Source organism: Betta splendens, chromosome 1 (assembly GCF_900634795.4).
Source record: "Betta splendens chromosome 1, fBetSpl5.4, whole genome shotgun sequence".
Classification (NCBI taxonomy): Eukaryota; Metazoa; Chordata; class Actinopteri; order Anabantiformes; family Osphronemidae; genus Betta; species Betta splendens.
Window position 1 is genome coordinate 20,843,061 of NC_040881.3, and position 72,089 is coordinate 20,915,149.

The 72,089-nt window shown below is 43.7% G+C and overlaps 5 non-coding genes and 2 pseudogenes across 5 annotated transcripts in view; all 7 read left to right on the forward strand.

The window, feature by feature from the left end:
- The first annotated feature begins 16,527 nt into the window (after positions 1 to 16,527).
- On the forward strand, positions 16,528 to 16,697 carry LOC114864408 (U2 spliceosomal RNA; annotated as a pseudogene).
- A 4,818-nt stretch (positions 16,698 to 21,515) lies between these two features.
- LOC114864404 (U2 spliceosomal RNA) lies at positions 21,516 to 21,696 on the forward strand (annotated as a pseudogene).
- A 1,407-nt stretch (positions 21,697 to 23,103) lies between these two features.
- Positions 23,104 to 23,261, forward strand: LOC114850517 (U1 spliceosomal RNA). The gene has a single exon (XR_003784854.2). It is a non-coding gene; the product is annotated as a U1 spliceosomal RNA (small nuclear RNA).
- A 209-nt stretch (positions 23,262 to 23,470) lies between these two features.
- LOC114850514 (U5 spliceosomal RNA) lies at positions 23,471 to 23,583 on the forward strand. Its single transcript, XR_003784851.2, has one exon. It is a non-coding gene; the product is annotated as a U5 spliceosomal RNA (small nuclear RNA).
- A 14,206-nt stretch (positions 23,584 to 37,789) lies between these two features.
- LOC114863913 (5S ribosomal RNA) lies at positions 37,790 to 37,908 on the forward strand. The gene has a single exon (XR_003787174.1). It is a non-coding gene; the product is annotated as a 5S ribosomal RNA (ribosomal RNA).
- A 536-nt stretch (positions 37,909 to 38,444) lies between these two features.
- Positions 38,445 to 38,563, forward strand: LOC114864566 (5S ribosomal RNA). Its single transcript, XR_003787349.1, has one exon. It is a non-coding gene; the product is annotated as a 5S ribosomal RNA (ribosomal RNA).
- Positions 38,564 to 72,047: 33,484 nt separating this feature from the next.
- Positions 72,048 to 72,089, forward strand: part of LOC114850953 (5S ribosomal RNA) — a 119-nt gene continuing 77 nt past the window's right edge. Inside the window, exon 1 of the ribosomal RNA XR_003784951.2 lies at positions 72,048 to 72,089. This exon is cut by the window's right edge and continues 77 nt beyond it. This is a non-coding gene — a ribosomal RNA (5S ribosomal RNA).

Below are 72,089 nucleotides of genomic sequence, written 5' to 3' on the forward strand. Positions count from 1 at the left end.
CAGAACAGCCTCTAATGATCATGTTCTGATGCCAGAATACTTTAAAACAGGTCAATACACCCTAAAAGCACAGTTGCATATGCCGTGGTTTAAACTAGTGTTCTTATGACATGAAAAGCTCCAAAACGATGTTTTAGTGTTTGTACATTGGTTTTTAACTATACAGTTTGTAATGGTCTTGTTCTGAAGCCAGAATACTGTCAAACAGCTCAATGCATCCTAAATGTACAGTTGCATAAGCCGTGGTCTAAGCTAGTGTTATTATGACGTGAAAAGCTCAAAAACGATGTTTTAGTGTTTCTGCATTGGTTTCATTCAGAACAGCCTCTAATGGTCATGTTCTGATGTCAGAATACTGTCAAACAACTCAATGCATCCTAATTGTACAGTTGCATATGCCGTGGTTTAAACTAGTGTTCTTTTGACCTGAAAAGCTCAAAAACGATGTTTTAGTGTTTAAGCATTGGGTTCCTTCAGAACAGCCTCTAATTGTCATGTTCTGATGCCAGAATACTGTCAAACAGCTCAATGCATCCTAAATGTACAGTTGCATAAGCCGTGGTCTAAACTAGTGTTCCTTTGACCTGAAAAGCTCAAAAACGATGTTTTAGTGTTTCTGCATTGGTTTCATTCAGAACAGCCTCTAATGGTCATGTTCTGATGCCAGAATACTTTAAAACAGGTCAATACACCCTAAAAGCTTAGTTGCATATGACGTGGTTTAAACTAGTTTTCTTATGGCCTGAAAAGCTCAAAAAAGATGTTATAGTGTTTTTGCATTGTTTTCCACCTGAACAGCCTCTAATGGTCATGTTCTGATGCCAGGCAACTTTAAAACAGGTCAATACACCCTAAAAGCACAGTTGCATATGCTGTGGTTTAAACTAGTGTTCTTATGACCTGAAAAGCTCCAAAACAATATTTTAGTGTTTTGTACATTGGTTTTTAACTATACAGGTTGTAATGGTCATGTTCTGATGCCAGAATACTGTCAAACAGCTCAATGCATCCTAAATGTACAGTTGCGTAAAGCCGTGGTCTAAACTAGTGTGCTTATGACCTGAAAGCTCCAAAACAATAATTTTAGTGTTTGTAACATTGGTTTTTAACTATACAGTTTGTAATGGGTCATGTTCTGATGCCAGAATACTGTCAAACAGCTCAATGCATCCTAAACGTACAGTTGCATATGCGTGGTTCAAACTAGTTTATATATGGCCTGAAAAACCTCAAAAACAATGTTTTAGTGTTTTCTGGCATTGACTTTGATCATGAAACAGCCTCCAATGGTCATGTTCTGATGCCAGGATACTGTCAAACAGGTCAATACACCCTAAAAGAATAGTTGCATATGCCGTGCCTTCACACTAGTTTTCTTATGGCCTGAAAAGCTCAAAAAAGATGTTTTAGTGTTTATGCAATTCGTTTCATTTAAGATCAGCTTCTACTGGTCATGTTGTTGATGCCAGGCTACTTTAAAACAGCTCAGTACACCATAAAAGCATAGTTGCAAATGTTGTGGTTTAAACTAGTTTTCTTGAGACCTGAAAAGCTCAAAAACGATGTTTTAGTGTTTCTGCATTGGTTTCATTCAGAACAGCCTCTAATGGTCATGCTCTGATGCCAGAATACTGTCAAACAGCTCAATGCATCCTAAATGTACAGTTGCGAATGCCGTGGTTAAAACTAGTGTTCTTATGACCTGAAAAGCTCAAAAACGATGTTTTAGTGTTTTCTGCATTGGTTTCATTCAGAACAGCCTCTAATGGTCATGTTCTGATGCCAGAATACTGTAAAACAGCTCAATGCATCTTAAATGTACAGTTGCATATGCCGCGGTTTAAACTAGTGTCCTTATGATATGAAAATCTCCAAAACGATATTTTAGTGTTTGTACATTGGTTTTTAACTATACAGTTTGTAATTGTCATGTTCTGATGCCAGAATACTGTCAAACAGCTCAATGCATCCTAAATGTATAGTTGCGTAAGCCGTGGTCTAAACTAGTGTTCTTATGACCTGAAAAGCTAAAAAACGATGTTTAGTGTTTATGCATTGGTTTCTAACATTACAGCTTAAGATGGTCATGTTCTGATGCCAGGCAGCTTTAAAAAAAGGGCAATACACCCTAAAAGCATAGTTGCATATGCCGTGGTTTAAACTAGTTTTTTTATGACATGAAAAGCTCAAAAACGATGTTTTAGTGTTTCTGCATTGGTTTCATTCAAAACAGCCTCTAATGGTCATGTTCTGATGCCAGAATACTGTCAAACAGCTCAATGCATCCTAAATGTACAGTTGCATATGCAGTGGTTTAAACTAGTTTTCTTATGACATGAAAAGCTCAAAAACGATGTTTTAGTGTTTCTGCATTGGTTTCATTCAGAACAACCTCTAATGGTCATGTTCTGATGCCAGAATACTTTAAAACAGGTCAATACACCCTAAAAGCACAGTTGCATATGCCGTGGTTTAAATAAGTGTTCTTATGACCTGAAAAGTTAAAAAACAAATGTTTAGTGTTTATGCATTGGTTTCATTCAGAACAGCCCTAATGATCATGTTTCTATGCCAGAATACTTTAAACAGGTCAATACACCCTAAAGCACAGTTGCATATGCCGTGGTTTAAACTAGTGTTCTTATGACATGAAAAACTCCAAAACGATGTTTTAGTGTTTGTACATTGGTTTTTAACTATACAGTTTGTAATGGTCTTGTTCTGAAGCCAGAATACTGTCAAACAGCTCAATGCATCCTAAATGTACAGTTGCATAAGCCGTGGTCTAAGCTAGTGTTATTATGACGTGAAAAGCTCAAAAACGATGTTTTAGTGTTTCTGCATTGGTTTCATTCAGAACAGCCTCTAATGGTCATGTTCTGATGTCAGAATACTGTCAAACAACTCAATGCATCCTAATTGTACAGTTGCATATGCCGTGGTTTAAACTAGTGTTCTTATGTCCTGAAAAGCTCAAAAACGATGGTTTAGTGTTTATGCATTGGTTTCATTCAGAACAGCCTCTAATGGTCATGTTCTGATGCCAGAATACTTTAAAACAGGTCAATACACCCTAAAAGCTTAGTTGCATATGGCGTGGTTTAAACTAGTTTTCTTATGGCCTGAAAAGCTCAAAAAAGATGTTTTAGTGTTTTTGCATTGTTTTCCACCTGAACAGCCTCTAATGGTCATGTTCTGATGCCAGGCAACTTTAAAACAGGTCAATACACCCTAAAAGCACAGTTGCATATGCCGTGGTTTAAACTAGTGTTCTTATGACCTGAAAAGCTCCAAAACAATATTTTAGTGTTTGTACATTGGTTTTAACTATACAGGTTGTAATGGTCATGTTCTGATGCCAGAATACTGTCAAACAGCTCAATGCATCCTAAATGTACAGTTGCGTAAGCCGTGGTCTAAACTAGTGTTCTTATGACCTGAAAAGCTCCAAAACAATATTTTAGTGTTTGTACATTGGTTTTAACTATACAGTTTGTAATGGTCATGTTCTGATGCCAGAATACTGTCAAACAGCTCAATGCATCCTAAACGTACAGTTGCATATGCCGTGGTTCAAACTAGTTTTATTATGGCCTGAAAAACTCAAAAACAATGTTTTAGTGTTTCTGCATTGACTTTGATCAGAACAGCCTCCAATGGTCATGTTCTGATGCCAGGATACTGTCAAACAGGTCAATACACCCTAAAAGAATAGTTGCATATGCCGTGCTTCAAACTAGTTTTCTTATGGCCTGAAAAGCTCAAAAAAGATGTTTTAGTGTTTATGCATTCGTTTCATTTAGATCAGCTTCTACTGGTCATGTTTTGATGCCAGGCTACTTTAAAACAGCTCAGTACACCATAAAAGCATAGTTGCAAATGTTGTGGTTTAAACTAGTTTTCTTGAGACCTGAAAAGCTCAAAAACGATGTTTTAGTGTTTCTGCATTGGTTTCCACCAGAACAGCCTCTAATGGTCATGTTCTGATGCCAGAATACTGTCAAACAGCTCAATGCATCCTAAATGTACAATTGCATATGCCTTGGTGTAAACTAGTGTTCCTATGACCTGAAAAGCTCAAAAACGATGTTTTAGTGTTTACGCATTGGTTTCTAACATTACAGCTTAAGATGGTCATGTTCTGATGCCAAGCAACTTTAAAACAGCTCAATACACCATAAAAGCACAGTTGCAAACGCCTTGGTTTAAACTAGTGTTCTTATAACCTAAAAATCTCCAAAATGATGTTTTAGTGTTTCTGCATTGGTTTCTAACATTACAGCTTAGAATGGTCATGTTATGATGCCAGCCTACTTTAAAACAGCTAAATACACCATAACACCACAGTTGCAAATGTCAAGGTTTAAACTAGTTTTCCTATGGCCTGAAAAGCTCAAAAACGATGTTTTTGTGTTTCTGCATTGGTTTCCACCAGAACAGCATGTAATGGTCATGTCCTGATGCCAGAATTCTGTCAAACAGCTCAATGCATCCTAAATGTACAGTTGCATATGCCGTGGTTTAAACTACTTTTCCTATGGCCTGAAAAGCTCAAAAACGATGTTTTAGTGTTTCTGCATTGGTTTCCTTCAGGATACCTCCAATGGCCATGTTCCTATGGGAAAATACTGTCAAACAGCTCAATGCATCCTAAATGTACAGTTGCATATGCCGTGGTTTAAACTAGTTTTCCTATGGCCTGAAAAGCTCAAAAACGATGTTTTTGTGTTTCTGCATTGTTTTTTTTCAGAACACCCTCTACTGGTCATGTGTTCATGCCAGGCTACTTTAAAACAGCTCATTACACCCTAAAAGCAAAGTTGCAAATGCTGTGGTTTAAACCAGTGTTCTTATGACTTAAAAAAGCTCAAAAACGATGTTTTAGTTTTTCTGCATTGGTTTCCTTCAGGACAGCCTCCAATGGTTGCTGTTTTCAAAGTAGCCTGGCATCAACACATGACCATCTTAAGCCGTAATGTTAGAAACCAATGCATAAACACTAAAACATCGTTTTTGAGCCTTTCAGGTCATAAGAACACTAGTTTAAACCACGGCATATGCAACTGTACATTTAGGATGCATTAAGCTGTTTGACAGTATTCTGGCATCAGAACATCACCAATTGAGGCTGTTCTGACGGAAAATAATGCAGAAACACAAAAACATTGTTTTTGAGCTTTTCAGGTTATAAGAAAACTAGTTTGAAGCACGGCATATGCAACTATGCTTTTAGGGTGTATTGACCTGTTTGACAGTATCCTGGCATCAGAACATGACCATTGGAGGCTGTAATGTTAGAAACCAATGCATAATGCATTCGATCCCATTCTGGTGGTTGGCTGACTGACGGTAAGCGTATCGCCTCACTTCCGGTTACTGAGGTTTGCTGCTGCTGTGTGTGTACAGCGTTACTCTCCGCTCTATAGCCAACTATAGGCCCATTTCAAATTTACCCTTTATTTCCAAGATTCTGGAAAAAATCGTGGCTAAAAAACTATCTGACCACCTGAGTGGGAATAACCTGTACGAAGATTTTCAGTCAGGAGTTAGAAAACATCATAGCACAGAAACAGCTTTGTTTAGAGTCACTAATGATCTTCTATTAGCTTCGGACAATGGTCTAGTTTCTGTCCTTGTTTTGTTAGATCTTAGTGCTGCATTTCATACAATTGATCATAACATTCTATTACAGACACAAGAACATAGAATTGGGATTAAAGGAACAGCATTGGGATGGTTTAAATCCTATTTGTTGAACAGATTCCAGTTTGTTCATGTTAATGATGAATTCTCCACATGCACAAAGATTAGCTATGGAGTACCACGGGGTTCTGTGCTGGGTCCAATTCTGTTTAGCCTATACATGTCTCCTCTAGGTGAGATTATTAGAAAGCATTCTATTAATTTTCATTTTTACGCAGATGATACGCAACTATATATGTCCTTGGAACCAAATGAAACAGATCAACTAGTCAAAATTCAGGGTTGTTTAAAAGACATCAAATCCTGGATGTCCCAAAACTTCCTTCAACTAAACTCAGATAAAACTGAGATTCTTATTGTTGGGCCTAAAAATCTGAGAGAGACACTATTGAGTCAGATAGCCACCCTGGATGGTATAACATTAGCTTCAGATTCTACTGTGAGGAACCTTGGTATCATCTTTGACCAGGATCTCTCTTTTACATCATACATTAAACAAATCTCCAGAACCGCCTACTTCCACCTTAGAAATATAGTTAAAATCAGAAGCATCCTCTCTCAGAGCGATACAGAGAAACTGATCCATGCATTTGTTACCTCGAGGCTGGACTACTTTAACTCCTTACTCATGGGATATCCTAACAGCTCCTTAAAAAGCCTACAGCTTATTCAAAATGCTGCAGCCAGAGTTCTGACAGGACTTAGAAAAAGAGATCACATTTCTCCTACATTAGCTTCTCTGCACTGGCTGCCTGTAAAATGTAAGATAGAATTTAAAATTCTCCTACTCACCTACAAAGTACTCAATGATAAAGCTCCTTCTTATCTTAAAGACCTCATAGTTCCTTATGCTCCCAGCAGAACACTTCGTTCTCAGAGCGCTGGGCTACTTGTGGTTGCTAGAGTGTTTAAATGTAGAACAGGGGGCAGAGCTTTTAGCTACCAAGCTCCTCTCCTCTGGAACCAGCTCCCTCTTCAGGTTCGAGAAGCTGACACACTCTCCACCTTTAAGATTAGGCTTAAAACCTTCCTTTTTCATAAAGCGGCTTAAAGTGCCTTGAAATGACTTTGTTGTGATTTGGCGCTATATAAATAAAATTGAATTGAATTGAATGAACACAAAAACATCGTTTTTGAGCTTTTGAGGCCATAGCCTAGCCGAAGCCTAGCTTAAACCATTGCATATGCAACTGTACATTTAGGATGCATTGACCTGTTTGACAGTATCCTGGCATCAGAACATGACCTTTAGAGGCTGTTCTGATGGAAACCAAGGCAGAAACACTAAAACATCGTTTTTGAGGTTTTCAGGCCATAAGAAAACTAATTTGAAGCACGGCATATGCAACTATGCTTTTAGGGTGTATTGACCTGTTTGACAGTATCCTGGCATCAGAACATGACCATTAGAGGCTGTTCTGATGGAAACCAATGCAGAGGCATATGCAACTGTACATTTAGGATGCATTGAGCTGTTTGACAGTATTCTGGCATCAGATCATGACCATTAGAGGCTGTTCAGGTGGAAACCAATGCATAAACACTAAAAAATTGTTGTTGAGCTTTTCAGGTCATAAGAACACTAGTTTACCTGAAAACCTGAAAAGCTCAAAAACAATGTTTTAGTGTTTCTGCATTGGTTTCCATCGGAACAGCCTCCAATGGTCATGTTCTGATGCCAGAATACTGTCAAACAGCTCAATGCATCCTAAATGTACAGTTGCCAATGTCTTGGTTTAAACTAGTGTTCTTATGATCTGAAGAGCTCAAAAACGATGTTTTAGTGTTAATGCATTGGTTTTATTCAGAACAGCCTCTACTGGTCATGTGTTGATGCCAGGCTACTTTAAAACAGCTCAATACACCATAAAAGCACAGTAGCAAATGCTGAGGTTTAAACTACAGTAGTTTTGTTATGGCCTGAAAAGCTCAACAACGATGTTTTAGTGTTTCTGCATTGGTTTTGTTGGGGGACCTCATATGTATAATCTGTTATTAACAGAATTATTATTAAGGTCCCACATGCTCAGACAAAGGAGGCACTGCGGCCTGCATGTAAAGTCCTCATCCTGATAGTAGTGAGTGAGAACAAAGAGATTTCAAATCTCAGCGCCAAAACCAGGCGCCAGGCTGGGGACCCATACCTGGCTCCCCCGCTGACATCCAACTCCCGCTGACACAAGCGACAAACGGCGGAGAAACTTGGACGCCAGCCGGAAGAACTTGGACGTCAGCCATCCTGATTGGACCAAACAATAGGACGGGCGTGACCAAACACACGGTTATAAAAGTCGCCGTGACCGAAGACTCGCCCCTTGTTCTCTTCGACCTTGTTCTCTCCCTTGTTCTTTCCGACCCTGTCCCGTTTTCCCCTTGTTCTCTTCGACCCGCTCACTGCCCCACCTGGAGCTTCCCTCTGCACCGGCACGCCTGAAGCCTCCACCGCAGCCAGCAGCTGAACCAACGGAAACGTCGTCACAGAGAACGGGCCTGATCACCCATCTACTTCCAGCCACACGTCAGGAAACCGCCAGCGTAAACGCCTCACTCGCCGCCGCATCAGCTGATCACGACGCGATCACCGCGACGCACACCTGGACCGGACCGGACCGGACCGCAACAGCGCAAGCACGCACGCACGCAACGCCGGATCTTCCCACCAGGATTGCGCAGTAAGGCAGAGGCATTCTTAAGTCTGAGCAGAGTAGAACTCTTAGGGTATCAGTAATTTTTTTATTGTTGTGTTGTTTCTTTTCCTGCACACACGATCTGATCACTGTGCATTTCCGCGATCATGTGACTGTAACGCTGTTACCGATCTACGTGAACTTAAGGGGTGCATATTTAGGTGTTGTAATCTGTGATTTTACTAGTTTAAGTGCTTTAGTGTGTTACTGTGTAGTGCTCTGTTTCGGCTGCGACCACGCCAAGCGCACGTTTCAACCACTGCACGCTTCCGCGATCACGTGACTATATCGCAGGATATAGCCCCACGTGTTTGTGTGACCACAAGCCTTATCCACGCTAGTCTCACTTCACACTCCTTTACACGCTTCTTTCCCTGTGAGCGCCAGACACGCGCGCTCCATTCAAAGGGCTCACCGGCACATGCGTGCAACTGTGCCACCTCACCACGCCCCTAAAGGGGGGCGCTCTCCTCCTTCCTCCTCCTTTCTCTTTTCTCTCTCTCTTTCTCTTTCTCTCTCTCTCTCTCACACATACACACACACACTTACACACCTCCTATCCCAGGTAACGCGCATACACATACAGTACTTCCAGACGAACACACCATAAGATTAAGTTGTGATTTGCTGAGTAATTCAGGATAGTGTTGACACTAGAGTTAATATTAATTGTTAATAAAGCGTTCATAATTTAATTGGTTGTTGTCTGTGATTATTTGTATATGGTTTTGCAGCACTAGTGAATTGAGTCGGCTATGGTACGGAGTTCATCCTTCAACCAACTTAAATACAAATGAGACTGTATTGGCTATTCCCTGGTAACAGGGTGGTGCCCCGTAAATTAGGTAATTATTAATTCAATTAATAATTATTAAATCAATAATAGTAAGTGCTTCACTTACCAAACTATAGACATTCGTCATATAGTTATATATATATTTAAGCTAAAGCTAAGCTTAAACATAATTAGTATCTCCACTCAGGAGCTATAAATCCAATTATTATAATTTGTGCTCCTCGCATATCACCAACAGTTTCCACCTGAACAGCCTCTAATGGTCATGTTCTGATGCCAGAATACTGTCAAACAGCTCAATGCATCCTAAATGTACAGTTGCATATGCCTTGGTTTAAACTAGTGTTCTTAGGACCTGAAAAGCTCAAAAATGATGTTTTATTGTTTATGCATTGGTTTCATTTAGAACAGCCTCTACTGGTCATGTTTTGATGCCAGAATATTGTCAAACAGCTCAATGCATCCTAAATGTACAGCTCCAAAAGTCTTGGTTTAAACTAGTGTTCTTATGACCTAAAAAGCTCAAAAACGATGTTTTAGTGTTTCAGCATTGGTTTCATTCAGAACAGCCTCTAATGGTTATGTTCTGATGCCAGAATACTGTCAAACAGCTCAATGCTTCCTAAATGTACAGGTGCATATGTCTTGGTTTAAACTAGTGTTCTTATGACCTGAAAAGCTTATGACCGTTTCTGCATTGGTTTCCAATATTACAGCTTATAATGGTCATGTTATGATGCCAGCCTACTTTAAAACAGCTAAATACACCCTAAAAGCACAGTTGCAGTTGCCTTGGTTTAAACTAGTTTTCTTTTGGCCTGAAAAGCTCAAAAACGATGTTTTAGTGTTTCTGCATTGGTTTCCACCAGAACAGCCTCTAATGGCCATGTTCTGATGCCAGAATAGTGTCAAACAGCTTAATGCATCCTAAATGTACAGTTGCATATGCCTTGGTTTAAACTATTGTTCTTATGACCTGAAAAGTTCAAAAACGATGTTTTATTGTTTATGCATTGGTTTCATTTAAAACAGCCTCTACTGGTCAAGTTTTGATGACAGCTTCTTTAAAACAGCTCATTACACCATAAAAGCACAGTTGCAAATGTTGTGGTTTAAACTACTGTTCTTATGATCTGAAAATCTCAAAAACTATATTTTAGGGTTTCTGCATTGGTTTCCACGAAAACAGCCTCTAATGGTTATGTTCTGATGCCAGAATACTGTCAAACAGCTCAATGCTTCCTAAATGTACAGCTGCATATGTCTTGGTTTAAACTACTGTTCTTATGACCTGAAAAGCTCTAAAAACGATGTTTTAGAGTTTCTGCATTGGTTTCTAACATTACAGCTTATAATTGTCATGTTCTGATACCAGCCTACTTTAAAACAGCTAAATATACCCTAAAAGCACAGTTGCAGTTGCCGTGGTTTAAACTAGTTTTCTTTTGACCTGAAAAGTTCAAAAACGATGTTTTAGTGTTTCTGCATTGGTTTCCATCAGAACAGCCTCAAATGGTCATGTTCTGATGCCAGAATACTGTCAAACAGCTCAATGCATCCTAAATGTACAGTTGCATATGTTTTGGTTTAAACTAGTGTTCTTATGACCTGAAAAGCTAATAAACGATGTTTTAGTGTTTATGCATTGGTTTCTAAGATTACAGCTTAAGATGGTCATGTTCTGATGCCAGGCAACTTTAAAACAACTCAATACATCATAAAGCACAGTTGCAAATGCCTTCGTTTAAACTAGTGTACTTATGACCTAAAAAGCTGGAAAAAAAAAACGAAAAAAAAACAAAACAATGTTTTAGTGTTTCTGCATTGGTTTCTAACATTAAAGGTTATAATGGTCATGCCGTGGTTTAACCTAGTCTTCTTATGGCATAAAAAGCTCCGAAACGATGTTCTTGTGTTTCTGCATTGGTTTCTTACATTACGGCTTATAATGGTCATGTTCTGATGCCAAGCTACTGTAAGACAGCTCAATACACCCTAAACGCACAGTTGCAAGTGCGGTGGTTTAAACTAGTCTTCTTATGGCCTGAAAAGCTCCAAAACGATGTTTTAGTGTTTCTGCATAGTTTTTCTGCATTATGGCCCAAAAAGCTACAAGTGCCGTGCTTTAAACTAGTCTTCTTATGGCCTAAAAAGCTCCAAAACGATGTTTTAGTGTTTTTGCATTGGTTTCTTACATTACAGCTTATAATAAGTATGTTCTGATGCCAAGGTACTGTAAGACAGCTCAATACACCTTTAAAGCACAGTTGCAAGTGCCGTGGTTTAAACTAGTCTTCTTATGGCCTGAAAGGTTCCAAAACGATGTTTTAGTGTTTATGCATTGGTTTCTAACAATACAGCTTATAATAGTCATGTTCTGATGCCAAGCTACTGTAAGACAGCTCAATACACCTTAGAAGCACTGTTGCAAATGCTGTGGTTTCAACCTTTGTTCTTATGGCTCGAAAAGGTCCAAAACAATGTTTTAGTGTTTCTGCATTGGTTTCCACCAGAACAGCCTCTAATGGTCATGTTTTGATGCCAGAATACTGTCAAACAGTTGCAGTTTGACAGTATTACAGTTGCATATGTTTTGGTTTAAACTAGTGTTCTTATGATCTGAAAAGCTCCAAAACGATGATTTAGTGTTTAAGCATTGGTTTCCACAAGAACAGCCTCTACTGTTTATGTGTTAATGCCAGGCTACTTTTAAACAGCCCAGTACACCATAAAAGCACAGTTGCAAATGTTGAGGTTTCAATTAAGTTTTTTAGGGCCTGACAAAGCTCAACAACGATGTTTTAGTGTTTCTGCATTGGTTTCCAACTGAACAGCCTCTAATGTTCTGATGCCAGGATACTGTCAAACAGGTCAATACACCCTAAAAGCATAGTTGCATATGCCGTGGTTTAAACTACTTTTCCTATGGCCTGAAAAGCTCAGAATGATGTTTTAGTGTTTCTGCATTGGTTTTTAACTGTACAGTTTGTAATGGTCATGTTCTCATGCCAGGCTTCTTCAAAACAGCTCAATGCATCCTAAATGTACAGTTGCATATGCTGTGGTTTAAACTAGTGTTCTTATGACCTGAAAAGCTAATAAACAATGTTTTAGTGTTTATGCATTGGTTTCTAACATTACAGCTTAAGATGGTCATGTTCTGATGCCAGGCAACTTTAAAACAGCTCAATACACATAAAAGCACAGTTGCAAGTGCCGTGGTTTAAACTAGTCTTCTAATGGCCCGAAAAGGTCTAAAACAATGTTTTAGTGTTTCTTCATTGGTTTCTAACATTACAGCTTATATTAGTCATGTTCTCATGCCAAGCTACTGTAAGATAGCTCAATACACCCTAAAAGCTCAGTTTCAAGTGCCGTGGTTTAAATTAGTCTTCTTATGGCCTAAAAAGCTCCAAAACGATGTTTTAGTGCTTCTGCATTGGTTTCTAACTTTACAGCTTATAATAGTCATGTTCTGATGCCAAGCTACTGTAAGACAGCTCAATACACCCTAAAAGCACAGTTGCAAGTGCCGTGGTTTAGTATAGTCTTCTTATGGCCTTAAAAGGTCCAAAACGATGTTTTATTGATTCTGTATTGGTTTCTAACATTACAGCTTATAATACTCATGCCGTGGTTTAAACTAGTCTTCTAATGGCCCGAAAAGGTCTAAAACAATGTTTTAGTGTTTCTTCATTGGTTTCTAACATTACAGCTTATATTAGTCATGTTCTGATGCCAAGCTATTGTAAGACAGCCCAATACACCCTAAAAGCCCAGTTGCAAGAGTCAGGGTTTAAACTTTTGTTCTAATGGCCTGAAAAGATCCAAGACAATGTTTTAGTGTTACTGCATTGGTTTCTAACATTACAACCTATAATGATCATGCGTGGTTTTAACCTAGTCTTCTTATGGCCTGAAAAGCTCTGAAACGATGTTTTAGTGATTCTGCATTGGTTTCTGACATTACAGCTTATAATAATCTTCTTTTGATGCCAAGCTACTGTAAGACAGCTTAATACACGCTAAAAGCAGAGTTGCAAGTGCCATGGTTTTAACTAGTCTTCTTATGGCCTGAAAAGCTCCATAACGATGTTTTAGTGATTCTGCATTGGTTTCTAACATTACAGCTTAAAATGGTCTTGCCGTGGTTTAACCTACTCTCCCTATGGCTTGAAAAGGTCCAAAACGATGTTTTAGTGTTTCTGCATAGGTTTCTAACATTACAGCTTATAATAGTCATGTTCTGATGCCAAGCTACTGTAAGACAGCCCAATACACCCTAAAAGCCCAGTTGCAAGTGCCGTGGTTTAAACTAGTCTTCTTATGGCCTTAAAAGGTCCAAAACGATGTTTTATTGATTCTGTATTGGTTTCTAACATTACAGCTTATAATACTCATGCCGTGGTTTAAACTAGTCTTCTAATGGCCCGAAAAGGTCTAAAACAATGTTTTAGTGTTACTGCATTGGTTTCTAACATTACAACCTATAATGATCATGCAGGGTTTTATCCTAGTCTTCTTATGTGCTTTTAGAGTGTATTGAGCTGTCACAGTTGCAAGTGCCGTGGTTTAAACTAATCTTGTTATGGCCTGAAAAGCTCCAAAACGATGTTATAGTGTTTCTGCATTGGTTTTTTACATTATGGCTTATAATGGTCATGTTCTGATGCCAAGATACTGTAAGACAGCTCAATACACCCTAAAAGCACGTTTGCAAGTGCCGTGGTTTAAACTTTTGTTCTAATGGCCTGAAAAGGTCTAAAACTATGTCTTAGTGTTACTGCATTGGTTTCTAACCTTCCAGCTTTTAATGGTCATGCCGTGGTTTAACCTAGTCTCTTTGTGGCCTGAAATGTTAGAAACCAATGCAGAAACACTAAAACATCGTTTTGGGGCTTTTCAGGCCATAAGAAGACTAGTTAAAACCACGGCACTTGCAACAGTGCTATTAGGGTGTATTGAGCTGTCTTACAGTACCTTGGCATCAGAACATGACTATTATAAGCTGTATTGTTAGAAACCAATGCATAAACACTAAAACATCGTTTTGGAGCTTTTCAGGCCATAAGAAGACTAGGTTAAACCACAGCATGACCGTTATAAGCTGTAATGTTAGAAACTAATACAGAATCACTAAAACATCGTTTTGGACCTTTTGAGGCCACAAGAAGACTATATTAAACCACGGCACTTGCAACTGTGCTTTTAGAGTGTATTGAGCTGTCTTACAGTAGCTTGGCATCAGAACATGACTATTATAAGCTGTAATGTTAGAAACCAATGCAGAACAATAAAACATAATTTTGGAGTTTTTCAGGCCATAAGAACACTACTTTAAACCACGGCACTTGCAACTGTGCTTTTAGGGTGTATTGAGCTGTCTTACAGTAGCTTGGCATCGGAACATGACTAATATAAGCTGTAATGTTAGAAACCAGTGCAGAACAATAAAACATCGTTTTGGAGCTTTTCAGGCAATAAGAAGACTAGGTTAAACCATGGCACTTGCAAATCTGCTTTTAGGGTGTATTGAGCTGTCTTACAGTTGCTTGGCATCAGAACATGACCATTATAAGCCGTAATGTAAGAAACCAATGCAGAAACACTAAAAACATCGTTTTGGAGCTTTTCAGGCCATAAGAAGACTAGATTAAACCACGGCACTTGCAACTGTGCTTTTAGGGTGTATTGAGCTGTCTTACAGTAGCTTGGCATCAAAACATGACTATTATAAGTTGTAATGTTAGAAACCAATGCAGAACTACTAAAACATTGTTTTTTGAGTTGTTCAGTCCATAAGAAGACTAGGTTAAACCATGGCATGACCATTATAAGCTGCAATGTTAGAAACCAATGCAGAAACACTAAAACATTGTTTTAGACCTTTTCAGGCCATAAGAACAAAAGTTTAAACCACAGTACTTGCAACTGTGCTTTTAGGGTGTATTAGAATAGAATAGAATGCCTTTATTAGTCCCACAGCGGGGAAATTCCCATCAGCAGCCAGGTTACCTGGCGCTAGTCCGACAGCAATTGCAGTACAAACAATAAAAAACACACGCACATACAGTGGCACACAGTACAAGTGGAAACCTTGCTGGAATTATTCCTTGGGTTCATCAGGACAGATAGATAAGGTCGGAGAGCAGACAGTGAGACTGTAAGGTGGGGTGGGAAGGGGTGTATCTGCATCAGTGTAGTGAAGTGTTGTTTACAGAAGTATGACCACGGCCGACCAAGATGTTTACAGGTCAGTCCAACAGTTGTCCTTGAAGGGAGTCACAACAGGGGAAGAGGATAGATAGAGGCACAGCTGGTGAGCTAGATTGGACCCGGGAAGGGAGGGCTGAGAGAGAAGGGACAGAGTAATACACAGCCATTTCTGATACATTTTAACAATCCATGACTAATTTATCTATAGCAATACTCCAATCGGTCAGAACTCAGGGCTTCAGCACCTCTTGTGGGACCATGGGTCACCCGTGACATCTCCTCAAGCCTGTTGGTTGTCACCATATTCACCAAGTGTTCAGTTTGTCTGCAGATGTTATCCCTCAGTCCCTTGTCTTTCTCCGAACGGGCTGAGATCTTATTAGTCAGTCCTGCAATCCGGGCATCCGAACGAGCTGAGATGTTACCGATCAGTCCCTTTAATCCGGGTCATCCTCTGATGCAAATCATCCGAACGAGCTGGGATGTTAATTATCAGTCCTTCAGTCCGGGCCATCCTCTGGTGTAATTCCGTCAGCCGAGTAACCATGGCCCCCATCGGCGTGTGCAGCTCCAAGGCCGGTGGACATTTCAATGAGCTGGCCGCAGATTTTCCAATCTTCCGATTAAGCAGGGCACCACCAAAGCCAATCATGAGTAGCCCTGTTATCAAAGTCCAAAATATGAATAGATCCTCTGCATCCTCGATGGACAGAGGCTCCAGACACACTGGGCACCAGGAATCCCACACGTCCTGCACGTAGCCGGAGGCAAAAGTCCCCAAGGGGCAGAGTGGTTCTCCCGGAGATTCTTTCCTTTGTGAAAATATTTTGTCCAATGCGCTGAGTGACCAGTTGATTAGCTCCATGTTCAAAAATGTTATTCCAGAATAGCAGATCAGGGTGCTCAGAAAAAGACAAGACAAGGACACTGCAAGCAAAAGCAGAGTGGGAGCAGAGAGAAAACACGTCTGCACTCCTCAAGAGGCGGAAGTAGAAAAAAAAAAGTAGAAAAGTTCTTACTATTTCACTGGAGGGAATATATTGAATTTCCACCGTGTCAGTAAACATGTGACACAGCTACAGCAGCACCAGAGGAGGCTGCCTCTGGCAGCAAAGAGCTTTGCTCATCGCTTCTCGGCCTTTTGGCTACGATCAAGTGTAGTATCATTTTAGTGTTCACCGTTTTTTTTCCAGAGTAGGGTACCAGATTATCTGTAGTTTTTGTTATTTTTCTTACCATGGCGGTTTCAAGTGATGGAAGATTCATGCCCAGGGTTGGTTTACGCCATACTGTTCGTTTTGAATGGAAAGGAGATCAGAAGGATTTGATGCCCTGAGATGTTTTCGGAAGACGAGTGATTAAGGAGCAACTGCAATTGAAGGTAGAAGATGTCTTTTGCCTGCAGTAGAACCAGCAGGCAAGGGCTTATGATGTACTCTGGTGACAACTGAACTTCATCAGTCTACTAACCAGTTGCATAAGTTGGCTAATGAGGGCCCTCTTTCCTTTTTTTCAGTGATTAGTTTGGATAAGCCTAATTTTAGAACGTCACACGTTTAATCCGTATGTGACAGACATTGCTTTAGGTGATTTTTTGGGACGCTATGCAGAGGTGGTGTCAGCAGCACGATATATAAAGGACCCGCTTGGTTTCTGGACAGGACGTCGTCAGTTTCAAGTTTTGCTACATGAGGACAACGAGGGGGTGGATAGCCGTGTTCCAGCTAGGAGCCGACAGGGGCTATTTGTTTTATTCACGACAGCCTCTTTTCCGCAGGCATTGCAAAAAGCATGGCCATGTGGAAGCTGGTTGTCACGCTTTGCATTGCCGTTTTTGTGATAAGGAGGGGCAAAAGCAAGTACTTGCCCATACAGCAAATCATGCCATAGTTGTGTTGACTTGGGTCATTTGTACAGACTGTCCTAGCCGGAAAAAGACTGGAAGCAAGGCAGGTCACAGAGTGGAAACGAGCGTTGAGGAGGAGCGATGTTCGAGATCAGCTTCAGGTGAAGTTATACAGGTGGGAACTGGTGAAGAACAGAAGACCACAGAAGAGAACTGACGACGGATTGCGGATTAAATGATGACAGACCATCCAGCAGTCCGCTTGGTGGGCACACAGCACAAGTGGTGCTTCATGTGTGCTGGAAGGTGGGGATCCCTCAGTCGGAAAGGTCTGCAGGAGAGGCCAAGGAAAGGAGAAGGCACGTAAGAGTCGTCAAGCTGGTAAAGGTGGAGAGGAGGGTGAACAATGTGTCGACAAGAGGTTATTGAAGAAGTCAAAGGGGGAGGTACCTCTCCCCTCAAATTTCACTGATTTAGCCCAGCAGGCCCCAGTGGGAGGATTGCAAGAAAACACGCACGGTTTATCTTCCTCTTTGGGACCTGTTGTGCTGGAGACTTTTGATCTGGATTTTGATCTGTCATCTGACATGTCACCCCTCCCCTCATTGGAGGACAGAGTAGGAGTGGAACGGAGTCAACAACCAGAAGTTTTGTCAGTAACACCTTTCTCATGGGCGGAGCAGATGGAGGAGGGGGATAGCTATGAGACCTGATTTTGGACTGAGATTATTGGCTTTGTTTTTTCTTATATGAGAGTGGGTACCTTTAATGTAAGGGGACTGAGGGATGATTTGAAGCGTGCATCTGTATTTAGTTTTATTAGGGACATGAAGTTAACAGTGTGTTTGATTCAAGAGGTTCATTTGCGGGATGGAAGAGATGTGAAGAATTTTGGGGAGGAATGGGGTGGGGGACGGTCGGTGTGGAGTGTGGGGGGAGTGCACTCATCAGGGGTGGGTATTTTATTTGATAGCAAAGTGCAGATAGAGCGCTCTTTTGTGGTGGTGCAGGGAAGGGTGATGGGTGTTGATTTTAATTGTAGGGGTTTTAGTTTTCGGGTTATGGTGGTATATGGGTCGCAGATACGGTCAGAGAGGTTAGAAATGGTGGAGGCTTTAATCCCCCACTGTGGGACAAACAGGTGTATTATCCTGGGGGGTGATTGGAATGAGGCTATGGGTGATAGTGGAGGGGGGTGGTTGGGTCCGCTTATGGTAATGGGTCTATTTGATGGAGGTCGAGCTGTTCGACCAGCTTTGTTGGGACCCACGTGGCGGAATACCAGGGGGCACTCAGGCCGTCTTGATTATTTACTTTTCTCGCAATCTGTAGTTTTAAGTTCTGGCAAGGTGGTGCCTACATTTTTTTCTGATCATTGTGGGGTGGTATATCAGGTCAGAGTGGGGGACCCAGTGTTTGGGCCGGGTTATTGGAAGCTGAATTGCAGCATATTGCAGGAAGCAAAATTCCGAAAGGATTGCAATGATTTACTGCAGGGGTTACTGGGAGTTCGGGCTGTGTGTGAAAGAGCAGTGGACTGGTGGGAAGTTTTGAAGAAGCGGGTAAAGCATTTCTGTATTGCATATTCAAAGCGCAGAGCTCAGAGGGAAGAGGCTGAAGTCAGGAGGTTGCAAAGACGTCTAGAATGGGAGCAGGTTATGGTTAATTCTGGAAAGGCTATGGATGGGGGAGAGCATGGGCATCTTATGGCTCAGCTGAAAATGGTGTACGACAGCCGGACTAGGGTATCACTGTTAACCAAAAGGCAGGAGTTCCGGGAGTGGAATGAAAAGTGTACAGCACAGTTTTTTGGGTCTGTGCGTGCAGCAAGGGTGCGCCAAGTTTTTAAGGAGGTTCAAGTTGGTGGGCGGGTGGTGTCTGATGCGGGAGGTATGGTGGAAGTGGTTGCGGACTATTATCAAGATTTTTTTGCGGAGCGGGTGGTGGTGACGCAGGGTGCAGGAAGGTTTTTAGATTTGGTCAGGGGACGCGTATCTCTGGTGCAGGCGGCTGTTTTGGGGGCTCCACTCAACTTGGCTGAACTGACAAAAGCACTCATGGGGATGAAGCGCCACAAGGTGCCAGGGCGGGACGGGCTGCCAGTGGAGTTTTATGTTGCTTTTTGGGATATTTTGGGGCCTGCCCTCCTGGAAGTCCTGTCTGAGGGGCTGAGGGAGGGGAGGTGGGGAAGGTCTTTTAAGATGGGTGTCATTACTTTGTTGCACAAAGGGGGAGATAAGTCCCACTTACAAAACTGGAGGCCTTTAACAATGTTGGGAGTTGATTACAAACTCCTTGCTAAGGTTCTAGCCAATCGTCTTGGCGCACTGTTGCCCGGTGTGGTCCATGTAAACCAGACATGTGGGGTAGCAGGTCGTTCAATATATCAGAACCTTCAGTTGATTAGGGATGTCACAGCCTGGGTGGCAGACAGGAATTTGCCACTGATGGTGGTAGGTTTGGACCAGGCAAAAGCTTTTGATCAGGTTCACTGGGGTTTTTTGTTCGGGGTTCTTAAGGGTATGGGCTTTGGTTCGAGTTTCATTGGGTGGTTAAGGTCAATGTATATTGGGGCGAGTAGTGTAGTGGTGGTGAATGGGAATTTAAGTAGAGAGTTCACAGTGCAATCGGGGGTGCGGCAGGGTTGCCCACTATCCCCTCTCCTTTTTGTGTTGTACATGGAGACTGTGGCGGCAGCGGTCAGGGCAGAACCGGGGGTGAGGGGGGCTTTGGTGCCGGGTGGTGGGGGAAGGCGAATAAAGGTCTTACAGTATGCAGATGATACGACACTTTTGTTGACGATGAACAAAGTCTGGTGAAAACTTTAGAGATTTTTAGAGATTTTGGGAGGTTTCGGGTGCCCAGCTGAACGTACACAAAAGTAAAGTGAAGTTTTTTGGGAGCTGGAAAAGCGTAGAGACGCCCCATGTCAGGATCCCTTAAAAGTTTTGGGGGTGCTTTTCGACACGTCTAATAGCGCAACATTAAATTGGACAGGGCGAATTGCACGGGCATCGAAAAAGATGGCCCTGTGGAAATCAAGAAGGTTGACGCTGGTAGGCAAGGTGCTGGTGTTAAAGGTGGATGTGTTATCCTCCTTGCTTTATTTGGCATATGTCTACCCTTTGCCACGGTGTTTGAGGCGGCCCTTGACCCGCCTTGTGTTTGGGTTTCTCTGGGGTGGGCGGTATGAATGGGTAGCAAGAAGGAGAATGCTGGCTGGTTTGGAAGACGGGGGCCGAGATGTGCCAGATTTCCCTTTGAAGTTGGATGCCATTTTTGTTACATCCTTGGTGCAGGGTTTGGTATTGGGGGGTCGCACCCAGTGGTTTGTGGACTCCGATATTATTTTTCTTACTCAGTCAGGGGCTCATTGCTTGGTCCAATGAGGGGCCCCGGTCGGAGCAAAGACCTTGGCATTTCACCCATGCGGCAGAGTGGTTGAGGGCGCATCCGGAGGCACTGGAAAGAGGGCTTTGGAAGGATCATCGGGCTTTGTATAAGGTGGTTAGGGAAAAGGTAACCCTTGAGCCCCTGTTGCGGGTGCCCTCTGCGTGTGGAAAATAGTGCAGATGCCAGGCCTGGATAATGGTCTTAAGGATCTAAATGGCTGTGCCTTCATAACAGCCTTCCAGTTAGGGAAAAAATGTACAGGCACAATCTGTGTAGGTCACCTCAGTGCCCGCGAGTGATATGTACAGAGGCAGAAACGGTGACATGTTATGTGGGATTGGTTTTGCGAGGGTGGTGTGGGCTGGGGCGGAAAGAGTGTTGCGGAAGTTGAATGGGGGGTTGGTTTTTCATGGGCAGTGGTGGAAAGAGGGGAGGGAATTGAGATGGGGACAAAGGATAAGGGTTTGTTATGGTGATGGTGTCTTTATATAAAAAGGGTCTGTGGTTGGCTCGCCAGACGTTGGTAAAAAGGGGGACACAGGGAACTGTGGGGGAAAATGAAAAAGGTGGAGTGGGATGTTGTGGACAGAATGCGAAATGACATAGAAAGGTGGGGGTATCATGCAGCAAAAGAAAAATGGAAAGGGGTCTAGGTTGGATGTAGGATGTAAATGAAGGGAAAGGTGGCAGTACAGGTTTGAATGGTTGCAGGTAGGTGGGGGCGTTTTGTTTTTTTGCTTGATTTGTATAGCAACATAACATTTATTAGGATTTCAGTGTTTTCAAATGTTGTTTGAGTTTCTGTTTTTTTGGTTATTGTGAAGTGTTTTGATGGATTCAGTTGTTCATGATGTGTAGTGTTTAAAGAATGTTAATAAAATTTATCTGTTCTTAAAAAAAAAAATGTTTTTATAAGTTTAATATCTGATATGTCTCCCAGCCAAAGTCCATATATTAAATTGCTTTTTGAAACAGGGAGATGGAGTAGGGGCTTTCTCCGTCCACTCCACGCATCGACCTAGTATTGCATTGCTTCTGGGAACGATGCACTCCACTCAAGCTGTACAATGTTAGGACTCTCTCAGTGTTCCCTAGCTGTACCTGGGTTTCTTATAGCTAAAGCTTGTCCCCAGCATGGTTGGTCACCATAACGTGCCCTTGGACTGTCGGCGATTGCTCTGGAATTGTAGTAGATGTGGGACTTGCGTTTGTGCTGGAAATATATCAATGTGTGATGGCAGAGGCGTGTTTCTGGATGTGGAACAGAAACACTAGGGGAAATGCTGCTTGTCAACCCCTACACAAGCGTTCTGCATGAGTGGTGGCTTAGTGCAGTTCTATAGGCTCATTGAATTTCAGCACCGTCAGTCAACATGATCAGCCCGGGAAGAATCTCCCTGAGTGTTGTCGGAGCAAGGCATACCTACCTGGCAGGGGAGATACTAGTGATGGGTCCAGCAACCCCGATGCGTCGGCGCCTGCATCGAGCTCTTAGAGCGAAACACTGTGTCAGTGCGCTTATCGCGTTGGGAAAGCACGTGACCGATACAGTTCCTGTATCAGTCACTGTCTGACGCGCCAGACTGTGTTTATAAGGAAGCGCATGTGTGGGAATGCATCTGCCGAATGGAATCCATGAGCGTTTGCTGTTCATCGTCAAATTCATCTATAATTCATCTCATATCGGAAAATAAGGTTTCTTTTATGATTTAATTTCATGACAAAGTGAAAGTGTAGTATTAAAATAATTAAATAATTTTAAAAAGTTTTCACTTGATCTATTTGAATTCAGAATAATTTCCAAAGTGACTCTTTACTAATCATATTGTTTTATGCAGGATAAATTTCGTATTTATTTGACAGAACTTTCCTATTTTAACAAAACCACCTCACAGTGTGTTGACCCCAGCAACACTTCTAGACCCCAGATTTAAATCACTCTGGTTCCGCAGTTCCTCCAAGTGCAATGAGGCCGTCAGTAGACTGCAGTCAGAACAGCAGCTGTCTACACCCACTTCAGGCATGTTATTCAGCATTATTTGTTTCTTGTTGTTTGGAAATGGTGTACTAAAATGGCAGTGTGTTGTTTCTAGATAACCTTTGGCAAGATCTCCTCATTGCAGTGGGCAGAGAGCCCAAATTTGTTTAAAAAAAAAGGCATCTTCATTCACAACATGTTCACTTAGATTTTAACGTTATGATACATGTCCACTTTATCGACTGTATCTAAAAATATAAATTTTAAATGTAAATGAAGATATGAAATAATACTATATAGCATACAATAGCTTAAATTATATTATTGTATATATTAAGTCACAAAAGCAGTGTCAGCTTAGTCTGTCAACTAGGTTGCCTGTAGGGAGTTTTAATGTCCAGCAGGTGTCAGTATTCAGTGACACAGTATCGACACAGTATCAATACAGTTTTGCAATGTGTCGAAATGTTTCATGACGCCCCATCTACCCATCTCTAGGTGATACCATGATTAAGAAGGTGGTTCACCCAGTGAGGCTCGATCAATGCACTCTGGCTGTCTGACCCCTGCGAATTCCCCAAATGCGAGAATCTCGACTGCATAATTTGTGCTAGTGCGGGACTGCGTTCGCGCTCTCCCCTATTTCCAGTTGAAGGACAATATGCATACATGGCGTTCCTTTCTGACCGTGTGGTTTGGCTGGCACGTGACCTTTGGCACACCTCAGTTCCTGCCTGTTTGGTTGGCAGAGCTTCAGGAAGGGGGAGGGGCCTGGGAAACACTGCAATTCAGAGACACGCGTCCCGTGACGACTGTGGTTTGTACGCTTCAGCTGTGGCGCCGGGCCATCTTGGCTCTGGTTTCTCTTCAAAACGCACAAGTCTTTTGTCTTTTACTAAAGACTGCGGTGATGAGGAATGCTGGCGAGTTGATTTGATTTTTGGCAGGCTCTGCCTGTGGGCCAAAACTGTGCCTTCACAGTTTTGTGAAAACCACACATTCTGCAAACGCTACAGTAAGCCTCCTGTGGCATCGTTTGCTCCAGTAGGCAAGGCAAAGTACCAATGGGCCAAGACAGCACTACAGTCGTAGCACTTCAAAGTGACCACCTTTTTTACCGCAGTACGTGCGCGTCGCCAGCGCACTAGCGCTTTGCTCGCTAGTGTGGGCTAGTGTTTGTTGTCAATTGCCGAAGCTGCTGATGTTTTTACACAGTTTTCAGGCCAGCCGAGAGACACAGTCACTCCTCCAGCCAATCCAATAGAATAATATAAGTATAATAACATAAAATAGGAATCTATATTTATTCATCAATCTGTGTTATAAATGTATTTTATATGCATATTTTTCCTCGTCTTCTGGTTTGTTGATCATGAGGAAAAAATACAAAACAAACTGGATTCGTTTCGGTTTTTTCCTCTCTTTATACGAGCGACAAACGGAATTCAAGTGTTGTTGTTTTTTCGACACAAGGCACGGAGTTGGATTTAAAGCTGATTTTTCGTTTTGAGAAAAAAGCAGAGAACGAAAAACTAAGTCGTTCTCTCGTTATAGCAGCTTTTAAGGTTAACCAAATGCTTAAAATTTACTCCGACGCGATGCTGTGAGAGGACGCGATGCTGTGAGAGAACGCGAGACTCTGCGAGAACAGCACGAGAAATTCAACAAGGCGGCGCGACACCGGTAGTAAACAACAGCGCGACAAACTATCCGCCAATTTAAATAAATAACTACCTTATTTTACGGAAAATAATCAACCACCCTACCATTCTGGATAACACCGAAGAAAGTTTCGAGTATATCGACGAGTGCTTCGAGCGTCTGGTAATGGGGAAAAAGGAGACGGCTCCCAACAAGCGTTCCCGTCCGTCTGACTCACCTGAGTCACCTGGAGCTAGCTCGGCGGATAAAAACATCACGGACATCCTGGAGTCAATCGAGAAAAAAATATCAAGCTTCGACGCACGTCTGGCGCTAGTGGAACTCCTCCACAAAGAGTTTATGGCCCTCCGCGACTCCCTGGAATTTAGCCAGCAGCAGGTAATTTCTCTCGCCACCGAGAATGAGGCCCTGAAAGGAACGGTGCAGTCCCTGACGGAGAATGTGGCTCAGCTAGCGGCCGAAAATAAAAAAATAAAAGAAGGTATCATCGATCTGCAGGCCCGCAGCATGAGGGACAACCTGGTGTTCTCGGGGATTCCAGAACAGGCAGAGGAAAACACTGAAACCACAATTAAAAACTTCATTAAACAACAGATGAAGATTCCAGCGGAAGTTGTCGACAAGATGGCGTTCCACCGTTCGCATAGACTTGGAGGAAGACGACCGGATGGCCAGCGCCCCCGACCCATCGTTGCCAAGTTTCATGACTTTAAGCAGAAGGAACTGGTTAAGAGGCAGACAGCTGAAGGGAACCGACTACAGCATCAACGACCAGTTCCCCAAGGAGATCCTCGACCGCCGCCGCCGACTGTTCCCCATCCGTAAGAGGTTCATGGCAGAAGGCTGCAGGGCTGTCATCAGCGTCGACAAACTGTACGTCAACGGAGAGCTCTACCGGGACCGGGAAGCAACTCCGTGGCTCTACTAGCAGGTGGTATGTAAAAACAATGGTTTAATGTATAAGGTTTGTTAAAAAAATAATAGATGCAATGCAACTATGTGTTATAACTTTACATCCAGTATTCAAACTCGTTCTCTCGCAGATGTTTCATGTAAATGTTTATTGTCATTCTAATGTCACTCACTCACTCACTTTGCAAAGCGCTCACCATACGTAATCACTCACTTTCCTTTCACTTTAATTTTCCTTCCCTTTACTCTTTTTCCTTCACCTACTTTCACTCCACACTGTCTACATCCTTCTTTTCTCTATTCTTCTTCCACGTAGTCAGCCAGCTATGTAGCCCTCCAGCAGCCACACACAAACATCTACTGCACAGGGGAAACACGTGCACATACATAGATAACACACAACTCAGAATACACAGGTACTTAAGGTTAGCCACACACAAAGTCTGTCACACTACATACACACAAGACTAGTGATCCACAGCAGTCAGGTAAGATATGACACCACTGAAGATTGTCACTTGGAATGTACGTGGAATCAATAAGAAGGAGAAACGATTTAAAATATTTAACCATTTGAAAACCCTACAAGCAGACATTGTTTTACTACAGGAAACTCATATTCCCAAAATTATAAATTACACTCTGGCATCAGCAGAGTTCCCACATGCTTACTTAGCCGGTTACGCCATCCTGATAAATAAAAAGATTAACTTTACGCATAACGATACCATTGTAGATCCAGAAGGGAGATATATAATCATTAATATCTTGATAGGAAACATTGAATATTGCATAGCTAATGTGTATGGCCCTAATGCTGACGACCCCTCTTTCTTTCACAGCTTCTTCACATCACTGTCTGCTCACTCTGGTTCCAAACTTATAGTAGGAGGGGACTTTAATTTAGTATTTAACCCAGAGTTGGACAGGCTAAGCAAAGCTGTGAGCAACAGGAACTGGCAATCAGTACAGACCTTAAAACAGTACATGGATGACTTTGGTCTCTGTGACACATGGCGTTCTCTTCATCCTACATCCAGGGAATATACCTTTTTCTCACCAGTTCACCACTCTCACTCCCGTATAGATTATATTTTAGTAAATAACTCAGTCTTACAAGATGTCTCTGACACCAATATTCACTCTATCACAATCAGTGATCATGCACCAATGTCCATTTCGTTAATTAAGACAGCCACACCATCAACCAGGAATTGGAGGTTTAATACATCATTACTCAATGATCAAGACTTCATCAGTTATGTCAGGAGAGAATGGAAAACCTTTTATAGAAATCAACGATACACCGGAAATCAAATCTCACCCTGTGTTCTTTGGGAGACTGGGAAGGCAGTTATGCGCGGTAGAATTATTTCATATTCATCACACAAGAAAAAAAAGGACATGTTACTTGAATTAGAATTAGAGGAAAAAATAAAATCTCTAGAGATTAAATATGCAGCCTCTCCAACCAATGATGTCCTAGAAGACCTAAAGAATCTAAAGCTGAAATTAAATAATATAATTGATTGCAAAACTCAGTTTCAGATAGACCAATTACGCTGGGAGAACTTTGACCATGCTAATAAATGTGGTAAATTTCTAGCTAACCAATTAAAAAATAATAAAGAGAAACAAATCATCCATTCAATAACTAATAAGGAAGGCAACATTACTCGTGATCCCCATGAAATAAATGATACCTTTAAAAACTTTTACCAAGAGTTATATACGTCCTAAATAGATCCACCCACCTCAGCCATAGAGGCGTTTCTGAATAAACTAGAACTGCCAAAGCTAAATGAAGAACAATCTACAACTCTAGACTCATTGTTATCTTTGGCAGAACTACATGAAGCTCTGCAGGAGATGCCCAATAAAAAAGCTCCAGGACCAGATGGATTCCCAACTGAATTTTATAAAGAGTTCTGGTCCATGCTGGCACCCAGCTTTTACAAATTGTTAGCTGAAATTAAACAACAACATTCATTACCCACAAATATGAATTCTGCCTTCATAAGCCTGCTCCAAAAACCAGGGAAAGACCCTACACTCCCATCGAGTTATAGACCAATTTCACTAATAAATGTAGATCTAAAAATAGTGTGTAAAGCACTTGCTAGAAGATTAGAAAAAATCACTCCATATATAATTCACTCTGATCAAACAGGCTTCATTAAAGGTAGACAGTCAACAAACAATATGAACAGACTAATTAATTTAATTGATTATGTCACCATCCATAAACTAGAGACAGCCATCGTCTCCTTAGATGCAGAAAAAGCTTTCGATAGAGTAAACTGGAAGTTTCTTTTAGCCACTCTGCACAAATTCGGCATTGGGGAAACATTCATAGACTGGATCCAAATATTATACAACTCAGCAAACGCTGCAGTCAGAACAAACAACCAGATCTGCAGATTTAATCTGCATAGAGGGACAAGACAGGGCTGCCCACTGTCCCCATCACTATTTGCAATATTTATTGAACCTCTAGCCGCAGCAATAAGACAGCATGAAGGAATTACTGGAATATCGACCAAATCAGTAAATCATAAAATAAGTTTATATGCTAAAGATGTGTTACTGTTTCTCCTTGAGCCACAGACGTCTCTTCCTACAACTATCAGCCTCATAGATGAATTCTCAGGACTTTCAGAGTACTCTATTAACTGGACCAAATCTATAGTGCTACCACTTAACCTTAAGGTGACTAACATCTCCTCTACCACACTCCATTCAGGAAACATTAAATACTTGGGCATTGAATTGTCGTCTAGGCTATCAGAGCTTATTGATCTAAACTACAATCCATTATTAAAACAAATAGAAGCCAACCTCAAAAGATGGCAGTCCTTACCCATTTCACTTATGGGAAGAATTGCCACCATAAAAATGATGATCCTGCCAAAAATTAATTACATATTTTCAATGATTCCAACTCAGCCAGCCCAGGCGTGGTTTAAGACATTAGACTCCTACATCTCACAGTTTTTGTGGAAAACCAAGCCAATCAAACATCAAAAATCAAACATCATAGTTGTTACCAGAACATTAGCATAAAAGCATCTCTGCAAGCCTGGTGGGAGTTTCTTAAAATTAATGGGTCTTCGCTTACTCTTTGCCAAAACACACCTCTCTGGAACAATCCAGACATCATACAAAACAAAAAGGCAATACACTTTCCAACTTGGCATATCAAAGGGATAACACATCTGAAACATGTTTTCACAAGAGACAAGTTTACCTCTTTTGAAGAACTAGTGTCTCACTATGAAATCACTAATGCCAATTTCTTAGAATACCAACAACTAAAGTCAATACTTAATGCAAAAAGTAAGAATACTGCCATCCACATGCAACCACCACCAGTAATAGAGCGATTTATTGATATATCAGGGAAAAGGACAGTATCCAAAATCTATATCTTAATTTCCAATGTAGACCAGACAGTGAGCCTTCCGATCTCTAAATGGGAAGCTGATCTCAATATCACCACTAATTACACGTTCTGGAATAACATATGTTCTAATTTATTCAGAATGACAAAAAATACAAATTTACAACTAATACAATACAAAATTCTTCATAGAACTCACTATACAGGACAAAGGATGTTCCAAATGGGTCTCACAAACTCAAATATTTGCCCTCACTGTACAGATAACACAGCAGATAGATTCCTACATGCATTCTGGTCATGCTCACCTGTGCAGCAATTTTGGCAAAGAGTATGTGAACACCTGTCAACCCAGTTAAGCTCACCAATCCCAGCAGCCCCTGCACTTTGTCTTCTAGGAGATCTAAGTGGGCTTGATCTAGAGACAAACTCATCACACACACTTCTTTCTGCCCTCTGTGTCGCAAAGAAAATCATCCTCATGAACTGGAAAACTAAAAAAAATTAAGCATTACTCAATACCTGAACAGCTTGTTAGATTATACCACCTTAGACACATTGTCTGCTTCATCAAATCAATGACCAAAACTATACTCTGATTGATTCCATTTCCAGGTAAGGATGCGTGGGGCTCGGGTGCTGCGTCATGTCTGGCACAGTGGTGGGGGGGTGACTAGTGGTTGGTGGTGCCTGCCTGCCTAAGGAACCGGGACAACGGGTTGGTGGACTCTGGGCTGGCCGCATGGGTCCCCTACGGCGGGGGTGTGGTGGCTGCTGGGACCGGCGGCCCTGTGCCGGGGTGGGACCATTTTGAGGGTTTGCGTGTGCCTGTCTCCGGGGAGCCGGAGGCGGGCCTCCCTGCCGGTGTGCGGGGGCGGACCTGGGGGTGGAGACCTGGGTAACCTGCGTCCGGGGGACTCCCTCTGGGGGTGCCTGCCTGTGCCCGGAGGGGTGTCTCTCCCCTGGGGCGCTGCCCCTGCTCGGGTGGGGCGCTGCCTGCCCTAGCGGTCCGACGCCCTCTGGTAACTGCTCGGGCCTGTTGCAGGGGGGGTTGGCGGACTACTCAGGCTAGAACCTTCATTGGGCCCTGGGCGGAGGCTGGCCCTCAATGCACAACCGCAGAGTATGTGTGTGGGTTTGAGTGTCACACTACACGGGGCGAGCATGGGCATACTTGAGCGAGAGAATGGGTAAGTGTGAAAGAAGGGTGAGGATGGCTCTGGCTGTGCTGCGTGTGGCGCCTGGGCAGTAGTACTGCGGTCACTGGGTCTCGGCTGTCCCTTCCTGGCTGGGGGTTGTGGGGGTGGTGGGATAGGTAGCAGAGCCAGTCGGGAACCTGGCTCTGCGGACCCTGGTGCTCTGCTTCCCAACTACATTTCTCCGCATTCATCCACTTATGTCTGCAAGGGGCGTCCTGCTGATGGAGGGACCGGGGCTACTGGGAAGTGGTTCCGTCCCTTCCAAGTGGGATGCTCTGCAGTTTTAATTGCATTAGTCATACACACTTGTCCAGGAATCTGGGGGCTCCTTCCGGGGGGGCCAGTAGACTTCCCATTGATGGCTCTGTCTGCTGGACCCCCCGGAGAATTGGGTATCTCCCAAAGTTCCTCATACTTAGCTACATACACATACATTTAGGGCCGGGGGTGGGCTCTTTCACTGGGGCCTGGGGCTGAGGCCAGTTGTGGCCTCGGCCACTGGCCCTGATGGAGAGATCACCACCCAGTTTTAACTGCAAAAAGACATTTAGGGCGAGGGGGGGCACTGTCCGGGGGACACACCGTCAGCCAGCGGTTGTGCTCCTGGAGGTGTCACCCACCTTCAGTGCACTTTAGTTCCACACACTCACGTCCCAGCTGGGTTGCAGGGTTCTGGGGGACCTTTTTCTGCTGCCCTCTGCCTCCCCCGGGTTGGGGGGGTTGGTCGGGGCTCGGGAGGAGCTGCGGTCCCTGCCTGGGGCCACATGGACGGCAGGCCGGAGACCTACCCTCCCCACGAATGTGATCAAGCGAATGGTGTGGGTGCGAGAATGTATCTGAGAGCGCATTGGTTCACGTATGATGGACTAGTTTGTTGTGAGAAAGTCTATGGTGTGTGTGTGTGTGTTGACGTGATGATGTGTGTTGCACATGTGGGTGGGTGTATGCGTCTGTGTTTGTGTGAGTTGGTATGCGTGTGGTGCGGTTGAAGTGTGGGGGGTCCGGTTTTTCGCCCGGGGTACGAAGATCGTCTGCCTGGGTGGTCTTTTTTCTGCTGACCGCACCAATTGCGGGCCTTGTGCTGCAGGCCACTGTAGCGCCAGGGGATGAGGTCGGGCCGATGGGGTAGGCCCCGCTCCGCCCATGTGGGGGTGGTGGACTGGGGGCGGGCCCCACTCTGGGCGCGGGGGCATCTTCTGGCGGGCTCCCTACGGACCGTGGGTCCTCGGGCTCTACTCTTTCAGGCCGACCCTCCCGCCGGGGGGAGTGTTTGCCCCTGGTTCTCATGGGGCGGACAGCGTTGACCCCCGGTGGCCCACTCTGGCCTCGGGTGCTGTCTCTGTGGCTGCTGCAGCTCTGCCTGGGGGGCTCTGTGTGGGCGGCTTGGGTCGCAACACCTGCCCTCCTGGAACTGAAGGTGTGTGGGCTCTCTGGCTGCTGGGATTCCTTCCTCTGCTTGCTGGATGGGCGTAGTGGCGGAGCCCCTCACATCACCCTGGCTTCCACAAGTGGCATTGTTCATGCACCAACGTCTGCCTCACCCTTTGGGTGAATAATGTTAAGCTACAGCCTTACTAACCTTGTAGTGGGACACTTTCCAAATCCAACTGTAAGTATTATTGATACTTATCACTACCAATATGAATAATGTGTGAATATGGAATTTGTGGTGTTGTATGTCATGACTTTTATTAAGTAGTATGGGATATGTATAATAATGCACATATGTATGTATATTGTATGTATATGTTTGAATTAGTATGTGCACATACCTTAGCACTATTATTGGTATTAGTATTAATCTCCAAGGTAAACCACAGTACAAAAATTGTTTAGTTATGAATGTGTTAGCCTAAGGTACATCCATGCTTCTTTTTTTTTTTTTTTTTTTATTTATTTATTTTTTTTGCTCCGATTGTTTACTTAACAGATTTGCTTGGTTTCAGCAGCTGGTTGCACCCCTTAACCCCCCCCCCCCCACCCACACACACACACACCCTCCCGCATACACACCCTAAAGCAGAAACCTAACCTGTCCACCAACACAGCAACATCACACACATTTTGGATTAGCTAAATAAACCATTAAACCATAAATCAGGAAGAGTATATATATATTCTATATATACTCTTCTTGTTAAAGCAAAGCTGTCCATCACAATGTGGCATTCAGCGTAATACATGCTGCTTGCTAAACTGCTGGACAGAACAAAAAAAAAAAAAAAAAAAAAAAAAAAATTTACTCCGACCGCAATGACCTATAGTTTGCTCTGACTCTGAATGAAAAGCCCGAATGACAGATGATGTGTCCAGGTAGAGCTTAACCAGAAATGTATGCATGTGATAATGCAGGCAACGAGAGAATCGGGGAAGTGGCGTCACCGTCTGAAGCAGACAGTGATGTGATGTTCCAACGATGGTGCTCATAGGCAGATGACTTGGATCAAGTTGTCAATGCGCGCTAGTGTTTGTTGTCAAATGCTGATCTCGCTGCTGCCTTTATACAGTATGTCCTCATGTGTTGTTGTGGAAATCTTCTTATAAAGAAATCAACCGGAGATCATCAGTGTGATAAACCATCTCAAAGTTTACTCTCATGTCGACACGGAGTGGAACACAATCACAATACCTCTAAAGGCACATCTTACTACAGCATGTACAAAGTATCCACTGAAGGACTGAGGACACAAGACCTGTATTTATACCCTGTTACAGAGGCAGCCGGTAAAAGTGTCTACCCCCACCGTGTTTGGGTTTCAAATCTGCCGCGTCAGTGCCGGGTTTGTACTGCGGGAGGAGTGTGTTACGTCCTTCTGGCCTGTAGGTGGCGATTGACTCCCACTTTTGGTCCTGAAACATCGTAGTTGCTTACGTCATATAGCCTCTTGTAGAACAACCAATGATCAGGTCTTGGGTGGCCCAGTGGTTAACGTGCATGGCCACAACGTCTTTTTTGTCCGGGGTTCGAGTCTGAGTGGAAGCAGTTTTTTTATTTTAATTATTGGAAAAACAGCGTCTCATCATCATCATGTGATCACGAGATGACAACGTTGTATTACTTAGTGCATGAATCGCCAAGACCATGAACCGCTGGTCGCGTTATAGTATGAAGTTATGAACGTAAGTAAATTATGGCAAATTATGGCAGTTTAAAACCGAAAATAGGAAGCTGAACGGTGCGCCCTCCCGCGTGCAGCGTTCGATTTATGGCAGACAAGCTACTGTAACCCTGATTTCTTGCTGTTGGTACGGGCAATTTTCTTTACGTGGAATGCTTCTTTAATGCACCACACGGCAAGACAGTACGGCACATGTACACTTTTTTCTTTACGCCGCTCTTATCCAACGCGCGTCACCTTTTCCCTGTCCCCCGTCAACAAGGACAGGTAGGAACTAATGTTGATGACAAATAAAATCACAGTAGCTGAAATGTCACGTTTCCCAAACATAAAATAAAAAAAAATAAAAAGGAATACTAACTAAGGTTACACTACTACAATTTAAAAAAGTGAATAAGGATGATCTAGACCAGAGGTCTGCCACCGGTAACACCCACGTTTTAAATGAAAAAAACAAACACTGGGAGCCGCGGAGGGCGGCAATATTATATTATTTGAGAACATTCAACATTTGTTTTTAATCCAAAGAAGACATAAAAGTCGGGGCTCAGAGACCTAACCGATGCTAAAACATTGTCAAGGCATCGACAAGGACAGCTAACTCGCTTTTCCCTGCTTCAAACAGCTGTTTTAACTGAGAGCAACCCGTGCGGCATCACCGGTCAATCTGGAAACGTATTAATTTTTTTTTTGTAAATAAAAATAATGTTTGCCCTGTTCAAACCTGCATGGGGAATTCTGAAAGCGGCTGAGCAACTTCGTAGGAACACATTTCATATGGTACAGGTGAAAGGGAGACTAACAACACAACGCAGCCGAGGCTGTAGCAGCAGAGAAACGCAGATCTTTGTCCTGCGTGTTGATGAGCGTTTCCCATCCCCCAGTGTCACCGCTCTGGGACGTGGATGGCCACGCCCACTTTCATTCACCAGACGGACATGAAAGAGGAAATAACGAAATAAACAGCTGGTTAACTTTGTGGGAACATGGCTGTAGCTCTACAATGACTTTATGTGTTACAGGTGAAAGGAATAATAACGAAATAAACAGCTGGTTAACTTCGTAGGAACACCTTGTAGAAGGAACTGGTATATTTAGAAAACGCAGTAGTCCTAGTGTTAAGGTGTGTGAACTGGGGAGGAGACGGCAGCAGCGACTGAAGAGCGACTGAATAGAGTTGATGTCTTCCCCGCTGACAGGCGCATTCATTTGATAATGCACGTACCTTGGCTGACAGTTCAGTCAAAAACCATACTGAATCTTTATTAAACCGTCCCTGAATAACAAATATGAACTGCAGTTTCTTCCTTGATTATCCATGATTATTATGAAAGAAGCGCAAATCTTCGCCAGTCCAAATTGTGCAATTAATACTGTGTTTACAATAAAGGTAATACATAATAATATTAGTATTTTCATTTTAAAAAGCACTGCATATTTTAAACGAATGTAGAAGTGCTACAAATAACTTAGACCAGAAAGCTACGATAAATACATACGTTTTTTTTGCAGAGTAAACATGTAGAACAAACTACTTGCTGCATTAATGAGTCTTAGACCTGCAGCTGATCACGTCGCCTGATGCTACCCAGTCTCCTACGGTGCTTTGTCCCGGAGCTGAGGTATTTCTCACCTGCTGATCGAGTAGTAGCAACACATTAGCATGTCTATGCGCCTCTACGAAGGAGGGGGAGGGGTGTGTAGATTTCCTTTGCGACTGTGAGCAAACATGAGACAAGCAAAAGCTTGGTCAAACTCAGATCCAAGTCATCTGAGTACGAAACACATCACATATCATTCGATCTCGTGTTTCATTCAAGCGGCAGTCGGGAGCTCTCTGCTACGACTGCTGCCCCGCGACCCGTCCACGGATGAGCTTCCATTAAAAATTAAAAGCAGAGGTTTTTTGTTTTTCGTTTTTCTCTAAACGAAAAAAACAGCTTAAAATTCAAGTCCGTGTGTTTTTGTTAAAAAATATTTTTGTTCAGTTTATTGGTTTGTAATGCGGTGCTTTTATTCAGGATAGATAGACGGATGGGAAATCAAAGTTTTGAAACGTACACGGGCCGAATAAGTCACATCAGCCACTCATTCAGTTACAATGACACGCACAGTCAAAACAAATTCTCGCTACATCTAGTGCACCACTGCCCCGTTCCTCTCGTAGCCTGCATTTGCACATCCATACATTAGTGTATTGGTCACTCTCTGTCTGGACACATGACTCCGAAACACGTCACGTGTTTGTGTAAGAGGTTGATGTCTCCACCAAATTATAAGCAGAGGTAACGAGAGAACGACTTTTTGTTTTCCGTTTGTCTCTAAACAATAAAACATATTAACTCCAATTCCGTGTCTTTTTGTAAAAAACAAATATTTTTGCCCGTTTTATTGGTTTGCAAGGCGGTGCTTTGATTAAAATCCGTTTGCCGCTCATCGAAAGAGAAACGAAAACGCCGGTGAAAGTGGCTGGATGGACGGATGGGAAATGAAAATGTTGAAACGTACACGGGTCGAATAAGTCTCTCAGCCTCAGTTACAATGACACGCACAGTCAAAACAAGTCAAACTGCAGTTCTGCAGACACAGAGTAAACGCGTAGAAACAAACATGTTGCTGTAATGCGTCGCTGTGGATCTGCTGATTTCTGGCGTCCTGTCAAAATTACGACCGACAACTGCTGTAAAACAAATTCCTATGATTATTACGGTTATTTACGTAAAATCTACGACTATTGGAAAACATTCATTAACAAGTTGTGGAAGTTTAAAACCTAAATAAGCGGCTGTAGTCGCAGATGGACTGCGCTCTACGTCTTTACTTGGCCATGCGCATTCAAATTATATTAAATAAACCGCGACGCATAATCATGGTATTATGTGAAGCCAATATGTTGTATCAGATGTTAGAGCGGTGGGTGTGTACATATTTTTAAGAGACGCCTTCTATTTAAAGACACGAAAAAGCTGAGGAGAATGCAAACAAGAATGTGTTGCTGCTGTGGCGCTGCCTGTTTTAAACCACACAGAACAATTAACTTCGCAGTGAACAGAAAATAACTAAGCCATCAACAAGTTGTTGCCCTTCACACTCCCCAATGTTTTAGCACACAACAGATACTTAATAGTAAAGACTTAATAGTAAAATAGGTCTGGTGTAATATATGTGTGTTACAGGTAGAAATGAACAGTCGGACCTCAGTTACGCTGTAGTGCTTTGGAGGCTTCTAATCAACGCTGCGCCACCTGGTGGTGAAAACGAGACTAGCGTCCTGATTTTTTCCAGCCGGCTGCAGGATTAAAAATCTTTAGTCAGCGACGCACTCGCTGCACCGTGGCGACGCGGCAGTACTGCAGTAAAAACCCTAGTCACTTTGAACCGCTGCCACTGTACAAACCCCCACATGAGCTGTTGACTGGTCTTTGATATACATGAGTGCAGTAAACCCCCCTTTACTTCCTTCAACAATGTTCCCGTGGTCACTACTGTGAAACCCCCACCATTTGATAACCAAATGCTTGATGACCCCCAGGAACAACCCTCAGCCAGGGGCACAGCATCTCATTACAAACACAACATTTCCCACAGTGTAAGTACTGTGTTGGGTCTGTGTACGTTCTACGTTTGATTTCCCCCTCCAGAATAAATCAAGCCGTTTTCTAAGTAAATTGTCCAGAAAATAAAATACAAAGAACATCCGCTTCCTTATTTCTCTTGATATAAGCGAAAAACGGAATTTAATCACAGCACCGTGTTAAAACCAAATAAACAAGCTGAAAACAGTGTTTTGAAAACTAGACCTGAATTTAGATTTAAAGCCGGTTCCCGTTTTCTCGTTTTGTGGAAAAAAAGATTTTATTCTGGGGGACAAATAAAACAGTTGGAACATACACGGACCGTTTTCCGTTTCTCGATTAAAAAGAAACAACCGGCATTTATTCAAAGCAGCGTGTTAAAAACGAGCTAAAAAAGATTTAAAGCCGCTTTCCGTTTTCTCATTTGGTTACAACGATTTGGTGCAGTTAAACAGTTAAAACACTAAGACATAGGCAATGTGCCCTTTAAACGGAAGCTGCATTATTATACTTTACCGTAATGACATTTACCACAATATCTACAGAAAAACAATGTTTTATTACACAGCCAATACAGTGGATTTGGAACTCGCTCCGCGCAAGTTACGAGCGCGTGATCAGCTGCACCTACGTAGGAAGTGGGACGCCAAAACCTTTCACTTGACGTTTTTCAATTGCTCTTCTTACGGTATTTCACACAATTCTGGCAGACTACCACTGCTAAGTTGTAGAGAATATCATATAATAAAAATAAATAAATTGTTTCTCTGCCTGCTACAGCCTCGGCTGCGTTGGGTTGTTAGTGTCCCTTTCACCTGTACCATATAAAATGTGTTCCTACGAAGTTGATCAGCCGCTTTCAGAATCAGACTCGTTTTTATTCCCCAAGTTTGAACAGGGCAAACATTATTTTTATTTACAAAAAAAAATTAAAACGTTCACATGTGATTTGTCCGCTTTGATGTAGACAAAACTCTTGAAAGCATTTTACTTTATATCCTGTTTATTTTGTTATTCCCACTTTCATATCTGTTTGTTTTAAGTCACAGTGCTGCTTTTGCTTTGTTCACAGTTCATGCCTGTGGTCGGTAATACATTACAAGTAATGATTTTGGCTTCTCTCTGTTTTATTTAAAGGTAGAGTGAAATACAAAAAAGGGGATATTGTGTTTAAGGCCAAAATGGCCACCTTCTGTGTACGTCCCAGAATGTTCTAAGTCCTTTATAAACGCCACATTCAGGCAAGTGGATGCAACGGCATGGCTTGCCAAGCTTAAAAGAGCTCCTGTCACTCTCTGCTCTTGCTTACGGCCATACCACCCTGAGCACACCCGATCTCGTCTGATCTCGGAAGCTAAGCAGGGTCGGGCCTGGTTAGTACTTGGATGGGAGACCGCCTGGGAATACCAGGTGCTGTAAGCTTTTTTCATTTCTCCTCAACCCTAGCAGGGGGCGCTGTTTTCTCAGGTCTACATTATACTGCACCGTGTTATGGGAAAAGTGTTTTCTTTCTTATTCTATGCAGTTATTGTACGATTTATGAGATATCTTCTGCAATCAATATCTTTTGTTTTTATTACTTCTGTTTTATGTATTTGACATTTCACCTAGATTGTTCAATTATTTGTTAACTTAATAATTGCATCGTTCTTAGACAACAGACGCTATTACCTGCAAAAATATTCTGTTTTCAGTCACAGTGCTGCTTTTGCTTTGTTCACAGTTCATGCCTATGGTCGGTGACACATTACAAGTAATGATTTTGGCTTCTCTCTAGTTGTTTTGTTTAAAGGGAGAGCGAAATACAAAAAAGGGGATATTGTGTTTAAGGCCAAAATGGCCACCTTCTGTGTACGTCCCAGAATGTTCTAAGTTCTTTATAAACGCCACATTCAGGCAAGTGGATGCAACGGCATGGCTTGCCAAGCTTAAAAGAGCTCCTGTCACTCTCTGCTCTTGCTTACGGCCATACCACCCTGAGCACGCCCGATCTCGTCTGATCTCGGAAGCTAACCAGGGTCGGGCCTGGTTAGTACTTGGATGGGAGACCGCCTGGGAATACCAGGTGCTGTAAGCTTTTTTCATTTTTCCTCAACCCTAGCGGGGGCGCTGTTTTCTCAGGTCTACATTATACTGCACCGTGTTATGGGAAAAGTGTTTTCTTTCCTATTCTATGCAGTTATTGGACGAATAATGAGGTATTGTAGTATATTTATGTATCATATCATATATTATTATATAGGTAGTGAACAATCTGTTCGGGTCAGGTTAAGATGCAGTGACTGTTCCTCAACCCTTGCAGTTTGGCAGGGTCGTTGTCTGGGGAGCATCTGGGATAGACTCCAGGAAACAGACATTTACATTTACTTTAGCAGTAAAATTGATCATTGCTTATGAGAGAAGTACAGAGAGTAGATGGGTTCGTGTGAGGTGGGGTTGAAAGAGTTTGCGTAAACTGGGTTCGCAGAATCCGTGTTCGCAGAATCTGATGTTGTTAACAATGTTTATCCAAGCTGTTCCTAAGGAAATATTCAAAATGTCACGCCGACCTGGGAAAGGAACTGGGAGGTTGATGGTGGGCCAGATGCAGCTGGAGCTGGACAGATAACACGGCCCAGCGCCAGGACTTTCCAAGTAGCCGAGAAAAACATCTACACGTCCTTATTTGGACATGTGGAAAGACTTTAGGTGGTGGTTAAAAGCAGGCCTTCACAGGCTAGGGTTTTTCAGAGCGCTTCGCAGAGGGTCCGCTGGTAGCACACAGCGGACCTTTTCCGACCTCTCGGTTCCCTCTGCAGAGGAACAAGCAGGTGAATTCGGTCTCTGCCTCTCTTGCTCTTACTCTTATGTAATCATTATCTGATTGATTTAATTTGTCATGTATAATAAATTTGTATGCTATTGATTTAAACTTCTAAGTTGAGTTCTTGTGAAATCTCTGTCGTGGTCTAAGAGAAGAGAAAATACACGACAGAAAATGGCGTCACGACAAAGGCAAGAAAGCCGGGTCTGAAGCCGACAGGTGCCCGACTGCACCCAGCCCGAGACGACTCGTCACTGGTGGCCACAGGTGAGATGCGCTTAAAGCTCTTACATGACGATTCTCTGTGTTGGGGGCAGTGTGGGCAAATGTTGGTTACATTAGAAGATTCTAAATTCTGATTCGGCTATTTCTAGAAAACAATCTGTGTGGGAATAAGCAGAGAGAGGCAGTGGAGAATTTGCTTGTAAAATTTGCTGTATATAAATGTAACTAACCAACTGCTTTATTTGTGTGCTGTACTTTGCTTTTATTGTGGGGAAATAGAAAATGACATGGCCTATTGACCTCTAAATGTTGACTTACATGTTAGCTCTTTGACAGACGACGTTGGGAGATTCTAAATCAAGGGCTTATATAGTCTGTATGTGGCTAAAATAAATTTAAGGCTGTGTAAGTACGGTAACTGACGTTGGAAGTGCAGGCCCAAGAAAAAGAACCCAAATTGGCAACATATACTAAACACCTTTTTGTAAGTTGGACACTCTCTACTTACCATTTTATAGTTCGGGACTGAAAAATATTTATTCAAGTGGTTCTAAAATTAAGGTGAGGATTAGTAACAGCGTCAGATTACGGTGCGGCCTCAGTGCTCAGTTTAGTGAACCGAAAAGCCGACTTTACTCACCAAATTAGACCAAATTTATATATATATATATGTATATATATATAGATATGTATATATATATAATATATATAGATATATATATAGATATATATATATATATATAGTATATATATATAGATATATATATATATATATATATATATATATATATATATATATATATATACATATATATATATATATGCTTATATATTTAAGGCACTGTAGGTTTATGTGCGTATGAGGAGACCTACATTAAGCTTGGGACTGATCAATCCAAGTGTAGATTTCTTCATGAGTTGTGAGGCCTGAGAGACATAGGGAAACCGGTAAAAGCGCTTTCTGTGATATGCAAATGAAGATGAAGTGTGCTGGCAATAATGTATGAAGTTTAATCAAGTGTGTATTTGTGTATATACGTATGTGAAGTTAAACGGCGTACAGTAATAGTTGCTTGTTGCTGAGTTAAATTTGAAGTAGGCTGGGTTGACAGCGGCTCCTCTACTCCTCCGGTGCAGAGGGAGTGTGTGTGTGTGTGAGGGAGAGAGGAAAAGAGAGCAGGAGGGCGGGTGGAGTGAGTGTGTGTGTGTGTGTGGACTAGACAGAGATCCCCGCTCCTAATACGTGTGTTTTCAGATAGTTGGGGGGAGACGTTGGCTTGGTGCCAGGTGGCGACACAAAGTTGGGTTTTAATTTTTGTTGTTGTTTAATACTTTAACATTTTGATTGTCCTATATGGTGTTCACTTTTCTTTGTAATTTAATAATCATTTTGACGTAATCTGAGTATTTTAGTGCATTTTTTGTGACAACGTGTCCGCTCTGTGGTTGGGAGTGGTCAAGCTGGTCACGGTGTGTAAAGACCGCGGCTGCTTTGTTTATTAAAAAATAAAAAAGGGGGGAGTTGTGAATGAGGCGCGGTCTCTGAATTGGGTGTGGAGGCGTCAGCCGGTGCCTCTTCTGTTGTTTACGCTCCAGAGAGAGAGAAGAGTGTGTGTGTACTGTATGTGTTTTACTGCTCAGAGCATTAAGCTCAAGGGTGTGTGTGTGAGTGTGCATTGGAGAGACATAGACACATAGTTGGCAGACTGAAGTAAAGCCTTATTCTTGCTCCTATTATTACTATTATTGTAACGGACAGCAGATAAAGTTCAAAACGTTTACTACGTCGTTTGAAGAGGAAGGAATTTTACAGTAACGCTAACGCTTGTAAATTGGCTCCGAGCCGTCAGCCGTGTGCTTCTCTAAGAGCAGAATCAGACTGGAAGTACAAAGACAAACAGTACTTTCGAGCCTCCATCTGTCTGAGGCTCCGCCTCACCCCTCCCCTGAGTTATCACCAACTTTTCAGATCAGATGTATGTATGTATAGACTATTAGTGCCTGGTTAGTATTAGGTGAGAATAAATGTTAGTAATACACTAGGTGAGAATAGAACCACAAGAAGGGGTTTATGCGACGTACATGCTAGTGTACTAGTAGTGGTCTGCAGCGTGTTGGTTATACTTTCTGTCAGTGTGTATTGGTGGGATTTAGCTTCTATTTTTTCATTTTCAGTTTCCATTCTGTCTGGTTCTAGGTTAACTAGGTTATTTGGGCAAAGTTAATAAACATTCCTCCATTTATATCAAAGGTCCTTCTTTGCTTACGCGGCTGTAGCAGCTGCATTCTCATGAGCAAGACCACCATTTGTGACCTAATGTGGGTTAGGCACAGCCTGTGACATCACTATCACGTTAAATCAAGTGTTTCAATTACGCTGATTTTGTATAAACCTAGTAATATAAACAAAGCACATGATCAGCTCCAATAAGACGCTTATAATTTTTCTTCAGCAGTTGCTCTGAAGCGGGCGTTTCTGCAGTGGTTTGGTTTATCTTTGCATCAGACTTACTCTTTTATTCAGAACAAATCAAAACTCATCAGCTCAACAGTCACTAGGAATGATTATCGGGCCAGTTGCTTAAAACAGAGGTAAAACCAAGATACCCAGAAAGGAAGAGCGTCTAATTACAATTTAACTGGTTACTATTTATGTTGCTTTTCACTAACTATGGTTGTAAAGACAGGGAACTTACTTCAGTTATGAACACTGATTGAGATTAGTTCAGTTACAAGTATAATTAGGTGTAATTAGGGGTGAAATCATATCTTCAGTAAAGATACATATTTAATAATGAGATCTGTGGATGGGAACATGTCTCCAGTCGAGGTGTTGATGAAGGAAATTCAGAAATGCTCACACAAATGGAGCAAGCGGACACATGAATCCACGTCGCCCTGGCCTTCAGAGGGGACATTTGATCTGAGGCAGTGTGCAGAGATGCAGGGTTTTATAAAAACCTATAAGATAAAAGACAAATCTGTAAAGCGAGGCCTTAAACGGGAAAGAGAAAATGCAGTGTTGCAATTGTTTATCAACTGTGCAAAAACGATGAGCAAAAAGACGACTCAATGTGGTGATAACCAATTTAATCAGATCTCTATAATTAAGTCTCTTTCAGATGCGTCCTAGATGGATGCAGAAGAAACAAAACCATTACGGACAAAGAAGCCAGTTCACCCTGTAGCTGATCTAGAAGGGACAGACAGGGCAGTGGAAAGGGATGAGTTGTTAGAACTGCCCGACATTTATTTGAACACAGAGAAAATCTCAATTGGAAATTCTCGCAGTGAAAGTGATCTGCGTGACAGAGCAGTTAGATCACTGTGGGCTGAGTCAGATGAGGAATCAGTGTGTGTGGGTGATGAACGGGTAAATGAGGTTTCTGATGGACTTCCTCTGCTGGTCGAAGAGGCAAAGCGTCAAAATCTGCCCTGGCCTTCAAGACCAGATCAGAATGATCTGAATGACACTGTGGGACTTTGCAACTTGTCACTGGAACAAATAACTGACCATGTGATTCATGATGTTGAGCTGCGTCAGAAGCAGGCAAAGGAGGCAGTGAAAGAAGCAACACACGCCAGCAGCAGCGAAAAGAGGGGGAGAAAAGAGAGAGGAGGATGGTGTCTGCTCAACCAGCCAGCGTGCCTCAGACCCCACCTACACCACCAGGCATGGCCACACCTCAGGTGATGTACATTCTACCAGGAGGGTGGACAAGACGACCTCCTATAAGGAGAGGAGGGTTCCCTGCAGACAAAGGCAGAGGAACAGAAGGCAGCCACAGAGGAGGCGTGAGATGCTACTGCTGTGGGAAGACTGGTCACGTAAGAAGCCACTGCTTTGATTGGCTACGAGGCTCACGAGGAGTGCCCAGACCAAAGGGGTCCGCTGATCAATGTGGAGTCCACTCAACTGGATACTAGAGAGGACCAGACACCTGCAGGATTCATGAACTTTGCTGATGGGCTCCATCAAAAGCCAAAAAGCCAGATGCCTCTGAATCTGTGACTTCACCTTGATGCACACTTTAGTACTTTGAGACTCAGACAAATATCTAAAATTGGGAAACAAAATAAACAAGTCGGGCTGGTCAAAATAGCTCAGTCCTTAAACCTGCCAACAGAGACAAAAATTAAAAATATGCCGATTTTACTAGGCAAGGGAAAGACAAAGGTATAGAGAATATTTCAAGATAAAGTTCCCAATTCAATCACTCTGCTGACAAATGCTCCATCTGATGCTCAGTGGTTGACGGTGTTAAAAACAATGTGAATGTGAAGTATGTGGATGAAGAGACTGTGTGCACCAGACTTTGAGACATGCCTCAGTCCATCTCTCCAACTAACACTAACTGTAGACAGTTGTCTCATGGTATTGGTAAAGACTCATTCACATTAGTGAGGTAAGAAAGTTTCACTAGACAAGCCTCAACACTGTAGGAAGTGCCTCCCACATACCATAAAGTGAGTGAAGTATCTGAGGAGGTCAATCAGCTAAAAAGGGAATTTGAGGAGAGTGTAAATGTTTCCATCATACAGTAAACAGCAGTTTGATCCCTACAGTACGTAAGCTAGCATAACGCATCATGCTCTCGTGTGTTACAGAAAACATCAAACTTTAAAGTGACTAAAACCAGACGTGCATTTTACTGCTACTGTGCCAGTTCTCCAATAGACAGAAAAACCAAACCATTCAGAACCTGCAAGGTGTAACTGTTGCAACAATGCTTAGCCTTCTATAGTACTGTATTGTAATGCTACGGATTGTGGTGCTGCAAGCAGCTACTGTTCACTACACTACACTTAGTATTTGCACAGTCCGTCTACTGTTTAAGTGGGGCTGCAGTTTTAATGATCGCCTTGACATGTTTTGATGAGGTTCCACTTAGTTCTTATCATTATTATCATTAATATATTCCAGCAGAGCAGAAGACACATTTAGCAAATGTGTAAACCAGGTCTCAGTTCATTTTTTCTTTCCATCCTTTTGCTAAACAGTTAACATAGATGTCATCAGTCTGCAGGCCTTAAACAAGTGTGACAGGGCTGTGGTGTTCTTTACGGCATGGAAGGAGGAGGTCTGGGGAAGAGACTGAGTAGCAACAGTGACGGTGCTTTATCCTCCAAGAGGGGTGACTGTATGTGGGTTTATATGGACTTTCTTTAATAGCTTACAATACTTCAGTTATCGTCCACAGCTATTTTGTTATCACTACAAACTCTGACAGTCACAGGGGAATTATAATTAGATGTAACAATAATTGTGGGGTTGTTTGAATTTCTAGGGAATAGCTTTGCATTTCCAACAGTTAACTAGGTTGTGTTATGTCCATGTGTCATTTCTGATAATTTGTGAGGATTCAGCTTATTTAGTCTTTACGTTAATTTTGTCATAAAGTCACTTAATGCATGCATCCGCAATGCGTCTTGAATTTAAAAAGGTTTCCTACAACGCAATGATTCTGTGTTCATAATGAGATTAGTTCGTGTTGATGTTATAGTTATTAAGGTCTAAACATGAGGAACATAAGGTCTTGTTTCTCCTATTGACATTGTCCTTAAGTTCACTCAGTTTATTCAGGGATTGATGATGATCCCTGGTAAGGATAAATACGTAGGATAAATAAGAGTAGGAAATTACTTTTAAGGGTTTTGCTAGTGTTCTTTTATCCATCCATCTTAATTTAATGATTTAATCGGCTTCAAATTCAATTGACAGTTATCTGTCTATTGAGGGGGGAAAATGTATTGTAAAAAATTGTTTTGATTATTGCTTTATGACGGTCCCTAGTAACTGGGGAACTTGTGTGTGTGGCATCTGCTGTGAGAATGGACTATTCTGTTTCTGTTGTGTTTTATCCCAAGTTGGTGAACTTAATCCATGGGAGAAAGGTTGTGGTCGAGTTGGCACAAAATTTGATTTGTTATATACTGTAAATAGCTTGCGCTACAGAGGAGTATGATCTTACAGCGGGACTCATTGTGGAGTGATAGGAAAAGTGACAGGAGCAGGGTATGTCAGGAAGGAAAGGAGTTAAGGGAAGTCGAGGAGTAAATGAAAAGGAAAGTGTAAATGTGATAATGACAATAGAGGGATGAAAAAGTACTGTGAACATTGCATTTTAGTGTGTAGCTTGTAAAAATATGCCGAACGCATAGACTAACATTGCACGAAGCTTTGCTTGACGAAATGGTGTTTAATGCATCAACCAAGTTTCTATGTGAAACAGATGATTAATATACGCAGGAAAGCTGTGTTGTTCCATTGCAGGAAAGAAGAGGACAAAGAAGATCAAACTCCGGATCACTGATGGGCCCTGAGTGACACTGCTGACTCATTTAGCAGAACAAGGTCACAGGCTAGCCTTTCTAAATTATAGTTCTCATAGAGCAAGAGTCACTCTCTTAGCTCACGTGCACGACAAAAACCCTGAGCTCATGACATGACTGACTGATACTGTATATGCTCTGCGGACTGACTATGACACATGTCGATGATGTTTCTTGTTGTTGATTTTATATAATGAGGGTTTAACAATTTTCATTCTGCATCTCAGTGTGTTGTTGTCCACAGGAAGCTCACATTAACAACTTCAACCCTTCCCTCTACACAGAGCAGCAATGGAGAAAATGTGTCAACTAATTTTCTAAACTAATTTTTTTCCCTAACCAACTTCTCTCCTACTCTTAACCTCCATCCACAGGTTACTTCAGTATCAGAGGAGGGTGTGTCTTATGATCTGCTACAACTGTGGGTTTTTATATTCTCTGATCTTTTGATTTCTACAGCAACGACCTGGAATAAAAAGCAAACTATATGTTCTATTCAGTCTAACCCTAACCCTAGCTCTGTAGGATGGTTTATGCTGCACTATAGTGCAGATCTTTCTGCCTCTCAGCTATCAGCTCTCAGGTCACAGCTGGAGCACCAGTCTGAGGGGAACAGAGGATGGTGCAGCAGAAGTGTGCTGGAACCCTGGACAGTCGGGAAACAAGGGACTCTGTGTTCAACGTGAAGGCAAGCTGGGCCAACTGGGTCGCTAGCAGAAAGGCAGGGCATCAGATGAGGTTCCAAGGACAACGCAGAGGGTGCAGTGCCACAGCTTCCAGAGCAACCGTGACGGACGAAGGAGGAGTCGATGGAGCCGAAGGAGCTGATGGAGAGTCCAATTATTCCACTTCCAGCTACACTCCTCAAACAATCCTCACCCACCTAATATTGTGGGGCTGCGCTGACCAACACGGCTATAGGGTGTGGGCGGAGCGCCGCCCTTAGCTGCATCGTTGATATACACTGATGTTTGAATTTGCCCGTGCAACAGCTGAATTGTAGATGCTGGACGAAGTGAGAGCACAGACCTTCATGATTAACTGTGGTTGGTGTGGAGTCTGTGAAGAATCTGTTGTGATAAAGAGGACACTTATGTAGAATGAAAACTGTGAGGTTTGTTACTGAATGTACTTGTTTACAGGCAGCATGGGAGGATCACCTGTTGGAGCTGAAAGAAGAGCTTAGGTGTTCTATTCACCACAGATTTTGTGAATCTTTAACTTTGCTGTGTCATCTTAATGTTGAAGTTCATGTCTATTTAACATAATGCAGTATGATGAGTCAAGGAGGAGCTTTCTTGGCCACTCGCTTTTAAGATTGATGGGCATTAAAATGCCCATGAGGAGGGGATTTGTAGTATATTTATGTATCATATCATATATTATTATATAGGTAGTGAACAATCTGTTCGGGTCAGGTTAAGATGCAGTGACTGTTCCTCAACCCTTGCAGTTTGGCAGGGTCGTTGTCTGGGGAGCATCTGGGATAGACTCCAGGAAACAGACATTTACATTTACTTTTAGCAGTAAAATTGATCATTGCTTATGAGAGAAGTACAGAGAGTAGATGGGTTCGTGTGAGGTGGGGTGAAAGAGTTTGCGTAAACTGGGTTCGCAGAATCCGTGTTCGCAGAATCTGATGTTGTTAACAATGTTTATCCAAGCTGTTCCTAAGGAAATATTCAAAATGTCACGCCGACCTGGGAAAGGAACTGGGAGGTTGATGGTGGGCCAGATGCAGCTGGAGCTGGACAGATAACACGGCCCAGCGCCAGGACTTTCCAAGTAGCCGAGAAAAACATCTACACGTCCTTATTTGGACATGTGGAAAGATTTTAGGTGGTGGTTAAAAGCAGGCCTTCACAGGCTGGGGTTTTCAGAGCGCTTCGCAGAGGGTCCGCTGGTAGCACACAGCGGACCTTTTCCGACCTCTCGGTTCCCTCTGCAGAGGAACAAGCAGGTGAATTCGGTCTCTGCCTCTCTTGCTCTTACTCTTATGTAATCATTATCTGATTGATTTAATTTGTCATGTATAATAAATTTGTATGCTATTGATTTAAACTTCTAAGTTGAGTTCTTGTGAAATCTCTGTCGTGGTCTAAGAGAAGAGAAAATACACGACAGAAAATGGCGTCACGACAAAGGCAAGAAAGCCGGGTCTGAAGCCGACAGGTGCCCGACTGCACCCAGCCCGAGACGACTCGTCACTGGTGGCCACAGGTGAGATGCGCTTAAAGCTCTTACATGACGATTCTCTGTGTTGGGGGCAGTGTGGGCAAATGTTGGTTACATTAGAAGATTCTAAATTCTGATTCGGCTATTTCTAGAAAACAATCTGTGTGGGAATAAGCAGAGAGAGGCAGTGGAGAATTTGCTTGTAAAATTTGCTGTATATAAATGTAACTAACCAACTGCTTTATTTGTGTGCTGTACTTTATATATATATATATATATATATATATATATATATATATATATATATATATATATTTAAGGCACTGTAGGTTTATGTGCGTATGAGGAGACCTACATTAAGCTTGGGACTGATCAATCCAAGTGTAGATTTCTTCATGAGTTGTGAGGCCTGAGAGACATAGGGAAACCGGTAAAAGCGCTTTCTGTGATATGCAAATGAAGATGAAGTGTGCTGGCAATAATGTATGAAGTTTAATCAAGTGTGTATTTGTGTATATACGTATGTGAAGTTAAACGGCGTACAGTAATAGTTGCTTGTTGCTGAGTTAAATTTGAAGTAGGCTGGGTTGACAGCGGCTCCTCTACTCCTCCGGTGCAGAGGGAGTGTGTGTGTGTGTGAGGGAGAGAGGAAAAGAGAGCAGGAGGGCGGGGGAGTGAGTGTGTGTGTGTGTGTGGACTAGACAGAGATCCCCGCTCCTCATACGTGTGTTTTCAGATAGTTGGGGGGAGACGTTGGCTTGGTGCCAGGTGGCGACACAAAGTTGGGTTTTAATTTTTGTTGTTGTTTAATACTTTAACATTTTTGATTGTCCTATATGGTGTTCACTTTTCTTTGTAATTTAATAATCATTTTGACGTAATCTGAGTATTTTAGTGCATTTTTTGTGACAACGTGTCCGCTCTGTGGTTGGGAGTGGTCAAGCTGGTCACGGTGTGTAAAGACCGCGGCTGCTTTGTTTATTAAAAAATAAAAAAGGGGGGAGTTGTGAATTGAGGCGCGGTCTCTGAATTGGGTGTGGAGGCGTCAGCCGTGTGCCTCTTCTGTTGTTTACGCTCCAGAGAGAGAGAAGAGTGTGTGTGTACTGTATGTGTTTTACTGCTCAGAGCATTAAGCTCAAGGGTGTGTGTGTGAGTGTGCATTGGAGAGACATAGACACATAGTTGGCAGACTGAAGTAAAGCCTTATTCTTGCTCCTATTATTACTATTATTGTAACGGACAGCAGATAAAGTTCAAAACGTTTACTACGTCGTTTGAAGAGGAAGGAATTTTACAGTAACGCTAACGCTTGTAAATTGGCTCCGAGCCGTCAGCCGTGTGCTTCTCTAAGAGCAGAATCAGACTGGAAGTACAAAGACAAACAGTACTTTCGAGCCTCCATCTGTCTGAGGCTCCGCCTCACCCCTCCCCTGAGTTATCACCAACTTTTCAGATCAGATGTATGTATGTATAGACTATTAGTGCCTGGTTAGTATTAGGTGAGAATAAATGTTAGTAATACACTAGGTGAGAATAGAACCACAAGAAGGGGTTTATGCGACGTACATGCTAGTGTACTAGTAGTGGTCTGCAGCGTGTTGGTTATACTTTCTGTCAGTGTGTATTGGTGGGATTTAGCTTCTATTTTTTTCATTTTCAGTTTCCATTCTGTCTGGTTCTAGGTTAACTAGGTTATTTGGGCAAAGTTAATAAACATTCCTCCATTTATATCAAAGGTCCTTCTTTGCTTACGCGGCTGTAGCAGCTGCATTCTCATGAGCAAGACCACCATTTGTGACCTAATGTGGGTTAGGCACAGCCTGTGACATCACTATCACGTTAAATCAAGTGTTTCAATTACGCTGATTTTGTATAAACCTAGTAATATAAACAAAGCACATGATCAGCTCCAATAAGACGCTTATAATTTTTCTTCAGCAGTTGCTCTGAAGCGGGCGTTTCTGCAGTGGTTTGGTTTATCTTTGCATCAGACTTACTCTTTTATTCAGAACAAATCAAAACTCATCAGCTCAACAGTCACTAGGAATGATTATCGGGCCAGTTGCTTAAAACAGAGGTAAAACCAAGATACCCAGAAAGGAAGAGCGTCTAATTACAATTTAACTGGTTACTATTTATGTTGCTTTTCACTAACTATGGGTTGTAAAGACAGGGAACTTACTTCAGTTATGAACACTGATTGAGATTAGTTCAGTTACAAGTATAATTAGGTGTAATTAGGGGTGAAATCATATCTTCAGTAAAGATACATATTTAATAATGAGATCTGTGGATGGGAACATGTCTCCAGTCGAGGTGTTGATGAAGGAAATTCAGAAATGCTCACACAAATGGAGCAAGCGGACACATGAATCCACGTCGCCCTGGCCTTCAGAGGGGACATTTGATCTGAGGCAGTGTGCAGAGATGCAGGGTTTTATAAAAACCTATAAGATAAAAGACAAATCTGTAAAGCGAGGCCTTAAACGGGAAAGAGAAAATGCAGTGTTGCAATTGTTTATCAACTGTGCAAAAACGATGAGCAAAAAGACGACTCAATGTGGTGATAACCAATTTAATCAGATCTCTATAATTAAGTCTCTTTCAGATGCGTCCTAGATGGATGCAGAAGAAACAAAACCATTACGGACAAAGAAGCCAGTTCACCCTGTAGCTGATCTAGAAGGGACAGACAGGGCAGTGGAAAGGGATGAGTTGTTAGAACTGCCCGACATTTATTTGAACACAGAGAAAATCTCAATTGGAAATTCTCGCAGTGAAAGTGATCTGCGTGACAGAGCAGTTAGATCACTGTGGGCTGAGTCAGATGAGGAATCAGTGTGTGTGGGTGATGAACGGGTAAATGAGGTTTCTGATGGACTTCCTCTGCTGGTCGAAGAGGCAAAGCGTCAAAATCTGCCCTGGCCTTCAAGACCAGATCAGAATGATCTGAATGACACTGTGGGACTTTGCAACTTGTCACTGGAACAAATAACTGACCATGTGATTCATGATGTTGAGCTGCGTCAGAAGCAGGCAAAGGAGGCAGTGAAAGAAGCAACACGCCAGCAGCAGCGAAAAGAGGGGGAGAAAAGAGAGAGGAGGATGGTGTCTGCTCAACCAGCCAGCGTGCCTCAGACCCCACCTACACCACCAGGCATGGCCACACCTCAGGTGATGTACATTCTACCAGGAGGGTGGACAAGACGACCTCCTATAAGGAGAGGAGGGTTCCCTGCAGACAAAGGCAGAGGAACAGAAGGCAGCCACAGAGGAGGCGTGAGATGCTACTGCTGTGGGAAGACTGGTCACGTAAGAAGCCACTGCTTTGATTGGCTACGAGGCTCACGAGGAGTGCCCAGACCAAAGGGGTCCGCTGATCAATGTGGAGTCCACTCAACTGGATACTAGAGAGGACCAGACACCTGCAGGATTCATGAACTTTGCTGATGGGCTCCATCAAAAGCCAAAAAGCCAGATGCCTCTGAATCTGTGACTTCACCTTGATGCACACTTTAGTACTTTGAGACTCAGACAAATATCTAAAATTGGGAAACAAAATAAACAAGTCGGGCTGGTCAAAATAGCTCAGTCCTTAAACCTGCCAACAGAGACAAAAATTAAAAATATGCCGATTTTACTAGGCAAGGGAAAGACAAAGGTATAGAGAATATTTCAAGATAAAGTTCCCAATTCAATCACTCTGCTGACAAATGCTCCATCTGATGCTCAGTGGTTGACGGTGTTAAAAACAATGTGAATGTGAAGTATGTGGATGAAGAGACTGTGTGCACCAGACTTTGAGACATGCCTCAGTCCATCTCTCCAACTAACACTAACTGTAGACAGTTGTCTCATGGTATTGGTAAAGACTCATTCACATTAGTGAGGTAAGAAAGTTTCACTAGACAAGCCTCAACACTGTAGGAAGTGCCTCCCACATACCATAAAGTGAGTGAAGTATCTGAGGAGGTCAATCAGCTAAAAAGGGAATTTGAGGAGAGTGTAAATGTTTCCATCATACAGTAAACAGCAGTTTGATCCCTACAGTACGTAAGCTAGCATAACGCATCATGCTCTCGTGTGTTACAGAAAACATCAAACTTTAAAGTGACTAAAACCAGACGTGCATTTTACTGCTACTGTGCCAGTTCTCCAATAGACAGAAAAACCAAACCATTCAGAACCTGCAAGGTGTAACTGTTGCAACAATGCTTAGCCTTCTATAGTACTGTATTGTAATGCTACGGATTGTGGTGCTGCAAGCAGCTACTGTTCACTACACTACACTTAGTATTTGCACAGTCCGTCTACTGTTTAAGTGGGGCTGCAGTTTTAATGATCGCCTTGACATGTTTTGATGAGGTTCCACTTAGTTCTTATCATTATTATCATTAATATATTCCAGCAGAGCAGAAGACACATTTAGCAAATGTGTAAACCAGGTCTCAGTTCATTTTTTCTTTCCATCCTTTTGCTAAACAGTTAACATAGATGTCATCAGTCTGCAGGCCTTAAACAAGTGTGACAGGGCTGTGGTGTTCTTTACGGCATGGAAGGAGGAGGTCTGGGGAAGAGACTGAGTAGCAACAGTGACGGTGCTTTATCCTCCAAGAGGGGTGACTGTATGTGGGTTTATATGGACTTTCTTTAATAGCTTACAATACTTCAGTTATCGTCCACAGCTATTTTGTTATCACTACAAACTCTGACAGTCACAGGGGAATTATAATTAGATGTAACAATAATTGTGGGGTTGTTTGAATTTCTAGGGAATAGCTTTGCATTTCCAACAGTTAACTAGGTTGTGTTATGTCCATGTGTCATTTCTGATAATTTGTGAGGATTCAGCTTATTTAGTCTTTACGTTAATTTTGTCATAAAGTCACTTAATGCATGCATCCGCAATGCGTCTTGAATTTAAAAAGGTTTCCTACAACGCAATGATTCTGTGTTCATAATGAGATTAGTTCGTGTTGATGTTATAGTTATTAAGGTCTAAACATGAGGAACATAAGGTCTTGTTTCTCCTATTGACATTGTCCTTAAGTTCACTCAGTTTATTCAGGGATTGATGATGATCCCTGGTAAGGATAAATACGTAGGATAAATAAGAGTAGGAAATTACTTTTAAGGGTTTTGCTAGTGTTCTTTTATCCATCCATCTTAATTTAATGATTTAATCGGCTTCAAATTCAATTGACAGTTATCTGTCTATTGAGGGGGGAAAATGTATTGTAAAAAATTGTTTTGATTATTGCTTTATGACGGTCCCTAGTAACTGGGGAACTTGTGTGTGTGGCATCTGCTGTGAGAATGGACTATTCTGTTTCTGTTGTGTTTTATCCCAAGTTGGTGAACTTAATCCATGGGAGAAAGGTTGTGGTCGAGTTGGCACAAAATTTGATTTGTTATATACTGTAAATAGCTTGCGCTACAGAGGAGTATGATCTTACAGCGGGACTCATTGTGGAGTGATAGGAAAAGTGACAGGAGCAGGGTATGTCAGGAAGGAAAGGAGTTAAGGGAAGTCGAGGAGTAAATGAAAAGGAAAGTGTAAATGTGATAATGACAATAGAGGGATGAAAAAGTACTGTGAACATTGCATTTTAGTGTGTAGCTTGTAAAAATATGCCGAACGCATAGACTAACATTGCACGAAGCTTTGCTTGACGAAATGGTGTTTAATGCATCAACCAAGTTTCTATGTGAAACAGATGATTAATATACGCAGGAAAGCTGTGTTGTTCCATTGCAGGAAAGAAGAGGACAAAGAAGATCAAACTCCGGATCACTGATGGGCCCTGAGTGACACTGCTGACTCATTTAGCAGAACAAGGTCACAGGCTAGCCTTTCTAAATTATAGTTCTCATAGAGCAAGAGTCACTCTCTTAGCTCACGTGCACGACAAAAACCCTGAGCTCATGACATGACTGACTGATACTGTATATGCTCTGCGGACTGACTATGACACATGTCGATGATGTTTCTTGTTGTTGATTTTATATAATGAGGGTTTAACAATTTTCATTCTGCATCTCAGTGTGTTGTTGTCCACAGGAAGCTCACATTAACAACTTCAACCCTTCCCTCTACACAGAGCAGCAATGGAGAAAATGTGTCAACTAATTTTCTAAACTAATTTTTTTCCCTAACCAACTTCTCTCCTACTCTTAACCTCCATCCACAGGTTACTTCAGTATCAGAGGAGGGTGTGTCTTATGATCTGCTACAACTGTGGGTTTTTATATTCTCTGATCTTTTGATTTCTACAGCAACGACCTGGAATAAAAAGCAAACTATATGTTCTATTCAGTCTAACCCTAACCCTAGCTCTGTAGGATGGTTTATGCTGCACTATAGTGCAGATCTTTCTGCCTCTCAGCTATCAGCTCTCAGGTCACAGCTGGAGCACCAGTCTGAGGGGAACAGAGGATGGTGCAGCAGAAGTGTGCTGGAACCCTGGACAGTCGGGAAACAAGGGACTCTGTGTTCAACGTGAAGGCAAGCTGGGCCAACTGGGTCGCTAGCAGAAAGGCAGGGCATCAGATGAGGTTCCAAGGACAACGCAGAGGGTGCAGTGCCACAGCTTCCAGAGCAACCGTGACGGACGAAGGAGGAGTCGATGGAGCCGAAGGAGCTGATGGAGAGTCCAATTATTCCACTTCCAGCTACACTCCTCAAACAATCCTCACCCACCTAATATTGTGGGGCTGCGCTGACCAACACGGCTATAGGGTGTGGGCGGAGCGCCGCCCTTAGCTGCATCGTTGATATACACTGATGTTTGAATTTGCCCGTGCAACAGCTGAATTGTAGATGCTGGACGAAGTGAGAGCACAGACCTTCATGATTAACTGTGGTTGGTGTGGAGTCTGTGAAGAATCTGTTGTGATAAAGAGGACACTTATGTAGAATGAAAACTGTGAGGTTTGTTACTGAATGTACTTGTTTACAGGCAGCATGGGAGGATCACCTGTTGGAGCTGAAAGAAGAGCTTAGGTGTTCTATTCACCACAGATTTTGTGAATCTTTAACTTTGCTGTGTCATCTTAATGTTGAAGTTCATGTCTATTTAACATAATGCAGTATGATGAGTCAAGGAGGAGCTTTCTTGGCCACTCGCTTTTAAGATTGATGGGCATTAAAATGCCCATGAGGAGGGGATTTGTAGTATATTTATGTATCATATCATATATTATTATATAGGTAGTGAACAATCTGTTCGGGTCAGGTTAAGATGCAGTGACTGTTCCTCAACCCTTGCAGTTTGGCAGGGTCGTTGTCTGGGGAGCATCTGGGATAGACTCCAGGAAACAGACATTTACATTTACTTTTAGCAGTAAAATTGATCATTGCTTATGAGAGAAGTACAGAGAGTAGATGGGTTCGTGTGAGGTGGGGTGAAAGAGTTTGCGTAAACTGGGTTCGCAGAATCCGTGTTCGCAGAATCTGATGTTGTTAACAATGTTTATCCAAGCTGTTCCTAAGGAAATATTCAAAATGTCACGCCGACCTGGGAAAGGAACTGGGAGGTTGATGGTGGGCCAGATGCAGCTGGAGCTGGACAGATAACACGGCCCAGCGCCAGGACTTTCCAAGTAGCCGAGAAAAACATCTACACGTCCTTATTTGGACATGTGGAAAGATTTTAGGTGGTGGTTAAAAGCAGGCCTTCACAGGCTGGGGTTTTCAGAGCGCTTCGCAGAGGGTCCGCTGGTAGCACACAGCGGACCTTTTCCGACCTCTCGGTTCCCTCTGCAGAGGAACAAGCAGGTGAATTCGGTCTCTGCCTCTCTTGCTCTTACTCTTATGTAATCATTATCTGATTGATTTAATTTGTCATGTATAATAAATTTGTATGCTATTGATTTAAACTTCTAAGTTGAGTTCTTGTGAAATCTCTGTCGTGGTCTAAGAGAAGAGAAAATACACGACAGAAAATGGCGTCACGACAAAGGCAAGAAAGCCGGGTCTGAAGCCGACAGGTGCCCGACTGCACCCAGCCCGAGACGACTCGTCACTGGTGGCCACAGGTGAGATGCGCTTAAAGCTCTTACATGACGATTCTCTGTGTTGGGGGCAGTGTGGGCAAATGTTGGTTACATTAGAAGATTCTAAATTCTGATTCGGCTATTTCTAGAAAACAATCTGTGTGGGAATAAGCAGAGAGAGGCAGTGGAGAATTTGCTTGTAAAATTTGCTGTATATAAATGTAACTAACCAACTGCTTTATTTGTGTGCTGTACTTTGCTTTTATTGTGGGGAAATAGAAAATGACATGGCCTATTGACCTCTAAATGTTGACTTACATGTTAGCTCTTTGACAGACGACGTTGGGAGATTCTAAATCAAGGGCTTATATAGTCTGTATGTGGCTAAAATAAATTTAAGGCTGTGTAAGTACGGTAACTGACGTTGGAAGTGCAGGCCCAAGAAAAAGAACCCAAATTGGCAACATATACTAAACACCTTTTTGTAAGTTGGACACTCTCTACTTACCATTTTATAGTTCGGGACTGAAAAATATTTATTCAAGTGGTTCTAAAATTAAGGTGAGGATTAGTAACAGCGTCAGATTACGGTGCGGCCTCAGTGCTCAGTTTAGTGAACCGAAAAGCCGACTTTTACTCACCAAATTAGACCAAATTTATATATATATATATGTATATATATATATATATATATATATATATATATATATATATATATTTATATATATATATATATATATATATATATATATATATATATATCTATATCTATATATATATATATATATATATATATATATACATATATATATATATATGCTTATATATTTAAGGCACTGTAGGTTTATGTGCGTATGAGGAGACCTACATTAAGCTTGGGACTGATCAATCCAAGTGTAGATTTCTTCATGAGTTGTGAGGCCTGAGAGACATAGGGAAACCGGTAAAAGCGCTTTCTGTGATATGCAAATGAAGATGAAGTGTGCTGGCAATAATGTATGAAGTTTAATCAAGTGTGTATTTGTGTATATACGTATGTGAAGTTAAACGGCGTACAGTAATAGTTGCTTGTTGCTGAGTTAAATTTGAAGTAGGCTGGGTTGACAGCGGCTCCTCTACTCCTCCGGTGCAGAGGGAGTGTGTGTGTGTGTGAGGGAGAGAGGAAAAGAGAGCAGGAGGGCGGGGGAGTGAATGTGTGTGTGTGTGTGGACTAGACAGAGATCCCCGCTCCTCATACGTGTGTTTTCAGATAGTTGGGGGGAGACGTTGGCTTGGTGCCAGGTGGCGACACAAAGTTGGGTTTTAATTTTTGTTGTTGTTTAATACTTTAACATTTTTGATTGTCCTATATGGTGTTCACTTTTCTTTGTAATTTAATAATCATTTTGACGTAATCTGAGTATTTTAGTGCATTTTTTGTGACAACGTGTCCGCTCTGTGGTTGGGAGTGGTCAAGCTGGTCACGGTGTGTAAAGACCGCGGCTGCTTTGTTTATTAAAAAATAAAAAAGGGGGGAGTTGTGAATTGAGGCGCGGTCTCTGAATTGGGTGTGGAGGCGTCAGCCGTGTGCCTCTTCTGTTGTTTACGCTCCAGAGAGAGAGAAGAGTGTGTGTGTACTGTATGTGTTTTACTGCTCAGAGCATTAAGCTCAAGGGTGTGTGTGTGAGTGTGCATTGGAGAGACATAGACACATAGTTGGCAGACTGAAGTAAAGCCTTATTCTTGCTCCTATTATTACTATTATTGTAACGGACAGCAGATAAAGTTCAAAACGTTTACTACGTCGTTTGAAGAGGAAGGAATTTTACAGTAACGCTAACGCTTGTAAATTGGCTCCGAGCCGTCAGCCGTGTGCTTCTCTAAGAGCAGAATCAGACTGGAAGTACAAAGACAAACAGTACTTTCGAGCCTCCATCTGTCTGAGGCTCCGCCTCACCCCTCCCCTGAGTTATCACCAACTTTTCAGATCAGATGTATGTATGTATAGACTATTAGTGCCTGGTTAGTATTAGGTGAGAATAAATGTTAGTAATACACTAGGTGAGAATAGAACCACAAGAAGGGGTTTATGCGACGTACATGCTAGTGTACTAGTAGTGGTCTGCAGCGTGTTGGTTATACTTTCTGTCAGTGTGTATTGGTGGGATTTAGCTTCTATTTTTTCATTTTCAGTTTCCATTCTGTCTGGTTCTAGGTTAACTAGGTTATTTGGGCAAAGTTAATAAACATTCCTCCATTTATATCAAAGGTCCTTCTTTGCTTACGCGGCTGTAGCAGCTGCATTCTCATGAGCAAGACCACCATTTGTGACCTAATGTGGGTTAGGCACAGCCTGTGACATCACTATCACGTTAAATCAAGTGTTTCAATTACGCTGATTTTGTATAAACCTAGTAATATAAACAAAGCACATGATCAGCTCCAATAAGACGCTTATAATTTTTCTTCAGCAGTTGCTCTGAAGCGGGCGTTTCTGCAGTGGTTTGGTTTATCTTTGCATCAGACTTACTCTTTTATTCAGAACAAATCAAAACTCATCAGCTCAACAGTCACTAGGAATGATTATCGGGCCAGTTGCTTAAAACAGAGGTAAAACCAAGATACCCAGAAAGGAAGAGCGTCTAATTACAATTTAACTGGTTACTATTTATGTTGCTTTTCACTAACTATGGGTTGTAAAGACAGGGAACTTACTTCAGTTATGAACACTGATTGAGATTAGTTCAGTTACAAGTATAATTAGGTGTAATTAGGGGTGAAAATCATATCTTCAGTAAAGATACATATTTAATAATGAGATCTGTGGATGGGAACATGTCTCCAGTCGAGGTGTTGATGAAGGAAATTCAGAAATGCTCACACAAATGGAGCAAGCGGACACATGAATCCACGTCGCCCTGGCCTTCAGAGGGGACATTTGATCTGAGGCAGTGTGCAGAGATGCAGGGTTTTATAAAAACCTATAAGATAAAAGACAAATCTGTAAAGCGAGGCCTTAAACGGGAAAGAGAAAATGCAGTGTTGCAATTGTTTATCAACTGTGCAAAAACGATGAGCAAAAAGACGACTCAATGTGGTGATAACCAATTTAATCAGATCTCTATAATTAAGTCTCTTTCAGATGCGTCCTAGATGGATGCAGAAGAAACAAAACCATTACGGACAAAGAAGCCAGTTCACCCTGTAGCTGATCTAGAAGGGACAGACAGGGCAGTGGAAAGGGATGAGTTGTTAGAACTGCCCGACATTTATTTGAACACAGAGAAAATCTCAATTGGAAATTCTCGCAGTGAAAGTGATCTGCGTGACAGAGCAGTTAGATCACTGTGGGCTGAGTCAGATGAGGAATCAGTGTGTGTGGGTGATGAACGGGTAAATGAGGTTTCTGATGGACTTCCTCTGCTGGTCGAAGAGGCAAAGCGTCAAAATCTGCCCTGGCCTTCAAGACCAGATCAGAATGATCTGAATGACACTGTGGGACTTTGCAACTTGTCACTGGAACAAATAACTGACCATGTGATTCATGATGTTGAGCTGCGTCAGAAGCAGGCAAAGGAGGCAGTGAAAGAAGCAACACGCCAGCAGCAGCGAAAAGAGGGGGAGAAAAGAGAGAGGAGGATGGTGTCTGCTCAACCAGCCAGCGTGCCTCAGACCCCACCTACACCACCAGGCATGGCCACACCTCAGGTGATGTACATTCTACCAGGAGGGTGGACAAGACGACCTCCTATAAGGAGAGGAGGGTTCCCTGCAGACAAAGGCAGAGGAACAGAAGGCAGCCACAGAGGAGGCGTGAGATGCTACTGCTGTGGGAAGACTGGTCACGTAAGAAGCCACTGCTTTGATTGGCTACGAGGCTCACGAGGAGTGCCCAGACCAAAGGGGTCCGCTGATCAATGTGGAGTCCACTCAACTGGATACTAGAGAGGACCAGACACCTGCAGGATTCATGAACTTTGCTGATGGGCTCCATCAAAAGCCAAAAAGCCAGATGCCTCTGAATCTGTGACTTCACCTTGATGCACACTTTAGTACTTTGAGACTCAGACAAATATCTAAAATTGGGAAACAAAATAAACAAGTCGGGCTGGTCAAAATAGCTCAGTCCTTAAACCTGCCAACAGAGACAAAAATTAAAAATATGCCGATTTTACTAGGCAAGGGAAAGACAAAGGTATAGAGAATATTTCAAGATAAAGTTCCCAATTCAATCACTCTGCTGACAAATGCTCCATCTGATGCTCAGTGGTTGACGGTGTTAAAAACAATGTGAATGTGAAGTATGTGGATGAAGAGACTGTGTGCACCAGACTTTGAGACATGCCTCAGTCCATCTCTCCAACTAACACTAACTGTAGACAGTTGTCTCATGGTATTGGTAAAGACTCATTCACATTAGTGAGGTAAGAAAGTTTCACTAGACAAGCCTCAACACTGTAGGAAGTGCCTCCCACATACCATAAAGTGAGTGAAGTATCTGAGGAGGTCAATCAGCTAAAAAGGGAATTTGAGGAGAGTGTAAATGTTTCCATCATACAGTAAACAGCAGTTTGATCCCTACAGTACGTAAGCTAGCATAACGCATCATGCTCTCGTGTGTTACAGAAAACATCAAACTTTAAAGTGACTAAAACCAGACGTGCATTTTACTGCTACTGTGCCAGTTCTCCAATAGACAGAAAAACCAAACCATTCAGAACCTGCAAGGTGTAACTGTTGCAACAATGCTTAGCCTTCTATAGTACTGTATTGTAATGCTACGGATTGTGGTGCTGCAAGCAGCTACTGTTCACTACACTACACTTAGTATTTGCACAGTCCGTCTACTGTTTAAGTGGGGCTGCAGTTTTAATGATCGCCTTGACATGTTTTGATGAGGTTCCACTTAGTTCTTATCATTATTATCATTAATATATTCCAGCAGAGCAGAAGACACATTAGCAAATGTGTAAACCAGGTCTCAGTTCATTTTTTCTTTCCATCCTTTTGCTAAACAGTTAACATAGATGTCATCAGTCTGCAGGCCTTAAACAAGTGTGACAGGGCTGTGGTGTTCTTTACGGCATGGAAGGAGGAGGTCTGGGGAAGAGACTGAGTAGCAACAGTGACGGTGCTTTATCCTCCAAGAGGGGTGACTGTATGTGGGTTTATATGGACTTTCTTTAATAGCTTACAATACTTCAGTTATCGTCCACAGCTATTTTGTTATCACTACAAACTCTGACAGTCACAGGGGAATTATAATTAGATGTAACAATAATTGTGGGGTTGTTTGAATTTCTAGGGAATAGCTTTGCATTTCCAACAGTTAACTAGGTTGTGTTATGTCCATGTGTCATTTCTGATAATTTGTGAGGATTCAGCTTATTTAGTCTTTACGTTAATTTTGTCATAAAGTCACTTAATGCATGCATCCGCAATGCGTCTTGAATTTAAAAAGGTTTCCTACAACGCAATGATTCTGTGTTCATAATGAGATTAGTTCGTGTTGATGTTATAGTTATTAAGGTCTAAACATGAGGAACATAAGGTCTTGTTTCTCCTATTGACATTGTCCTTAAGTTCACTCAGTTTATTCAGGGATTGATGATGATCCCTGGTAAGGATAAATACGTAGGATAAATAAGAGTAGGAAATTACTTTTAAGGGTTTTGCTAGTGTTCTTTTATCCATCCATCTTAATTTAATGATTTAATCGGCTTCAAATTCAATTGACAGTTATCTGTCTATTGAGGGGGGAAAATGTATTGTAAAAAATTGTTTTGATTATTGCTTTATGACGGTCCCTAGTAACTGGGGAACTTGTGTGTGTGGCATCTGCTGTGAGAATGGACTATTCTGTTTCTGTTGTGTTTTATCCCAAGTTGGTGAACTTAATCCATGGGAGAAAGGTTGTGGTCGAGTTGGCACAAAATTTGATTTGTTATATACTGTAAATAGCTTGCGCTACAGAGGAGTATGATCTTACAGCGGGACTCATTGTGGAGTGATAGGAAAAGTGACAGGAGCAGGGTATGTCAGGAAGGAAAGGAGTTAAGGGAAGTCGAGGAGTAAATGAAAAGGAAAGTGTAAATGTGATAATGACAATAGAGGGATGAAAAAGTACTGTGAACATTGCATTTTAGTGTGTAGCTTGTAAAAATATGCCGAACGCATAGACTAACATTGCACGAAGCTTTGCTTGACGAAATGGTGTTTAATGCATCAACCAAGTTTCTATGTGAAACAGATGATTAATATACGCAGGAAAGCTGTGTTGTTCCATTGCAGGAAAGAAGAGGACAAAGAAGATCAAACTCCGGATCACTGATGGGCCCTGAGTGACACTGCTGACTCATTTAGCAGAACAAGGTCACAGGCTAGCCTTTCTAAATTATAGTTCTCATAGAGCAAGAGTCACTCTCTTAGCTCACGTGCACGACAAAAACCCTGAGCTCATGACATGACTGACTGATACTGTATATGCTCTGCGGACTGACTATGACACATGTCGATGATGTTTCTTGTTGTTGATTTTATATAATGAGGGTTTAACAATTTTCATTCTGCATCTCAGTGTGTTGTTGTCCACAGGAAGCTCACATTAACAACTTCAACCCTTCCCTCTACACAGAGCAGCAATGGAGAAAATGTGTCAACTAATTTTCTAAACTAATTTTTTTCCCTAACCAACTTCTCTCCTACTCTTAACCTCCATCCACAGGTTACTTCAGTATCAGAGGAGGGTGTGTCTTATGATCTGCTACAACTGTGGGTTTTTATATTCTCTGATCTTTTGATTTCTACAGCAACGACCTGGAATAAAAAGCAAACTATATGTTCTATTCAGTCTAACCCTAACCCTAGCTCTGTAGGATGGTTTATGCTGCACTATAGTGCAGATCTTTCTGCCTCTCAGCTATCAGCTCTCAGGTCACAGCTGGAGCACCAGTCTGAGGGGAACAGAGGATGGTGCAGCAGAAGTGTGCTGGAACCCTGGACAGTCGGGAAACAAGGGACTCTGTGTTCAACGTGAAGGCAAGCTGGGCCAACTGGGTCGCTAGCAGAAAGGCAGGGCATCAGATGAGGTTCCAAGGACAACGCAGAGGGTGCAGTGCCACAGCTTCCAGAGCAACCGTGACGGACGAAGGAGGAGTCGATGGAGCCGAAGGAGCTGATGGAGAGTCCAATTATTCCACTTCCAGCTACACTCCTCAAACAATCCTCACCCACCTAATATTGTGGGGCTGCGCTGACCAACACGGCTATAGGGTGTGGGCGGAGCGCCGCCCTTAGCTGCATCGTTGATATACACTGATGTTTGAATTTGCCCGTGCAACAGCTGAATTGTAGATGCTGGACGAAGTGAGAGCACAGACCTTCATGATTAACTGTGGTTGGTGTGGAGTCTGTGAAGAATCTGTTGTGATAAAGAGGACACTTATGTAGAATGAAAACTGTGAGGTTTGTTACTGAATGTACTTGTTTACAGGCAGCATGGGAGGATCACCTGTTGGAGCTGAAAGAAGAGCTTAGGTGTTCTATTCACCACAGATTTTGTGAATCTTTAACTTTGCTGTGTCATCTTAATGTTGAAGTTCATGTCTATTTAACATAATGCAGTATGATGAGTCAAGGAGGAGCTTTCTTGGCCACTCGCTTTTAAGATTGATGGGCATTAAAATGCCCATGAGGAGGGGATTTGTAGTATATTTATGTATCATATCATATATTATTATATAGGTAGTGAACAATCTGTTCGGGTCAGGTTAAGATGCAGTGACTGTTCCTCAACCCTTGCAGTTTGGCAGGGTCGTTGTCTGGGGAGCATCTGGGATAGACTCCAGGAAACAGACATTTACATTTACTTTTAGCAGTAAAATTGATCATTGCTTATGAGAGAAGTACAGAGAGTAGATGGGTTCGTGTGAGGTGGGGTGAAAGAGTTTGCGTAAACTGGGTTCGCAGAATCCGTGTTCGCAGAATCTGATGTTGTTAACAATGTTTATCCAAGCTGTTCCTAAGGAAATATTCAAAATGTCACGCCGACCTGGGAAAGGAACTGGGAGGTTGATGGTGGGCCAGATGCAGCTGGAGCTGGACAGATAACACGGCCCAGCGCCAGGACTTTCCAAGTAGCCGAGAAAAACATCTACACGTCCTTATTTGGACATGTGGAAAGATTTTAGGTGGTGGTTAAAAGCAGGCCTTCACAGGCTGGGGTTTTCAGAGCGCTTCGCAGAGGGTCCGCTGGTAGCACACAGCGGACCTTTTCCGACCTCTCGGTTCCCTCTGCAGAGGAACAAGCAGGTGAATTCGGTCTCTGCCTCTCTTGCTCTTACTCTTATGTAATCATTATCTGATTGATTTAATTTGTCATGTATAATAAATTTGTATGCTATTGATTTAAACTTCTAAGTTGAGTTCTTGTGAAATCTCTGTCGTGGTCTAAGAGAAGAGAAAATACACGACAGTATCAATAGCAGGGTCGGGCCTGGTTAGTACTTGGGTGGGAGATCGCCTGGGAATACCAGGTGCTGTTGGCTTTTACATTTCTCCTCAACCCTAGCAGAGCGGGCTGTTTGCTCAGGTCCACATTATACTGCACCGTGTTATGGGAAAAGTGTTTTCTTTCTTATTGTATGCAGTTATTGTGTGATTTATGAGGTATCTTCTGCAATAATATCTTGTGTTTTTTATTACTTTTATTTTATGTATTTGACATTTCACCTAGATTGTTCAATTATTTGTTAACCCTCACGCAGCTCTCCTTTTTAGACCCCACGAGGGCAACGGAGGAGGGCTTTACATCTGACCCCACAAGTGGGTGAGGATGTGCAGTGGGGGGGTGGTGGTCGGGGTCACGCCGGACCCCACGAGGACACCGAAAGTGCAGGTTGGGAGGAGGGAGGAGGGGGTCACGCCAGACCCCAGGAGGAAAGCGAACGGACAGGTTAGGAGGAGGGAAGAGGGGGTCACGCCGGACCCCACTAGGACACAGAAAGTGCAGGTTGGGAGGAGGGAGGCGGGGGTCACGCCGGACCCCACGAGGACACAGAAAGTGCAGGTTAGGAGGAGAGAGGTGGGGGTCACGCCGGACCCTAGGAGGAAAGCGAACGTGCAGGTTGGGAGGAGGGAGGAGGGGGCCACGCTAGACCCCACGAGGACACAGAAAGTGCAGATTGGGAGGAGAGAGGTGGGGGTCACGCTCGACCCCACGAGGACACCGAAAGTGCAGGTTGGGAGGAGGGAGGAGGGGGTCACGCCGGACCCCACGAGGACACAGAAAGTGCAGGTTGGGAAGAGAGAGGTGGGGGTCACGCTCGACCCCACGAGGACACAGAACATGCAGGTTTGGAGGAGGGAGGTGGGGGTCACGCCGGACCCCACGAGGACACAGAAAGTGCAGGTTAGGAGGATCCACAGGTTGGAGGATGGAGAATCTCTGTCTGGAGAAACTGTGTGTGTGTGTGTGTGTGTGTGTGTGTGTGTGTGTGTGTGTGTGTGTGTGTGTGTGTGTGTGTGTGTGTGTGTGTGTGTGTGTGTGTGTGTGTGGGAATACAAGGAGGGCCATGACGTTGTGTGTTTCCAAGTTGAAAACTTGTTGTCTCCAGGTTGGAGAAAATCCCAGGTTGGAGAAAAAAAAAAAACAAAATACCCAAATTCAAATGTTTTTGCTTTATTTTATTTTTCTTTTACATATTACACTTTGTTTGTAAATAGTGTGCTACTACACTGACAACAACAAAAACATCAACAATAGTAAAAAACACACAGAATATTATTAGTATTATGATTATTATTATTATTATTATTATTTCATTTTCTAATGAACAAACAAATTATCTTCAGGAGCGAGGGGCGCAGTCTGAACAGCAGAAGAGCAAATGTCTGTGGCAGATGTATCTCTCGCACCGATGGCAAACGTTCTTTGTTTTGCGGTCCCTCGCGCGCGGACAAATTTGACACCTTTTCCTCTTGCCCTTTTGCGCCCGGTCGCTAGCGGCGGAACCGAGGGCGTCGTGTTCTCCTCCATCACCCTTATCGTCCCCGTCTTCACCCCAGACGAGGTCTGCGGTGAGGGCCTGCTGCTGGTGCTCCTGCTGCTGCCGCTGCCGCTGCCGCTGCTGCTGCTGCTCCTGCTCCTGCTCCTGCTCCTGCTCCTGCTCCTGCTGCTGCTGCTGCTGCTGCTGCTGCTGCCCCGAGTCCGGAAGAGCAGGACAGGGAGCGGGAGGAGGACCAGCACGGGGGTCCCGAACCCCCTTCTGAAGCGTCCGCACCAGCGAGGCGGACGCTTTGCCGCAAGGCGGATGGCGCCTTCTGCGGATGAGAGGAGTCACGAGCGCCTTGCCCAGCTGCTCTAGAAACACCCTCCTCTTGCTGCGGTTGCCGGGCATCCAGTCCGGGTGGGCCTCCCGCCACATGACGAAAGCGTTGTAGCAAGACACGTCTAGGACGTTGTGAAACACCGCCACGGGCCAGCACGCCGTCTTTCTCCTGCAGCTGTAGGTTCCTATCACCTTGTCCAGGTTGTCTACGCCTCCCTTGGTGGCGTTGTAGTCTAGGACGGCAAAGGGCTTTTTGTCCCGCCGTCCTGCGTCGACGAGGAGGACATCGGCGGCGGCCGTGGCGGCCGAGTGTAGCGTGCTCATCAGGATCACGTTTTTGTTTTTCTTGGGCACGTAGGACACCAGGACGGTGCTGGGAGTGAAGGCAAACACGGAGGAGAAGGCGCTCCTGCCCTTGCCGGCGGCAATTCCGGCTTGTTCTTGCGAACCGTACCGAGCATGGTGAGCTCCCTGCGCAGGAGCCGCTGGCCCAGTTCGTAGGAAGTGAAAAAGTTGTTGCACGTCACGTTGCGAGGCCCGGCGAGCCCTTCTGTGACGTCCAGCACGACCCGCTGGCCCTGCTTTTTTCAGAAGCTCTCTTTTCTCCTCCTCCTCCTCCTCCTGGCTTGCCGGTGTAAAGCTGCATCTTCCAAGCGTAGCTGGACTTGGTGTCGCACGCCACCCAAAACTTGAGGCCGTATTTTGCTGGCTTGCTAGGCATGTACTGTCTGAAAGAGCAACGACCTACAAAAAAATAATGGTGAGATTTTTAAAAATATATTTTTTTACAGAGGTAAAACAGGTCCCGACTTTTCCCCCAGGTTAGATGATTTTTTCCCACCACGCTGGAGAAATCCTTCTGGTGGGATAAACTGCCGTGTTGGAGGATTTTTCACGTTGGATAAAGTGGAGAAAGTGTGTGTGTGTGTGTGTGTGTGTGTGTGTGTGTGCGCGTGCATGCGTGCGTGCGTGCGTGCGTGCGTGCGTGTGGGGTTTTGTTTCCAAGTTGGAGGAATCTCCACCACGTTGGAGGAATCCTTCTGGTGGGATAAACTGCTGCGTTGGAGGATTTTTCACGTTGGACGAACCCAGGTTAGATGATTTTTTTCCCACCACGTTGGAGGAATCCTTTTGGTGGGATAAACTGCCACGTTGGAGGATTTTTCACGTTGGACGAACCCAGGTTAGATGATTTTTTTCCCACCACGTTAGAGGAATCCTTCTGGTGGGATAAACTGCCAGGTTGGAGGATTTTTCATGTTGGATAAAGTGGAGAAGGTGTGTGTGTGTGTGTGTGTGTGTGCGTGCGTGCGTGCGTGCGTGTGGGGTCTTTTTGAGGGACGTGAGAGTGGTGGTGAAATAAGTCCCCCCCCCCAGGTTAGATGTTTTTTTTTGTTGGAGAAATCCTTCTGGTGGGATAAACTTGGAGGAGCTTGGAGGATTTTTCACATTGGATAATGTGGAGAACGGCTCCGAGTTCTTTGGTGGTGAGATGATTTTGGTTTGATGCCTCTGGCAGCGATGGAGATGTGGTGCCAGAGAATACGAAAAAACAAAACAAAAACAAGGTTAGGGTCGGGGATTGGACCCCCGGTCAGACCTGCCACCTTCCCACGGTCGGTGTCATATAAACCCCACAGAAGACAGAAGAGGATGGCTACTCTTCCCGTCCCTCTAAACTGAACAGAGCTCACCAACATGGACGCAGAGACCTCTAACTTCTCTAACGGACCGGAGCTCGTCGCCGTCGCTCAGATCTTAGAGACCTTCTCTAAAGGCACTGGAAAAGCCAGAGACAATGACAAGTTCGCTGTCTGGCGAGACGCGCATCCTGACGTCTCGCAACGCAGACCCGTGGGAAATTGGGCGCTCCTGAACGCCACCTGGGAGAAAATGGAGGTCCTAACGAGGAAGATCTGGGCCTCGCCCGGCAAGGGGCTGGTGCATCTGTGTCGCGCGCGCGTTACACCGTGCGAGGGAATAGTTTTGCTGGTCGACTGCGTCCCAAGTCCCCGGAAAGAGTCGGGGGACGGCGTTGTTCTTTGGGGTGCAATCAAGACCGTGGGGGGTCTGAATTTTTTCTCTCTGGTGGTTTACAATGGAGTCTACCGGATCCTCTTCGAGCCGGTGGCTCGCGACGACACGGTCATGGACACCACCGCCCCAATTTGGTCCGATCCTTACGGGACGGCGTTGGACCCCGTGAGGCTGATTGGCAAAGTTATCGCCAAGGACCGCGCCAGGCTTCTGAGTCCCCCCCAGGAAGACGGAGTGCACTTTTGAGGATCTGTCTGCCACGAGGTTGCTGAGTGAGGTGCGCGGCGCGACAACGGCACTGGGCGACACCTGGTGGGGGCTGTACGCCTATCCGGAAAAGCTGCCCGAGGTGAAGCCGAACGCGGGGATAGTCTTTTGTTATATGGGCGGCTACGACGCGGGATACCTGTTTGACATCGCTACCGACGAGTGTACTCGGAGCGTTTTGTTTTGTTCGACCCCGTGCAGGTTCCAATACGTGCTCGTGGATGGCACTATGAGAGTCCCGTTCAAGTCTGTCTCTGAACTCTTGGCTCACATCGCTGGCTGTATCGAGCTTCTCCCCGCCACGCCAGCCTCTGTCGTTACGCGTGCCGATTAAGATGTCCGGACACCTTTGGATTATGAATACATGTGATGTGAATTCTAATATGAATATAAATATGAGTGCATATGAATGCATTGTGTACCCCTTTCTTTGATTACTGTTTTATATTAAATAAATATTTAGTATTTAATCAAAAGTTTTGCTTATTTGGTCTTTATTTTCTCCCTCATAATATGATAATATTCAAATAATGTGTGTGTGTGTGTGTGTGTGTGTGTGTGTGTGTGTGTGTGTGTGTGTGTGTGTGTGTGTGTGTGTGTGTGTGTGTGTGTGTGTGTGTGTGTGTGTGCGTGTGTGTGTGCGTGTGTGTGCGTGTGCGAGCGTGGGGTCGCGTCAGACCCCGGGAGGACGCGGGACGGGTGGGTGGTGAAATAATTTTTTATTTTTATTTTACATGTATGGGGAGCGTGGCTGCTGCGGGCACGGAGGTCTGCGCTATTGTGTCAACGCTATTCCACCAGTCTCAATGTAAGGAGCGCTGCGGCGGAACCTATTGACCAGTCGCCGCCTCATTTCCAATTTTTACACAAGTTTACACAAGTTTTCCCTCGATTTTCCAGGTTTCCCAGGATTTTTCTGAGTTGGAGGACCCTCCTGGTGGGAATAAATTGCCCCGGTCGGAGGACTTTTTCCACGTTGGACAAAGTGGAGGACGGTTCAGGAGGAGTTGTCTGGCGGTGAGATGACGATGAGCCGATTGGAGGATCCCTCGCTGGTTCAGATTTTGGGTTGGGTGCCTGTGTGCGGGGGCGGGGGAGGTGCGGCGAACCTTAAAAGTCGCAGAGAGAATACATCGCAGTACCACTTCACCTGACAAGCTTGGAACAAGCGTTTATCCACAGTCTCGTCGAAAGGTTCCAACGCTATGGCCTCTCAAGAAGAAGGTGACCTGCAAACCGACGGCTGCGCGGTGTTCAAGCCGCGGCTCGAGCAGACCAAAGACTGTCTGCGCCTTCGCGTAGAAGAAGAGGGAACCCCGTGCCCGTTGGATCATTCCCAGACCCGGAAGGAGGCCTAGACGAAGGTCTGGAGTGCGACTGTTTGTGTGGGAACGCTCTGGCAGCTGAGGGTGCTTTGAGGGCCTTGTTGGACAAACACATCCTGGCCAGCGACGGACGGTGTGCTCGTGTCAAGGCTCATTACAGACACCGCCACCTGCCATCGGATCAATTGGCCTTGGACCTGGGCGAACTCAGGTTCGCCCACGGCATGGTGGCGTTTCCGGACGGCCTCTTATTTGCCAGTGGTGGCAAATGTTACCTGCTAAACGTAAAGCGATGCGTCATCTGTGCCGGCGCGGGGAGACGACACCGCGACAGATGCAAAGAAGTTTGCGAGAGATTCACGGCGTACCTGACCGACATCCAGCTGGACGACGACTACGGGCGCAAGCCTCTGCTGTACACGAAAAGGCCGAGCGAGAGGAGCGTGGTCGGCCCTCGCACTGCGGACAACCTGTTCAGAGAGCTGGGCAGCCGTGAGGGCATGTCATATGAGCTGGACACCGTAGACACTCACGTGTGTGATGCGTGCGGCGTCAGGCTTTCCCGTTTCGTAGCGGGTGACAACATGCTGAGAGAGCATGTGTATCACGTGCACGTTGCCGGAGTGGAGGAGTGCGACTTCCTGGCGAAAAAGTTCTCTGGCAAAGAAAGCGTCCGGAAAGCAATGATAGGCAAGGAGCGTTACAGAAGGGGCTACGTGGCGTTCCCCGAGTTGATGCTGAAGGAGGCCGTGAAAGGCTATGTCGGCTTTGGCTACGAGATGCCCTGCGTCGTGTGCGGCTCGCGGCGGAGCGAGAGCCACAACCAACGCTGCGGGATGCTGATGCTGGCGCTGCTGCGAAAGTTGCTTCGCATCAAGTTTTGATGAGCCGAGAATCCCGTTTAGAGATTAAAAAAAAAGGGCCGTATTCAATTTCTTTCTACGCCTGCCTCTGTTGCTTTACGCGTACCAATTAAATTATACTGTACGGAATGCGCCTTGTACTCCTTTATTTCATACCTGTTTTATATTATTAAATAAACTTTTGGCATTTAATCAAATGTTTTTGCCTGTTTGGTATGTTTTATTTTTTGTTTAAAATGGTCAGCCTTTGCACGCAGCTGTCTGCTTGCATCATCATCATCATCATCATCATCATCATCATTATCATCATCATCATCATCATCATCATGTTCATCATCAGTGGGCCTGTGGCACGGGTGGAGGTAAAAGGGAGGAAAGGAGAAGGAAAACAAAAAAAACAAAAAAATGGGGTTGTTCCAGACCCCGGGAGGACGCCTGACGGGGAGGTACAGGGGGCTGGGGTCGCGCCAGACCCCGGGAGGATGCGGGACGGGGAGGTTCCGTGGGCTGGGGTCGCGCCGGACCCCGGGAGGACGCCTGACGGGGAGGTTCCGTGGGCTGGGGTCGCGCCGGACCCCGGCAGGACGAGGGACGGGGAGGTACAGGGGGCTGGGGTCGCGCCGGACCCCGGGAGGACGAGGGACGGGGAGGTACAGGGGGCTGGGGTCGCGCCGGACCCCGGCAGGACGAGGGACGGGGAGGTACAGGGAGCCAGGGTCGCGCCGGACCCCGGCAGGACGAGGGACGGGGAGGTACAGGGGGCTGGGGTCGCGCCTGACCTCGGGAGGACGCGGGACGGGGAGGTACAGGTGGCCGGGGTCGCGCCTGACCCCGGGAGGACGAGAGAAGGGAAAGTACAGGGGGCCAGGGTCGCGCCTGACCCCAGGAGGACGAGGGACGGGGAGGTACAGGGGGCTGGGGTCGCGCCGGACCCCGGGAGGGTGCGGGACGGGCCTGTGACGAAGAAGAAGGGAGGGGTGACCGAGCCGCTGCGGATCCTGCGATGCGTAGGTGCCTTGTGGCCTAAAAAAGTAAAATCAAAAGTTTCATAGTTTGTCTCGTGGGGTCAGACTGACCCCCTCGAAGGCTGCGTGAGGGTTAAGGCCAAAATGGCCACCTTCTGCGTACGTCCCAAAATGTTCTAAGTCCTTTATAAACGCCACATTCAGGCAAGTGGATGCAATGGCGTGGCTTGCCAAGCTTAAAAGAGCTCCTGTCACTCTCTGCTCTAGCTTACGGCCATACCACCCTGAGCACGCCCGATCTCCTCTGA